The 68,206-nt window shown below is 44.4% G+C and overlaps 1 protein-coding gene across 2 annotated transcripts; it reads right to left on the bottom strand.

The window, feature by feature from the left end:
* Positions 1 to 7,487: 7,487 nt before the first annotated feature.
* LOC120065249 (protein jagged-1b-like) lies at positions 7,488 to 37,489 on the bottom strand. 2 transcript variants are annotated; one of them, XM_039016078.1, is made up of 26 exons: positions 37,165 to 37,489; positions 36,407 to 36,709; positions 30,492 to 30,549; positions 28,017 to 28,274; positions 27,131 to 27,191; positions 25,752 to 25,882; positions 25,292 to 25,411; positions 23,173 to 23,286; positions 20,940 to 21,053; positions 19,537 to 19,650; positions 18,776 to 18,822; positions 18,021 to 18,194; positions 17,132 to 17,282; positions 16,067 to 16,231; positions 14,912 to 15,025; positions 13,775 to 13,888; positions 13,410 to 13,523; positions 12,942 to 13,058; positions 12,587 to 12,614; positions 12,093 to 12,178; positions 11,122 to 11,235; positions 10,651 to 10,760; positions 10,273 to 10,506; positions 9,931 to 10,062; positions 9,550 to 9,700; positions 7,488 to 9,271 (listed from the first exon to the last, which is right to left on the bottom strand). In XM_039016078.1, the coding sequence occupies exons 1-26, from the start codon at positions 37,234 to 37,236 to the stop codon at positions 8,730 to 8,732; spliced, it is 3,738 nt and encodes a 1,245-aa protein (XP_038872006.1). In that variant the 5' UTR covers positions 37,237 to 37,489; the 3' UTR covers positions 7,488 to 8,729. The 2 variants fall into 2 exon arrangements, with proteins under 2 accessions (XP_038872006.1, XP_038872015.1); XM_039016087.1 differs by having other exon boundaries at positions 7,488 to 9,268.
* Between the last annotated feature and the right edge of the window lie 30,717 nt (positions 37,490 to 68,206).

Below are 68,206 nucleotides of genomic sequence, written 5' to 3'. Positions count from 1 at the left end.
TTTTATTTGAGGTTTTTGTAACAATCAATAAGAAAGTTATTGCAGTTAAAAGATTAATAAAAAATACAAAATAATTAACCACATCACTAACCACATTTCCATCCACAGTTTTTATACATACCATTTAAAAAAAAAATCAGACAGCTGTGATGGAAAGTTTCGGTACAATTTTATAAATGCCGACAGATAATTCCTTCGCTCGACATGGTGGAATCTTTTTGTGTCTGGAAATACCTTTATGCGCAAATATTGACATAATAACCATCATATAGAAGTAAAGTTGGAGTCACACAATGATATGTTGTGTGGTCCTCCCACTATGACTCGGGAAACCATGCAGTTTATTAGGCTACAAAAGTGAAAGTGCATGGTGATCTTGATGCTCATTTCTCTTGACTTGATGATCGATGCTTGACCAACTTTTGACCCCCCAAAAAAGTATCGCTCTAATCCATAATAATCTTATCATCTAGACTACCTGTATCTGTAAACTGTTGCCTAGAGCGCACGTACCAAGCCCAGAGTAGGCACATTTGCTATTTAACGCAACAGTTATCCGTAGAGTTGAAAATGCGATGGAAACACATTGAACTTTAGATTTTTATTTGGTACATGAAAACCTAAGCGATAAAGTACATTTTGTGTGCACTACGTGATCACGCACCGATTTTTATATGCAACTAGTCCGTTTGGTGGAAACACAAAATTTGCAAATTTTCTTTATGCAGATTTTAGAATGTTTGCATGAAAATGTGTTGCCAATTGAATGGAAACCTACCTACTGAGACATTCATCTCACGATAAACTGGAGACCACATTATTTACCAACAGAGTTTTCATCTATATTTTTCGTAGCTGTCTATTTACCACCACAAACTGATGCTGGCACTTAGACCGCACTCAATGAGCAGAATAAAGCCATAAGCAAACAAGAAAATGCTCATCCGGAGGCGGGGCACCTAGTGGCCGGGGACTTTAATGCAGAAAAACGTAAATACATTTTACCTCATTTCTACCAGCATGTTACATATGTGCAACAAGAGGGGGGAAAAAACTCTAGACCACCTTTACTCCACACACAGAGATGGGTACAAAGCTCTCCCTCGCCCTCCATTTGGCAAATCTGACCATAATTCTATCCTCCTGATTCCTGCTTACAAGCAAACATTTAAGCAGGAAGTACCAGTGACTTGCTCAATACGGAAGTGGTCAGATGATGCAGATGCTAAGCTAAATAACTGTTTTGCTAGCACAGACTGGAATATGTTCCGGGACTCATCCGATGACATTGAGGAGTATACCACATCAGTTGCCGGCTTCATCAATAAGTGCATCGATGACGTGGTCCCCACAGTGACCGTACGTACATACCCCAACCAGAAGCCATGGATTACAGGCAACATCCGCACTAAGCTAAAGGTTAGAGCTGCCACTTTCAAGGAGCGGGACTCTAACCCAGATGCTTATAAGAAAGCCCGCTATGCCCTCTGACGAACCATCAAACAGGCAAAGCGTAAATACAGGACTAAGATTGAATCCTACTACACCGGCTCTGATGCTCGTCGGATGTGGCAGGGTTTGCAAACTACTACGGACTACAAAGGGAATCCCATCTACGTGCTGCCCAGTGACACAAGCCTACCAGACAAGCTAAATGACTTCTATGCACGTTTCGAGGCAAGCAACTGTAACAGTATAACTTTAGTACGTCCCCTCGCCCCGACACGGGCGCGAACCAGGGACCCTCTGCACACATCAACAACTGACAGCCACGAAGCGTCGTTACCCATCGCTCCACAAAAGCCGCGGCCCTTGCAGAGCAAGGGGCAACACTACTTCTAGGTTTCAGAGCAAGTGACGTAACTGATTGAAACGCTAGTAGCGCGTACCCGCTAACTAGCTAGCCATTTCACATCCGTTACACTCACCCCCCTTTCAACCTCCTCCTTTTCCGCAGCAACTAGTGATCCGGGTCAACAGCATCAATGTAACAGTATAACTTTCAACCGTCCACTCGCCCCGACACGGGCGCGAACCAGGGACCTTCTGCACACATCAACAACAGTCACCCACGAAGCGTCGTTACCCATCGCTCCACAAAAGCCGCGGCCCTTGCAGAGCAAGGGGCAACACTACTTCTAGTTTTCAGCGCTAGTGACGTAACTGATTGAAACGCTGTTAGCGCGTACCCGCTAACTAACTAGCCATTTCACATCCGTTACACTCACCCCCCTTTCGACCTCCTCCTTTTTCCGCAGCAACCAGTGATCCGGGTCAACAGCATCAATGTAACAGTATAACTTTCAACCGTCCACTCGCCCCGACACGGGCGCGAACCAGGGACCTTCTGCACACATCAACAACAGTCACCCACGAAGCGTCGTTACCCATCGCTCCACAAAAGCCGCGGCCCTTGCAGAGCAAGGGGCAACACTACTTCTAGGTTTCAGAGCAAGTGACGTAACTGATTGAAACGCTAGTAGCGCGTACCCGCTAACTAGCTAGCCATTTCACATCCGTTACACAACACTGAAGCATGCATGAGAGCACCAGCTGTTCAGGACGACTGTGTGATCACGCTCGCCGTAGCCGATGTAAGACCTTTAAACAGGTCAATATTCACAAGGCCGCAGGGCCAGACAGATTACCAGGACTTGTACTCTGAGCATGCGCTGACCAACTGGTAAGTGTCTCCACTGACATTTTCAACCTGTCCCTGGCCGAGTCTGTAATACCTACATGTTTCAAACAGACCACCATAGTCTCTGTGCCCATGAACACCAAGATAACCTGCCTAAATGACTACCAACTCGTAGCACTCACGTCTGTAGCCATGAAGTGCTTTGAAAGGCTGGTCATGGCTCACAGTAGCACCATCATCCCAGAAACCCTAGAGCCCCTCCAATTTGCATACTGCCTTTACAGAGCCATAGATGACACAATCTCTATTGCACTCAACAATGCCCTTTCCTACCTGGACAAAAGGAACACCTACGTGAGTATGTTGTTCATTGACTAAAGCTCAGCGTTCAACACCATACTGCCTTCAAAGTCCATCACTAAGCTAAGGACCCTGGGACTAAACACCTCCCTCTGCAACTGGATCCTGGACTTTTTGACGGGCCGCCCCCAGGTGGAAAGAGTAGGCAATAACACATCTGCCTTGCTGATCATCAACACGGGGGCCCCTCAGGGGTGTGTGCTTAGTTCCCTCCTGTACTCTCTGTACTCTCTCACCCATGTACTCTCTGTACTCTCTCACCCATGACTGCGTGGCCAAGCACTACTCTAACCATCATTAAGTTTGCTGACGACACAACGGTGGTAGGCCTGTTCACCGACAACGATGAGACAGCCTATAAGTGTGGTGCCAGGAAAACAACCTCTCCCTCAATGTGATCAAGACAAAGGAGATGATCGTGGACTACAGGAAAAGGAGGGCCTAGCACGCCCCCATTCTCATCGACGGGGCTGTGGTAGAGCAGCTTGAGAGCTTCAAATTTCTTGGTGTCCACATCACCAGCAAATTATCATGGTCCAAACACACCAAGACAGTCGTGAAGAGGCCACGACAATGCTTATTCCCCATCAGGAGACTGAAAAGATTTGGCATGGGTCCTCAGATCCTCAAAATGTTATAAAGCTGCACCATCGAGAGCATCCTGACTGGTTGCATCACCGCATGGTATGGCAACTTCTCGGCCTCCGACGCAAGGCGCTACAGAGGGTAACGCGTACGGCCCAGTACATCACTGGGGCCAAGCTTCCTGCCATCCAGGACCTCTATACCAGGCAGTGTCGGAGGAAGGCCCTAAAAATTATCAAAGACTCCAGCCACTCTAGTCATATACTGTTCTCTCTAGTACCGCACGGCAAGCGGTACCGGAGCGCCAAGTCTAGGTCCAAAAGGCTTCTTAACAGCTTCTACCCCCAAGCCATAAGACTGCTGGACAGCTAATCAAATGGCTACCGGACTATTTGCATTGACGCCCCCCCACCTCCACTTTTTTTAAGCTGCTGCTACTCGCAGTTTATTATCTATTATCTATGCATAGTCACTTTACCCCTACCTACATGTACATATTACCCCAATTCTCTCGACTAACCTGTACCCCCGCACATTGACTCGGTACTGGTACCGCCTGTATATAGCCTCGTTATTGTTATTTTATTGTTGCTCTTTGATTTTTTACTGAAGTTTATTTAGTAAAAACATTTTCTTAACTCTTATTTTTCTTAAAACTGCATTGTTGGTTAAGGGCTTGTAAGTAAACATTTCACGGTAAGGTCTACCTTTCGTATTCGGCGCATGTGACAAATAAAATGATTTGATTTGGTTTAAATAGGGTAATGGCGAATGTCTTTTGAATGTCTGATATAAAACCTACTTTACCTCGGTAAATGCAGGGGTGTCTCATTTTGCCCTGGGGGACGCATTCAGTCTTCAATGAGCTCCAGAGGGCCGCATTGAGAATTGGTTATATTTCCTCGTCAAAATCTATCCATATTAATTTTTATTTTCAATGCTACCTGACTGTCTAGCTTTCATTTGGGTGATTATTAGCGAGCTGGACATAGACAAGAAACTGTAGGTCCATTATCATTTCTACACAGTTAAAAAAAAAAAAAAAAAACCTGGTATAACCTAATGTAGCAAGCATAAAACGACACCTGAGCAGAGTCCCCACATAGGTTGAAAATCTGTGTCTTTGAAAAACGGAAACATCCGCTTTCTACCGACCTTGTTGAAAGTTCACAGAGTGCTATGTTACAGATCATAACTATGTTAGCTTGATTTTCTTAAGGGGCTTTGAAATGGTTATAGCCGAGCGGTTTTGATTTCATGACCTAGTAGCCATGAAACGGGTTTTCCAATGTCAATATCAGACATGGGATCAATTGGGTTGTCTCGGGTTTTATACAGGACTATAGGGACCGAGGACAAGACAGGGTAGTAGGGTGTGTCATGAATGTTTTGATAGAGCTTCTGTTCATACATACATACATACACCAGCAGCATAAATAGACACACAAACAAATATGCATAAACAAAGACACACATACACACCCAACCACCCACAAATCTCACCCCCTTTAAAGTGAGACAGGGGCAATAAAAGCACATTTTGCTGAGTCTCCCACTGGCTGAGAAACCAGGAAGAGAGGAATTTGCATTCGTTGGCTGGGTGTCAGCTGAGAGACCAGAGTGGTGGAGAGTGTGCATCCCAAACGGCACCCTGTTCCCTATAAAGTGCACTACTTAAGTAGACAGAGGCAATACAAACTTCAGTGCACTATATAAGGAATAGCGTGCCATTTGGGACATAGTTTGAGAGTTGGGAACGATGAACTCTGAAGATTTGCATCCCAAAATAATAAAAACAGGGGAGGCCGCAATCCCGAAAAGAATAAACATCCACATTCTCTGCTTATACCCCAAATAATCTCAAAATCCTGAAGACTCACTAGTGTCAGACTCCATTTTGTATGAGAAGTAGGCTATCCCTCTCCTCCCAATGACAAAGTTTGTGTCATTTGTATAATTGTAATTATAAACTTGGTGGTTCGAGCCCTGAATGCTGATTGGCTGACAGTCGTGGTGTATCAGACTTTATACCACCAATATGACAAAACGTTTCTTGTTACCGCTCTAATTACGTTGGAAACCAGTTTATAATAGCAATAAGGCACCTCGGGGGTTGTGCGGTATATGGCCAATATACTACGGCTAATGGCTGTATGCAGGCACGCCGCATTGCGCCTAAGAACAGCCCTTAGCCGTGGTATATGGGCCATATACCACAACCACTGGTGCCTTATTGCTTAAATAAAAACACACAATTGCTACTTTCCCATTTTTCAACCGCAGCGTAATAGATAGAGACAAATCTCAAAGTCAAGTGGGAGGAAAAAGCTTGCTTATTTCTTTTTTTCCATTTGGAGTGATTCCTCTATAAATGCATTTGCAAGTGTCTCATGCTGTTTATTTAGGTGAAAGACAGGCTTGTTCCCACGCAGGTTAGGGCTGTGTACAGGCCTTTTAAACTCTCTCACGGGTCTGCTGAGACTGTTCGTGCATGTGTGAGAGGACAGGGATGGTCGAGCCTCAGACAAAGTCGTCATTGTTTGACACTCAACAGCAAATGCAGCTCACCCGGCATGTCGTCTAGTCTACACCCGCCGACTTACGCCACCAGACAGACCCTTTGCCTCAGAAAGCAATGGAAAACACAAAGACTCATCTGTTTTTGTACAAAATATTTTAATAAATATTACTTTCCAAAACAAAACAAAGACTTGCCAGGAACAACTGCCCCCCCCCAAATACTTTAATTCTCAAGTTCTTAACACACTAAAGTGAAATGTACACAAATACTTTCTCTTATATCATGAACTTAAGGGCAAACGAAAAATTCTATTAAAAGTTTACAGCCTTGTGGTCTCTGATCTAGAAAGGCTGTGTGTCACATGACAGTTCTACAGTGTTATTATTGGACCTCCTCTCTTCAAGTATCTCATTGGTCGAGTTCGTTTTGCATGGCCCGCTGACCCGAGTTTGCTCATTGCAGACCATTCCATTGAAATCGCCACCCACCCAGGGCACGCAAAACCAATTCCACCATTTATTAGAGTTCATTACCATATATGCAAATAAGATGCAAAGTAATCACAAATACATCAAAAACAGTTAAATTTTTTCCAAAGTATCTAGGAATATAATTTTTTCCTGTCCTTGTTCTTGACAATGCTATTTTATGCTGTACATGCAAACGTCAAGCAAAAATAATAATAATTGTGTTCCCTTAAAAGTATTTAATTGGAAAGCAATGAGTCTGCCACATTTAGTTGTTTCAAATGACCCTGCAGCAGCAATATCATCCTCCATGTTATTTTGTCCTTTCCCCTGCCATCCCACTTACATTTAAGTACTTACAAAAGAGTCCTGGCAAAACTACCATAGAAATGGTTTCAAACAGACGTCGTACAAAAACATGTTTTTTGGGGGACAAAAATGCCCATCTAAATTGTTAAAAAATAAACTATTCTTTCAAGAACACTTTTGGCATTTATGAAACAAAGTGGAGGTCCAAAAGTATTTGGACAGTGAAACATTTTGTTGATGTTTTGGCTCTGTACTCCAGCACTTTAGATTTGAAATTATACAATGACTGAGGTTAAATTACAGACTGTCAGCTTTAATTTGAGGGTATTTCCATCCATTAATGTGGATGCTACCATGATTACAGAAAATCATGAATGAGTCGTGAAAAATTGAGTGAGAAAGTTTGAGGCATCAACATCATACCCTCCCGAAAGATGCTATTCTCCCATTATTGGTAATGGTGAAAGGTCCGCATGTCTTGGGGTATGATCTTTGTTCCTCCAACTTTCTCACTCATCCTTCAGGATTATCTGTAATCATAGTAGCATCCACATTAATGTAGTGTTCAGAAACATATTCTATTCTTATTTACAAGAAAAGTGACTCCAAAATGACATTACATTAACATTTAATTCATTTAGCAGACATTCTTAACCAGAGCGACTTACAGTAGTGAGTGCATACATTTTCATACTATTTTGTACCGGTCCACCCATGGGAATCGAAACCACAACTCTGGCATTGCAAGAACCATACTCTGAGCCACATGGGACATTATTTATCAGTAAATTCTATTGGGCACAAAATCATCTGAAACAAACAGAAACTGCATCCAACAAGTTTGTAGAGTCACAACCTTGATGTAGTCATTGCGTGCTAGGAATATGGGATCAAATACTAAACTTTAATACACATAAGTGGATTTGTCCAAATGCTTTTGGTTCCTTGAAATGGGTAGACCATGTACAAAAAAAGTGGTAATTTTTATATCGATGAAAATATCCTCAAATTAAAGCTGACCGACCATCTGCACTTTAACCTCATAGTCATTGTATCATTTCAAATCCAAAGTACAAAACAACAAAAATATTCAATGTCCAAATACTTTTGGACCCGACTGTATATATTGAAACAATATTTTCAAAAATAAGGAAGTTGTAAGCTTACAAAGCTGTCAAACCTTCAAATCTAAACAATGCATATAAATAAAAGGAATGATATTTTAAGGCTCTTGATTATTAAGTTAATAAATCAAATATAAACAATGATTAATAAAAAAAAATATTTACAGATCTATACAACATTCTACATTGACACAAATTCTTCATATCGGCAGCAACTACTGACAGACTCAACCTGCCCCAAACAAAAATAAATAATATTTTTTGATAGTTGCTGTGGTATGGTGATGCGGAAGCGCGTACAAATACAAAACCAGTTACGAGGCTAAACCCACATTAATATTCATCGTACACAAGACTACCGGGGAAAAAGCTTGCGAAAAGCCTTCGACAGCAGCTTACCGAACAACGTAGAGATGTTCTTACACGTACATCGATATCTCGATTTACAGAAGTGCCGCCTCGAACTGGTTTTGCAAAAGACTGCAAGCAAACGCAGCACCCGGAAATCCAGCCAAACCGCAGCCAACCATTATTGCCAGTGTGAGCCAGCTTGTCGAAACATAAATTAAACACATGGAAATTTGTCTTTGTGAAGGGTAAATCACAACTTTTTGATTCAAAAATATGACAACAGTATCAACAACTTTGGAGCACCCCTCAGTTGACCTTCCAACAATGATAAACCGGTTGAAGTGGTCGGGCCAAGGTCGCCAAGCTGTGCGCTATACAATGAATTCCATTCGGTTTAAGCTCTGCGTTGACTCCAAGTCTCTGTTATCCTGTTTGTTAGTCCAGTTGGGGTGTTTGCCGGCCGTGCTGAGTGGCTGTGGGCTCCGCTCCTCCCGGTCCACTAGAGTATACGGCGTCTGCCTGGGGAACCTAGCCTTCTGAAGCCTCTTCTCAGACTCCTCGTCATCCGAATGGTGACCACCCACGTCTGAGTTGTTTGTTCTAATTTTGGCGTTGATAAGAGAGTTCTTGTCCTCGTAGTGATAGTGGTTGGGGTGTTCTTTAACTGGGGGTAGGCCGTTGGTCGGACCGTGTTTATCGATGGGGTTCTTGATCTGGTTGAGCTGCTCACGCACGTTGTTGACTGCGTTGTTGGTGTCTTCGGCGGTCGTCGCCGGGGACGTCGACTGGGTGTTGACACCCGTGTGGGTGCTGGGCTTCCGGCGCCGCTTGAGGCACCAGATAAACGCAGAGGCCACAGCCAGGAGCCAGACGACGATGACTACGGACACCAGCAGGGGGACCAAGTAGTCTGCTGGAAGGAGAAAGGGAGGGAGGGAAAGCATCAGTTATCGAAGACTAGAACAAACAAGGGAGACTCGGTTATCAAAAACTATACTCTAAGCAGAAGTTGACAGCAGCAGCAATGTGATATTCTCCCTCTTCCCATACATTTTCAACTGCAAAATTCCCCAAATCCTTCAACCAGAATTTCTGGAAAACGTTCAGGAATTTTTCAAACCTAGGTACTTCCCACCACTAGTGAAGGTCAATGTCTTTGCAAAAACAATAAATGGCTGCCTGTGCTCTCACCATTGGGGTTGTGGCTCTGCCTCCTCTGGACACAGACTTCAACGATGGCTGTGATGATAGTGCTGTTTCCGTTTCGCTTGCTGACCAGGTCTATGAATTTGTCCGTGATCTCCTTGATAGGGGCCTTGCCTCTTCTGGGGTCCTCCGTTGACTAAAAAATAAAAACTAATTGAGTTCTATGTTCTTCATACAAGTAAAATAACTACGTAAACTAACTTCCATATATCGCATTGAAATAATAGTGAGTATACTGTGAGAAACAGGACAAATTAATCATAGGATAAGAGTGTACGCTAAATGACTAATGTTTCAAAACGGCCATTTGCTTGTTCTTGATAATCATGGAATTGAGGGCAAAATTTGAGCCAAAAAGGTACTTACAATGGCTACATTGATCTCGTTGTTGGCGGTGGCTGATGGCTCGCATGTCATGGACACTGAGTACTCCGACGAGAGGTTCCTCACCACATACAGACTCCTTAGCTCACCGCAGATGTGCTCAACAGTCAAGCCCTGCCACACACACAGAGAGGTCAAAAGGTTCAATGTATAAGTTCACAAGTATCAAAATCACAATTTATCCAAAACTGCATACTGCTCCTAGTCTTACCAAGGTATACGAAACACTGCCAAACGATGTGACAATGTTCTGCCATTGGTTAAATTGACTTCCTAGTTTAAGTTTGAATAAATGTTTCTATGATGTGGCTTGCACCAACTCACCTGTGGCATGGTGTCCTTGTTGAAGGTGAAGGTGACGTTGGCACAGTTGCTCTCGGGGTGGCACTTTGCATGGGGCGGGAGACTGTGGGAGGCCGACCAGCACTCGCCCTGGCTTGGGCATGGCTTGACGAAACAGTGCTCGTCCCGGACGGGCACACACGTCTGACCAACTGGGCACTCGCCACCGCTGTGACTTTTACTGTGGACCCGGCAGGATTTGGGACCGCACCAGATCTGGAGGGAGACAGGAACGTGGTTAACTGTGGTCAGTGGTGGTGGTAATTTGTGGTCATTAATTGCATAGTTAGCTCACATCACAATGGGTATTTAATATGGTACAAAGAAAAAAAGCTTGTCATAAAACCTGTGGTTTCGTACCTTTGTACAGGTGACCTTCCCATTGTGGCACTGGCAGGTGTTGCAATCGTCATCCCATTTGGTCCCGTCCACAGCCACCAGACTGTTGACAACACAGGGTCTCCCAGTAACTGCAAAGCAAGAGGCGGCCATTTTAGTCTCTCAAGATTGAACCTGAAACATTTGCTATAGATGCCCAAAATCATAGATGTGTTTTATTCAGGTTGACCGTTTACACTTACATTGACTCTTGTTAAGACTTAGGTTATTGTTATGGTAATAAAGCTATTGTACCGTGCACTTATACATTGTTTATCTGATGTCCTGTTTATAGTTAGGTAAACAGCACCTAAAGAGCTATAGCACAAGGAACAAAAATTCAGACCAAGTTTCTGACTAAAATAGGTCATGGCAGAATGTATGGAAAATGTATTTAGTGAAGACAGTACGAGCCTAGGCTCCAAAGGAACACATGAAGGGTAGAGGTTTTACCTTCTTGGCATCTGGGGCCGGCCCTCGCTGGTGGACACAGGCAGCGGTAGCCGTTGATCTCGTCTACGCAGGTGGAGCCGAACGCGCAGGGCGACGACTGGCACTCGTTGATGTCTGAGGGGACAAGATTGGCAACTGTTATGTGTTGTACTACTCTATTTCTGTCACTTCCATTGGTCCATCTATCCTACTGACTAACAGACTGACTGATGTCTTAGAACCATTTTGCTTGATATTGATATTTCCCAGAGCCACAGACCAAACTATGCTAATTACAAACATATATATTTTTTTATTTTACCTTTATTTAACTAGGCAAGTCAGTTAAGAACAAATTCTTATTTTCAATGACGGCCTAGGAACAGTGGGTTAACTGCCTTGTTCAGGGGCAGAACGACAGATATTTTTTTTTTACCTTGTCAGCTCAGGGATTCGATCTTGCAACCTTTCGGTTACTAGTCCAACACTCTAACCACTAGGCTACCTGCCACCCCAAACTATGCTAATCAACTATGCTAATTATACTACTACCTGCCACCCCAAACTATGCTAATCAACTATGCTATTTATACTACTACCTGCCACCCCAAACTGCTAATCAACTATGCTAATTATACTACTTTGTAACTTCATTATAAAAAAACAAATGCATTCAAAACTATATCCTAGTTTCATTCCTAGTCCTTGGTGCTAGTTAACAGTTGGACTAACTCTGGGTCGTCAAGTTATCATTGGGAATGAGTGCAGGTGATCAACTTCTCCATCTGAGCTCTCTTTAACTGGATCAAAGGGCTAACAGCAGCGTGAACTTATCTAGCCAACTTATAAGCCTCATCCTCCATTGTGTTGTCCTACAAGCATCACCAAATCCAAAAGACTTAAACCCGATTTAGCCCCGACTTAACTCTGACTTTTGTCACAGCTTAAGAATAGTGAGGGGGATGGGGGGGGTGCAAAGGGTTAATACTCACTAATCCTGCAGTCTGGTCCGGCGAATCCCGCAGCACACTCACACCGGTACCAGTTATCTCCATCCACACAGGTTCCACTGTTATAGCTGCAGAGAAAAGGATAGAGAGAGGAAAGAAATAGGTCAGGGGTCATAGCTCTTAACCAATAAGAATTGACTAAATGGGTGGGAAATATAATTCCATGTCTTAGAAAGTATCTAAATAAGCATCACTCAGAATTCCCTCTGTTAAATGATTTCACCACAAAAAATAGTTTCTTCAACAGATACATTTATATTATTCTTTAAAAAATGGCGTTGGGTAGAGGAGGAAGTGGAACAAGGTAAAATGTCTGATTGTGAAGTCTTGAGCAAACAAGGTTACGTGAGTTGTTTGTGGCTCTTTGTCGACACGGAGTGTATATGCGAGTCTGTGTGTGTGTGTATTATCAGCAGCAGGACATTCCTGCGGGCAGATATGTTTACTGGGCCTAATTTGGCTTGGGATTGACTTACCAAGGGTGGGGATTGCAGTCGTTGGAATCTGTAAAATTTGAAATAAAAGAAAGTTGGGTTAGACACAGAGTGCATGTCACTTTGTGGCTAGCTGAGAGGCCACATACCATTAATCTAAGAAATAAAACAACAAAGTATATACACGTTTTTCCTATAGTTAAGATTTAGCTTGATACATTCATTACATAAAGGACGAAGGCCAAACTGTACTTATCTACTACGGCAGGTGCAAATGTAGTTCTAGTGAATATTACACTATCAAGTTATGAACAACTAATAGTGCACAAGACTACAATTCTCTACTAAAGATGTATTAGTGAGGACACACGGACACACACACTCTGGGGTCACTCACTTTGGTTGCAGGTCAGGCCCTCCCAGCCCTCTTTGCAGACGCAGGTGAAAGAGTCTCCACTGACTACACAGGTGCCTCCGTTCTCACAAGGGCTAGGCAGACAGCTGCTGTTCTTAGCTGGAGAAGCAAACACAACCTTTAGCCAACATGCTAGCTAGCTGGAAAATGCTACACAGGCAAACGTAACATTTGGCCATCCTGTTAGCCACCCAATGCTACATGGACAAACACAACCTTTAGCCTACCTGCTAACTAGCAAATGCTGCATGGGCAAAATAAACCATTGGCCTAGTTTTGGACCAAAATCTAAACTAAGTGATTTGTCAGACTCTATTTTTAGGAATGTAAATATGGGCATTCCATTACTGTCAAATGTTGAGGGAAAACCAAATCATAGTGGTTGTGGTGAATGCTCAGTTGGAATAGCATTAGCTGCAATAATTTAGCACTGGCGGCTACGCTACATACCTATATTACAGGTGGCACCCTCCCATCCGGCGGCACACATGCATTTGAAGGTGTCCCCTTCATCGTAGCACGTTCCGCCATTGTTGCACGTAGCCTCGTCACACTGGCTCTCCCCTGGAAGCGAAAAATACTACATATTAGCAACTGTTCATAGTCAATGTCAGGAAACCACTAGGCCTTAAAACCTATTATTGCAGGTATGCGTGTTATTTATGCACATAAACACACCCTTTCGAACACGTACAAGCATGCTCACGCTTACATCCCACCCACACGCATACTTCACACCACAACACACTTCACATGGCCGCCCCAGGGTGAAAAAAGAAAAAAAAGTGTGCGATACTGTAGTAAGGGGGGCTTACTTGAGTGACATGTCTTGCCCTTCCATCCGTTCTTACACTCACAGAAGAAGTCGTTCACCAGGTCTCGGCACGTGCCGCGGTTGCGACATGGGTTGGTGTTGCAGTCGTCAATGTCTGAGGAGACAAACATGAAATGACAAAACTAAAAAAATTATCAAATAACTGTTTGTTCGAGATCTTCAAGGCCATTTTAATCGTTGGGCGGGCTGCCTAAACACCCCCCCCCCCCCCCCCCGGGTTGCATAAGTCAAATTTTCAGGATGGAAAAACGCTTTAAGTGTACAATTCAATGACTAAAACCAGATGTAAAGTATGTAGAAAATACATATATATTTTTTCATAACATGATCTTTGTTAATTCTCAAAATCACCAAAATAAAAGCGAGACAGTCCGGGAGAATAGAAAATTCCCAAAAGAATGAACTTAGCAGTATTTTTAAAAATTATGTTTGAGCAAAAGAACACGGCATTATCCATGGCAAAATGCATAGAATTCCAGGAAATTAGCTTTTAACTGCAAAAAAAGAATCTCCGCTTCATGGAGAAATTTGTAGAATGGCAGGAAATTGGCTTAAAAATGCTAAAATGTCTCTACAGTGACAAGATGGGGACCTCTACAATTTTCTCTAAAATGTAGCCGCGCCGACGGCTAACCACCTAATCCCCTTCATGATCCAGAAAAGTTTCAATATGGGCCTAATGATCATCCATACCCCCAGTCACTTGAAGCCTTGAAACAGTTGGGAGAACACGTGGTAGCACTTTCTGTATGTTGCCTATGCATTAGGAATGCAATATGGAAAAGTTATGGTCAGCCTACCAGGAGTTATAATGCTGATAACAACTCTTCAATACCAAGAAGCAAGTTAGACAAAAAAAAAGTCAATGCACTGTTCCACCTGCATGTAATGCATAAGCACATGTATACACTTGTGTACCACTGTATGAATACAAACAAAAGAACCATTCACTTTTTGAACACTTTTACTACGTTGTGGGGTGATAGGCAACTAAATAACTTGTATATAACTTCAATAACAATGTATTAACCACCGGTGGTTCAAAGAAAGTGACAGCCATTATTCATATAAAACAAATATGACTGCATAACAGTATTGAGAAGAAAAATGTACTTACTGTCGTCACAGTTGGGTCCCTCCCAGCCCTCGGCACAGATGCACTGGTACAGGCTGACTTTGTCAATACACGTTCCCCCGTTCTGACACGGGCCACTTTCACAGTCATTTATATCTGAGAGAGTGAGTGAAAGAGAAAAAAAAAGCAAAAGTCTGAGAAAATAAACAATATCTAGCCATGCAAATCAAGGTGTGCACCGTGAAATCCCTTCAAGGACTTATTTACCATTTCCAATTATGTGAACAACTCGCACTGTTTCCACATTACACATCCAAGAGGCCTTGCGGTGGTTTCCCTAGTGTCCCATTTATTTTGACGGTCATCTCCGGTCAAATAACCTTCCACCAAAAGCACTTCCCAAAACTCCTTCTGTCACCCAAAACCACAACAGAGAGCTTGGTGTTGGGTGTGTGCGTGGGAGAGACAAGGCCAGGCAAGAATAGGCAAACTTCCTGGCTTAAGAGAATGAGAGTTAGGGGTGGGGAGGCATGGAGCCCCCCTCATTTAACAACTTCCCCACCCCCTGACAGGCTAGCGAACGCTGGGCAGGGTCATTAATCAAGGCCTGTGTCTGAGAGACAGCATAGGCCTCGCCTGGGGCCTCCATTAGATAACACAGTGACGGGCAGGGCCAGGGCTAACCCGCCTGACCTCTCTGGGCTAGGGAGCCGGCGGCTAAAAACAGCCATCCATCAAACAGGGAGCTAATAATTATCATCAAGGGGGTCACCACTCTCCTCTGAAAGAACTGTTGGTGAGAACAAAGTCACCGGGTTTGGAAGGAGAGAGAGCACGCTTTGAAACCAAGGATACATGTGTCGTGACATAGAGATCTCATCAAGAAACAGGAACGATCGTTATAACGGGGAGGGAGATTCTTGTGGCGTACTTATGGTCGGAAAGGGCCCATCCCATCCTCTACCACCCCTGCAATAACATTCTCTCGCCATTATCTGCCCTCTCCACTTCAACCTCACAATTCTGCCACATTTCCCCCTCTAGCCATGCCTCCATCACACCCCCACATTGACCCCTTAATTCACACATTAGCCATGCACCATCTATCCAAGGCTCCATCCATCCACCTCCCTTGCCATCCTCCAGCCATTCATCTACCGTTCTTCACTCCTTGGTGGAACTGGGGGAGTCACTTACTCTCATGGCAGTATGTCCCGGTGAATCCCTCCTGGCACTCGCAGCTGAACTGGCCCCCAGCCTGGCTCCGGCAGCGCCCGTGGGGCCCGCACACGTTGGACGAAATCAGACGCACGCCCCCAGGGGTGCTGTTGGATGCCACGGAAACCGTGCAGCTGTCAATCACTGAGGGAGAAAGAATGGGCGAGGTTAGGACAGTGTGCATATATGGCAATCACATAAATGTTGATATCCATTGCACAGAACTGACGTTACCACACATCGTATAAACCTTCAAACGCTTTGGGCGCCACAGCTGCCAATAAAATAACTATTCAACAGATACAACATGTGCCAAGGCCCATCCTAATTTCTTCAATCTGTGGTGTGTATAGATACAAGTAGTTAAACTAAGTACAAGGGTATAAACCCTTATCAGACTGTCGTAATTACGCTCTGAAAAATGCGCGCATACACACGCCACAGAGTGAGAAAATTAAGGGGGTCTATTGAGTATTTAGCAGGAAGAACACACACAGAGCACTTCACAGTTTGCCAGATTTTTCTGGGGCGTTTTGGAGAGACGAACAAAGTCTAGTAGGGAGGCGAGGAACATTTTAAGAAGCAGAGGCCATTTGTCAGAAGCAGGAGAGCGGCGCGGGGGGTGTTCTTGAAGGGAGTGTCTTGTCAAAAAAAGTCGTCTGGCAGCAGTAGCGACTCGAAAACATGAAACCAAACCTTAACCCTTCCCATGGTAACGAGGCCCTGGGGGACTGGCGGAGAACGGGTTAGTGCCGTGCGGGCTTGCTAACCCTAGGTCTTCACACACACAATGGTGTGACACACACCCAGCACAATGGCCTTGAGTTAGTGGATTAGATTACAGACTCTGCGGGCTAAAAAGCCCCCCTCTCAGATTTACAATTGGCTATTAAAAAAAGCAAAGGGTGACCTCAAATTTTTGGGGTTAGCTTTCATTAGCATTAGCCAAGCTAGCCAAAACTGGCTAGGATAACACTGAAAACCAACAGACTTCTACAGCACTGTAAAGACTGCACAAGGCTAAACCAAAATGCTAATATGAACCTTTGCATGGTGTGGTACGACAGTGGTCCTTCAAATGGGAACAGTTCTTGCCCTCGTAGTCTTCGGGACATTTGCAGAAGTAATCGGTAGCCAGGTTGAAACACTGGGCCCTGTTTTGACATGGGCTCGGCATGCAGTAGTCGATATCCAACTGAGAAGGCAAGAACAAAAACAAAGAATGGTTTAGACAAGCCATGTAAAGTCATACCTGCCATTTTACCTTTTCCATAATAACCCATTGTGGACTTCACCAAGGAAACCTGCTAAAGAACCATAAACAAACGCTTAGCGGTGGGGAGTTGGAGGAGGAGGTGGGAAAAGAGAAGACAGACTTATCCCAGACGGAAGGTTCACAAGTGTTAACAAGCGCGACAAAGCTCCAGTTTACAGTTGCGAAGGGAAACGATCGCAGAGAGAAACACAGGTGCGATTATAGTGGGGGGAAGGAAAGGTAGCACAAAAAAGAAAGAAAATCAGAACGGGGGAAAAAAATAGGAGGGAAACAATTGAAGAGGAGGATATCAATGAAAATATATCATGGTGAGGAGATTCACACAGAAGAGAGGGAGGCAGTCAAGGAAAGTTGGCCCTAACCACCGATCTAGGATCAGATTACCCCATCTCCAATCCTAACCTTTCCGAAATACGGTATCTGACCGTGGATCAGTGGTTTGAGGTGACTGCAACTTACTCTGGATTTACTCAAGATAAGTTGGCCCTAACCACATATCTAGGATCAGCTTATACTACCTCCAATTCTAACCATAAACCATTACAAGGAAGGAGCAATATCTGCTCCTGGATCAGTGTTGTGGTTTAAGGTGACTTGGACCAACTCTGGGTGGGCTCTGGGCACAGTGAGGGGGGTGTGGTGCCAATCTCTGCTCACCTGACAGAAGTTGCCAGAGAAACCGGGCAGGCACAGGCACTGGAAGCCATTGACGTCGTCCTTGCAACGGCCGCCGTTCAAGCACGGGCCACTGGCGCACTCGTCTACGTCCTTCTCGCAGTGCTCGCCGCCGAAGCCCGACGGACAAACGCAACGGTACCCATTCACCATGTCCTAGGGAGGGGAGGAAAACAGAGAAGGGAAAAAAATAGAGAGAACAGGGTGTTGGGGGTGAGTGTGGGAGGTACGGAACAGGGCGGTGAGGAAAACAAGCCATTGTGAAAGGGTTGGAAAAGAATTAAGAAAGATTTATTTTTCCTGGCAGGGGACGAGAATGTTTATGGTAATCTGATCTATTGTAGTCATGAAGACATTCCGCCTATTCCCTCCCTCCCATTCTCCCCTCCTACACAAGCATTCATGTCTTTCTGCCCCTCTCTTTGTTAGCATTGCCCGAGCAACTCTGTCATGCCTGTGTTCTGAAAGCATGTCTCAGCAGTTTGCCATTTTTAATCCCGCCATAAAGGAAAAAGGGGGAGAAAGAGGGGAAGGCGAGAGAAAGAAGCCAAAAACAACTCCAATATGCCAGGAAGTGTCCGGAATATGTATATCGACCAGGACCGGTACATTACGGAAAAATAAGAAAACATCTGTGTCCCTAATGGAACCCTACTCCCCCATGATAGGGTTCTGGTCAAAAGTAGTGCACTATATAGGGAATAAGATGCAATTTGGGAGAAACCCAATAAACATACCTTGCATTTTCCCCCATTTTGACACTGGTCCTGGCAGTCATTGATATCTGCGGAAACAATTTGTAACAATCAAATAAAATAAAAACGTATACAGTTTGAGCTGCGCCGAGGCGAGGCCTTGATAAGGTTTTCTTGTCAAGATTTCCGACAAGCTTCCTCAAGATAACCCTTGTTAGAGAACGGGTGGGGGGTGCGATTCATGCGGGCCCCGTGCACTGGGGCTTCACACAATTGTTTGAGCGCCCATGTTATCTGCACGTTATCGTCTGCCCGGCTGTGCAAGCAGACAATGACTCGTGATTTTTTTTTTCTAAGTGTATTTTTTATTTGCATTTCTTTTTCCTGTCGTCTATTTTCAGACTGACCATTCCAGAACTACTAGTCCAGGTTCAGAGAAACACCAGCCTCAGTCCTAGCCTCCATTCTCATGAACTCACTTCCCCAAAACTGGCCCTACAACAGTTGCTTAAAGTTGCTACTGGCACTTGACAGTGCCATTTCTTCATTTTAGAACAGGGGTGTGCAACTTTGGACTCTCGAGATTGAATGGCAGGGTGAGCAGGCTTTTGTTCTACCACAGGCACAAACACACTTCAACTAATCATGCTTTCAATTGCCAACCATGATTAGTTGATTAGCTGAATTACCCATGTTAGCGCTGTGCTGGAACAAAAGCCTGCATCCCCCGCTGCTCCCTGGAACCAGACTTGCCCACCCCTGCATTAGAACAAGTGACAGGCCTTTTCATTGAAAACACTCACTGGTGTCGCAGTTCTGGCCCATCCAACCGGGGAGGCACTCGCAGAAGTACCCTCCAATCAGGTTGCGGCAGGAGTTGGCATTCAGGCAGGGGTCGCCTTCGCACTCGTTGGCGTCTGAAATCCATAAAAACAAACAGGTCAGAAAGACACAGAAAAATAAACATTTAATTCCTGTTAAAGGGGATTGGGATGAGATTGCGAGGGGTCGGCAGCCATAGGAATAGATATTTTAATGGTTTCCCCCGTCACCCACCCATTGACTTATAGGATGCCTATTCTAGAAATTATATTTCTATGGTCTTTTCTGGTGGTCTGCTGTGGTTTGCATTCAAACCGCGTCGGAGCCTGTCCCCATGGCAAAAGGCAATTGGGGACAAACACAAATATGCCGGGGGGTGAAGGGTAGTGGATCAAGGCAGCAGTGAAGAGTTAGTGGCACCCATCTTCTTGCTCCTCACACTAAGAAGGGGTGAGGAAGAGGAGGCGTAAGAGAAGACAAGGGTGAGTAGGAGTAAGGGGGGGGGGGGGGGGGTAGTTAGAGAATTAAGGCAGAAGTGAATAGAGTTAGTGGCACCCATCCTCTCGCTCCTCATTCTAAGCCCTTTAAAACACACTGCCATTCCTCAAAGGATGATCCCCGGCTTAGGAAACCCCACTTTATCCCTGCCCTGAGGATTCCCAAAAGCAGCCATGGAATGGAATGCCAAAGGAACTTTTCCCCATCCTGGCATGCCCGCTTCCAAATCTTCACACTAGAGCGCCATCAAAAGTCAAGGGTGGTATGATGAAGAGGAATTTGCACTGAGAAGCTTTTCTAAAGGTCCGTTTTGAGATTTCACCCCCTAATTGATAAGGTTCAGATTTGGAGAGTGTAAGCTGGTTCTAGATCTGTGCGCTAAGGACATCCTCTAAATTGTAGCGAGGTGGTTAGAAGTTGCCCTCAACCACAGATCTAGGAAATTAACTTTAACCATTAGAGAGAGGAGATATTTGACCCTGTATCAGTATATAATCTACCAACTCCGTAGTGGGCATAGAGATCAATACTCTCTCTATGGTAGTAGGTTATAGGATATATAAGTGGTAGTGGGATAGAGGACTAGGCTGTTGTGAGATAGAAGGTAGAGGTTTGTAGGATTTACGAGTACTCAGTCGTTTCTGTGTCAAAAGGGATACAATAGGAGTTGGGTTTTGTGGGATATAGGAGGTAAACGTTTTTTTTTTTTAGGATAGAGGATGACAGCAAACTAGGAGGTTGTATAATAGAGGAGGTGCAGGGGTTTGTGGGATAGAGGTATATATATATTATTTTTAGAGGATGAATGAGAGCTCAGTGGTTGTATGATAGGGTGACCGTATGATAGAGGTGGAGCAGGGTGTTACGGGATAGAGGACTGACTGACCAATGAGGCAGGTCTTGCCGCTCCACTGGGCGGGACAGGTGCACTTGAAGCCGTTGACCTGGTCCTTGCAGGTGCCCCCGTGGCCACAGGGGTTGGGGAAACACTCGTCCACATCTGGAGGGAGGGAGGAAACAAGTGTGTTACGACTACACGTGGAATGACTAATCAGAAGTCCATGACTATGGCTAGGTCTCTAGCGCTTGAAAGGCCGATGGTGTCTTGATCACCCAAAATAATTAACTTTAAAAAAATATATATATATATATATATGTTCCCGCCGTCATTGACTTTTCCAAAATAAAGTCTATATAACACACTGTGGTTGTTAGAATCTTAACCCCTATTAATAATCACAAACAGAACTGGAGTTATAACCAGTTTTAGGAGGGTATGTCATATTTTGTATGCCCCCCCCCCCCGTTGCGCCTCTTTCTCCCGATAGTAGGGCCTGCTCCCCTCCTCCTCTCGACAGTTGGGAGGTGCCGTGCCTAGTTGATAATCCCCCGATAATTGCCTCGAAACTGAACCTAAACTATACGGAAACTCATTTCACACATAAGAGCTGAAGGGGAAGAAATGAAGTAAATTATGATGGGGGAGAATGGGTTGATGAGCGAGGGGAAGCGAACTATGCAATCACCAGTTGTGAATGAAGAACAGAGCTGGCCATTCTATTCTATTCATCTATTCAAATGATAATCTCAAAAACGGTAGCGGAGAGAAATGTCAACACGGACAATTTCTTCACGTCACCGTCGAACAAGTTGCTCGCAAAGAAAACAAGCCTGGTTGGCACCATGAACAAAGCGAGGCGGGAGCTTAATATCATGCCGTCTGGTTTGCTTAATATAAGGAATTTAAAAAAATTCATAGCATTTACTTGTACTTTTGATACTTAAGTATATTTAAAATATACTTTGATACTTTTACTCTAGTAGTATTTTACTGGGTGACTTTTACTTGAGTAATTTTCTATTAAAAAAGGTATCTTTACTTTTACTCAAGTATAACTGGGTATTTTTTCTACCACTGTGCGCGTCGCCATATTTAAATCAACTTATACAATGCATTATGCTCTTCTGTATCACACGTGTTGTTTTTCCTATGGGAAAAGATCCTCATGTTTTCGGACTTTATTCTATTCCATAGGTTGTTGTGGATTTTTGGGATCAAATGGCACAGCTGTACACAGTGAAAGGAGGAACTTGCCGCTGGCCTGTCACTGTGGCCTGTCACACACAACATGCTTGACTTGGCTGCCATCAACACGCACGTGTTGTTTAAGCAGTGCATGAACCCCATGAGCAGGAGAGACTTCATCATGAGTCTAGCACACGGGCTACGTGAGAGACATGAGGGTCAAGGCAGCAGCAAAGATTCCACTAGAGGAATTGCACAAGCCAAGGAGAAACTGCCAGGTGGGAAGATGCGCTCGCAACAAAACCCACGAAACCCGTTTCAGCTGCAAGCGACTTGTTTGTGCCAAGTGTTGCAAGCAAGCGACGGAAATTTGTGATGACTGTTAGAACAAGGGATAACACCTAAATAAGATCCAACTGATGCCATTACGTGAAGATGAGCACCATACTGTAAGCACGAGCGAGGCCACAAATAATGTGTTCAATAACTGACACTGGACAATTTTTGACTGCCGTCGTAAAATCAACACATTCACTAGAATGCCATTATTGCTTTTGTGCCGATTTTCACTACTTATCAAGCAGAAATGGCGCTAATACTGATGTTTATGCAACTGATATTTTCTTTAATTGACCGCGCGTCTTGTTGGTTTGGCTATTTTTATTTGTCTTGTCGTTATAAAAAGAAGCGGTACGGTGTGCCAATGCACATGCTTTTTGTTTCATAGTTTTAACAAAAGGCACTCTACAAATAAAATAGATTTTATACTTGAAATTCTATGTTGTGTTTTTTCATTTTTTTACATACAGTAACAATGACAATATTATGTCCCCCCCCCCCAAAAAAGTATTTTAATGTTACCTAAGACCTTCATAAACAGCAACCCAATGATTACTTTTCTGATAGCATACATTACATTTATTTGACTGTTAGAATTTTGACGTCCAAAATTGGTACGAAGGGGGGATCCAACGAGGCCAGGCTTTTCTAGTGCTAGAGGCCAGTGAATGTACAAGGGTAAACCCACTGAGTATAATATTGAAATAAAAATCACCTAAACCTCAGGTATTACATACTATAATGTATAACTTACTGATGCTGCAGTAGGGTCCACTCCAGCCAGGGGCACACTGGCACTCGAAGCCCTGACTGGTCTCCACACATCTCCCTCCGTTAAAACAGGGCTCCGACAGACAAGCATGCTCTGCTATGGACCGAGAGACAGAGCGAAACAGAACGAGACAGAGAGAGAGATAGTGGGTAAAAGGGAGAGGGGAAAGGTAAAGAACAGAGAAAGGTAGATGGAGCAGGTAGAGAGAGAGAGAGAGAGAGAGTTAAACTCCTAAACTCAGTTCTCACACTGCAGGAGGGTGGGGTGGGTTTTCCCCTCGCTGCTGTCGGTTCCCAGCGGCTCTCTGGCCCAGCTAGGCTACAACCAGTGGAGTGGAAAGCCCCTTTGACCTCTCACTAACCAGCTCTGGACCACACCGCAAGACGAGGAGCGAGAGAGTGAGACAGACAAGGGAGGGAGAGATACGGAAAGATAAAGGAGAGTGCTGAGTGCAAGAGAAATAAACAGAACACGAGAAAGAATTACATTTCCTCACTGAGAAAAAGACAACCAGACAAAGAATAAAATACACAGAGAAAGCGAGAGACAGAAAGACAGGGTCCATTCCCCCACTAGGCCTACGTTGTTAGAAAAAAACAAAAAAAAACATCCCCTCTCCCATTTCACTCGCCCCCCAGGGCCCTAGCCCTATAGTCTTAGCATTAACTCTAGCCAGCTAGCAGGAAATCGTCTGTCATGGCACGCTGACCCGCAGATTGACGCGCCATGACTTCCACCCGAACGCAAATCATTGTCCATCCCTCCGCGGGAGGACGAGAGAAGACAGGAGGGAAGAGAATAGCAAACTCACAAGTCACGACGGATTCCTCCGCTCAAATCAATTAGTGCTCTGCATTCTTTGGCAGGCAGACCGACCCGCATCACAAATGGCACCCTATTCACTATACAATGCACTACGTTTGACCAGAGCCCTATTGGCCCTGGTCAAAAGCAATGCACTGAATAGGGTGCCATTTGGGACTACCCCCGCGGGGGGAGGCGAGAGGGAGAAGACTGTTGATTGGTGTCAGCGGGCTAGGGGCAGGGGAGGAAGAGAGGGGGATAGAGGGAGGGAGAGGAGCACAGAAGGGGGGTTTTAATGTTGTTGGGTCTGGCTGGGAGAGAAAAAGAAAAGGAGAATTCAGGCTTGGTTGGAAGCTGGAATCCCCCTCTTCTTTCCCTCGTTCTCTCCCTCCTTCCTCCACTCCCTCCCTCGCTCTCAAGATGACCGGTGATAGTTTTCAAACACTCGCTACAGAGGTGGCAACTGTCCCAGACAAACACAGAGCGGGCGTGTTTGACTGCCAACGCCTACAGGGAGCTTCCTCCTCAATTAGCTGAGTCATGTCTCCATTGACCCCCATACAAAACAAGGGTCATCAAAATAATTACATATACAACTCATTCCTATGATCAAAACTCAAACTTTATAGAAACCAACCTTGATTCAAACAACTGACACATTTAAACAACTTGAAGATGTGAGGTAACTGTTAGATTTGTTGAAGGTAGAATACAATCCACCCTCATAGAAAGGTTAGCTCCGTTACTGGGTCTCCTCCCGTTCCCGTTTCCCTTGACGACGCCTTAATGAGGTCGTCACCTCCTGGCCGGAGTGACGCGGGAGACCGCCCTACGAACGGAACCTCCCTGGATGGGGTTAAGCATGGGACTGACCCCCCCCCCCCCCCCAACCCCTGAACTATAACCCCCTCGACTTCCCACCCCGTGACTCGGATCTCACCGACTGGTCTTGGGAAAACAAATACCTTTTTCTCTCAGTCTTCACCACAAAACAAAAATGACAGTGTGAGACAGCAGAGAAACAGAATTTAAAAAAATGTATTATTATTATTATTATTATTTTTATTTATTTTTTAAATCTCCAGCGTAGTAGATCAGCTGCGCTTTGGGACAATAAAGGGACAATAAAGTTATTCTTATCCCATCTTGCTTTCTACTCCAATTTCACTCTCATAAGGATGAAACATTCAGTGGAACCAGACCCTAGACACTACAAGAGACTTACACACACGTGTGTGTGTGTGTGTGTGTTTGTGTATACGCAAGTACACGCATGTGTGTGTGTCATGCAACTCACCTTTTTCGCAGTTGACACCAGAGTAGCCGTCAGGACAGGCACAGTGGTACTTGTCAGGTCCAGTGTTGCTGCAGGTCCCCATGTTCAGACAGGGCTGGAGCGTACCACAAGTGTTCAGGTCTGGAAGACAGGGAGGGAAAAGTGTGAGTGTGCGTTGGTGAGAGCACCAGTTATCAGCTGCATATCTACAAACCAGGGGGGGTATACTACAAAGCAGGATCAATGAGTTAACTTACTAACTTGCCCAAATAAATAAATAAATATATTTCTTTAAGATAAGCTAGAAATTGGCATGTTGTGATTGAAACAACCAAAAACATAAGTTTAGCTTTCTTAATGAACCAGAAAATCAGTAGGCCTATTTCTGGTTGTTTACAAAGTTAGCTGGCCAACTCAATGATCACGCTTTGTAGTATACCTCTCTGGTGTGCGTTTGCTTTTCTTGCACGTGTATGCTTACCTTTGTCGCAGAGCTGGCCGCCAAAGTTTGTTTCACAGAGGCACTGCCACGGTTCCACGCAGGTTCCGTGCACACAGCCCGGGTGAGGGATGCACTTGTCACAGTACTCGCCCTGCCAGCCGTACAGACACCTGCAGGACACACGCGCACACACTCGATAAGTACTCAATGCCCGGGACGACCGATCTTAACAAAAAAATACATATATTCAGTTCTCAACACTATCCCGCTTAAAAACAGAGACAATGTATCACAATCTTTTAACACACACAGGAATGGGTTGGGCAGGGCTAAGGCTGCTCCTTGAGTAAGTAAAAATTATTGTCTGGACAGTGAACTAGCAGGGGTAAGCTTCTCAATGAGTCATAACAGAGCGAATCAAATATACACACACACCCCCACCCCTTATAATTCATCCCTGGTATCCATGCCCAGCCCACCCTTGCTTGAGGTAATGGATAATTATCCCAGCTACCCAATATATACCTCCTACCTAATTCAAGCCTTCTGAAAGGCTTGAATAAGAGCTGCTAAATCTAGCAAAAATGGAGGACATGTGAAACCCTCGAAATTACCCATTTCACTCCAGCCTTCCTGAAGAATCAGATGTGTGTTCAAGTTCAGTTAAAGCCCTAGAAGCTTCTCCAGAATCTCCACAACATGCTAATGTCTCCTAGTGCCGCTTGCGATCGTTTCTTGGCTGCGAGACTAAAAGGCTCACGCGACATCAAAGCGTGGCGGCTGAAGAAAGGTGAAAGAGGGTGGGAGCGGGGAAACAGACAGGTGAAAGAAAGAGAAAAAAAATCCTTTGAATTTGACAGAGGTCTTCGAGACCAGATTCCACCGCCGCCATTAAGCTCTCACCACTCTGGGGGGCCCCCGGCAGACGTGCGCAAAGGGGGTCGAGAGGGGTCGCGATAATCTCCAACCACCCCACATACACTCCCTTCCCAAAACACGCAAAGGTTCGGGCCCTTCACAGCTCTGGATAATGGGAGGGGGATTCATTGGGTTGTGTTTATTAGGGCACGCAATGTAAAACTTTTTAAAACAGTCACTTCCTGCTTTAGTCTGTTTTCTTCTGTTTGGTGCCTAACGAACACATCACGATCAAGGGTTGTGACTTTGATTGCCACATATAGCATCGTGTAGAACGTATAGTGTTATCTAACGAAGACACTGCCAAAAATTACTTCTCCATTGAGTCCGGTGCCAATCCAAAGTGTGCAGAACGCATGTTGTTGGGAATTCCCCCCACCAATGGTGTTATTTCCATGTGGTACAAGGATGTTGCTGTGACAACAAGTCTGGCACTTTCCAGTGAGCGTTTTACTAACTTAGGTTTGCTGAAAAAAATGTTTAAAAAAATAGGTGCTTACTTGCAATCTCCGGGCAATTTACAGGAACCATGTTCAGTGCTGCAGCCTTGCCTGCAAATAGCTGAGAGAGAGAAAGAAAATGAGGGAGGAAGTAAAGGAGAAAGAGAGAGAGAAAGTCCAAGTGGGGTGACAGTGAGAGTCAGCAAGAAATTCACAGGGGGGGAAAAAAGTAAGAGTGACGAGAGAGAGAGAGAGAGAGAGAGAGAGAGAGAAAACACAAAGAGTCAGCATGATGATGTCAGACAGCTCCCCCTCCCCTATCTCATCTCCAAACTCGTGGGAATGTCCTAAGCTCCAACCGGGGCAGTAATCCTACAAAATCCAAGACTTATCCCAGAGCTCTGCCATCGCTCCCCGCGAGGATACTAGGGCCTAGGGGGTGCGCTGGTGCGTTGCAAACAGCCCAAATTCCAAACGGCAACGCTAACTATTTGTACAAGCCTGCCGGGCCGGCCGTGGCCAAAATCTGCTGCGTTAAGACAATATGCCCTGGTGTCAATGGGTGAAGAAGCCAGCTTGACCCCACCCCTAAATGATATCATTTAGTCTAGTGTTCATTCTCTCTCTGGTCAGATTCACCTCAACACAATTGCAGTCCATTGTCACTTTAGCTAGTTTTGGACTTCCCTTCCTTGCCTTAATGATGGCATCCTAACAGAAAGGCACTAAAGCACAACTTGCCCTTAAAAAGGCCCACTGTTATTTATAGAACATTTTGATCATTTAAATTATATATTCCAATTGATTCTTGATGAATGTCACTTATCAATGCCTTTTGAGCTTTGTTCAACTGTATGACCTCGTGGGGGGAAAAAATGACCTTAGCGTTTGGCTTCACGTTCCTGTAAAATTACAGACAACTACTTTGGTTAAACCCCACTCTTACCAGTGCTGCATTCTAGTCCGGACCACCCTTCGAGGCAGGTCTTGTTGCCGTTGTGGTCGCAGTTGTAGTGGCCAAAAAAGTCGTCGCGCGGACGGCAGAACTTGTTGCAGCCGAAACCGTAGTAATGCTCATCGCAGCTGACCCGGATCTGGTACTCGAACTGGCCCACCGGCCCGTTGTGCTTCAGGCTCTGCCACTGGCGGCTGGGGTTGATCATGCCCGACTGAACGGCCTTCTCGATCATCTCGCCTCCCCCACCTGATGGAGGGAAATGGATTAGGGAGAGAGAGAGAGAGGAGTCAGAGGGACTGGTAGGAAACACATGGGCATAAGGGTGAGGGACGGCAAAGACATAAACGCAGTCATACAGACAGACACAATATATACACAGAAGTCAACACATGAGGATGCCCATTCAGCAAGACCAAGCGTCTTGCTCTGGGACATTTCTCAGTCTTTCCTAGTACAGGGTCTCCAAATATCAGTGGGTAAATGCCCAAACATGAATTGCCATCCAAATCTACTGCTGCCAACAGACATAAGAAGTGATGCACCCTTCTGTCCCTGCCCACGTCGCCACCCTCTGCTACTCTTGCACCCAAACAAACTCGACCTCACCGGGGTCAGCGCGCGAGGGAGAGAGGACGCCATCCCTACCATACCAGCGCAGCTATGTCACACTGTGTTAGGGCAGTCGCTGCCTCCTAATCCCCTTTTCCACGAAGAAATCCTCTGGTGTTCCAGAAATACAGAAAGGCAGTAATGCAAACCAAAGCAATTTTTTAATATAATTTTTAAAATAAAATGTCCAAAATAGTCTGGCCACTTAAATTCCGTTCAGCCTCTGCGAGCTTTGACATGGGGGCACGAAAACGAACAGAAACGTAAGCTTCGGGTTTGTTTACTCCTCTTTTCTTGGAGGGAAAGCTGCTTCGTTACGGCAGTGTTAGTTGTAGTGGCGGGCCGTAGTAGTAATATTCCAGGCCGTTCTAGAATCCTGAGCTCCAATGTGGTATTTCGCCGGTGGAGTGCAAAGTGTGGTCGGGGTGAGGTGACACCCTCTCACTACCTGAGGCCCGGAATAGTTTGACGGCGAGGGGGTTGTGGTTTGGCGAAATAATGGACAAAATTAACCCAGGGTCCTCAAACCAAATATATATATTAAAAAAACAACGACCTGGAAGCCAACTGTGACCCACCATATCAAACAGGAAATTCCTAGACGGTTGACGGTGTGAGAAATAGAGCTAACGTAGCATATTTTTTAAATATAGCCAACCTCAAGAAAACCGTACCGGACCATCCTGGAGATTTGACCAAACATTTAAACCTCTCAGTTTCGTGGTGAATACTGCTCGGGGCAATGAGTCAAGTCGGCAACGACATGATAGTTACCTCGGTAACTTGTAATTTAAGCTTACGTAAGCACAATTTAGAGACGCCAACTCTAGACTAAGGTTAGCCGTAGCAGTGTATTTGGCTAGCATTAACATCACAACTGTGATAGGCTTTTAATGAGTCTGCTTATTGGAGGGCTAACTGGCCACGTGCCCAGGGCACTTAGCTTGTTGACGCTGAGTGAGACGGTCAATATTTGGCCTGTCCTCGTTTGGCCCTCTTCCTTGGCAGACGTTTTCATTGATCTAGCTGTCTTGTTGTGTGTGCTTGTCGGTGGGAGGGCTTTCGAAAAATAAAGTCTTCAACCTCACACTAACCTTTTCGCATTTGGCCTTTATTGGCCCGAATGCGATGCTTAGTTTCATGCTCGATGTAGACTTGGCTGTGGTGGAACAACTGCCCTCCCCTCCTTCTGGGCCAAAGCACACCTGGACAGGGGTCAGCGTACCCTGGGGCCGAATTAACACGGGAACTATAATGGTTCCCTGAGGGATGCCAAATGCAACACAGCCATAACTCCCACTGACTGCCTAACGGTCGGGCTGAAAACAAACAACGCTTAAATCTGTAGTGTGATCTCCCTCCATCTCCTCCTCACTCACTCCCTTACCAGTCTATACTACCGTCACTGTTTTCTGAATGAGACTATTGCGTACCATTACAATTGAGAGCCATATCGATAGTAAGGGAGTTCGAGAGACAGATGGAATGACTCATGCTTGATAGTTATGCCTGATAGTTCGGCCCAATGTTGGTCAGTAATGCCAACCAATGGCTTTTCAAATGAGGGGGGGGGGTGCACCTGCAATCAGTCATAAAGCCTTTAAAAACATTTTTATAAGCACAAGTATAATTTCCCTGCCCCATAAATGTCCCTTACCAATATATTAAGCCCCCCGCCCAACACACACACATCTGCCCCTTTACACACACGCAAGTAACCGCATTACAGGTTCCTTATTTTTGTCCTGGGACCACCACTTCCAGGTCACGGGGTCGTGTTGCTTTTGTAATGCGAAACCAAATGGAGCAGAGAGAGTGAGAGATGTAACATAATGGTGGGGGGATAATACTCACTGCCCGTAGAAGAGGCGTTGTTGAAGTCCAAGGCCTCCACGATCAATGTATAGGACCTCTGGAGAGAGATAAGATTGATAAGATAGAGAGAGGTGTCAGGTCAAACAAGTCACAGCTGCGTTAACTCCTTCACCACTGGCTGATACAAGTTTACTTTTAGATTCCTTTCTGCATAGTTCCTGCTAACAGAGTTGGCTGTAGGCTACTTCTTATTTAGCCTGCTGTTTGAATGGACATAGCATATTAGCAGAAATATAAACAGTTGGGGGAGAGAAAGTCCCATTTGAGGTAATAACTGTTCTTAGATCTGGTATAACATTAATGCAGTGTGTACCTTTATCAATACAAAACATTTTTTTATAGGCACACAGTCACAGGGAACAGTGTAAATACAGACAAACTCCTTCCCATTCGTGAACGCACACACACACACACACACACACGAGAGCCGCAAGTGAGTGGGTATGGTGGCGTTTAACTCAGTCTGTCCATTGGCCGTTCTCCATATGTTGCAGATTAGAGAGAGCGCGGCTACCCCCCCCCCCCCCCCCCCGAGGCGCCAGCAGCCCTCTGATCCGGTCGGGCTAAGCCACTCTCCCTTACAGCAACCCACCCCAAAACTAACCCACCGCTTTCCTACCCCCTCCCCGGATAGGGATAGAGAATCCAAGGGTGGCGATAAAGAGCGCAAACCGCTGGCATTGTTTAAAAACATCCTGGGTTCCTTTCCTTTATTTTTCCCCTTCCAGTGCACCGTGAGTAGTTGTGTGGAGTGACTTGAGGGCGCTGTAATAGTTAGAATAGAATGGAGATCTCGGCTGTGTGTGTGTGTGTGTGTAAAAAGGCCATTTCAGTGTGTGTATGCACATCGTGGAGACGGGGGGGGGGGGGGGGGTCCATTATTTCGGCACCTCTTTGAAACTCTTTGTCTCTCTTAAGGCCCCCATCGCTCTCACCGGTATCGGATAACGGACAGCGGAGAGCCGTGGAGGGCTGGGCCGAGGGAGGATTGTGTGTGCCAGAGTGTGTGTATGCGTGCCTTCATTCATTTGAGACTGTTGTGTACAGTATCATGAGTTTTCATCTGGGTGCAAAAATATATTGATTTGTGTGTGTGCGCGCGCGCAAATAAGTGTGTGTGCGTGCCTGAACGCAAGTGTGCCTGCCCATACTTGGCTCCGGTCAGAGTGCATGGGCCTCTCTCCACTCACGACACTCACTTGCCAACATTCACACGAGCACTCCTTGTAGCACTTGTCAATGAAGCTCCAAAAATATGATGGGGGAGGAAAGAGTGGTGGTGGAAACAGGGTGATGGGAGGGGGTTGGGGCGGTCGGGGTAGACAGCGCTCGCTCGTCCTTTCCCTCCCTCTCCCTTGGAGGCATGCCCGGCCTCTTGTGTGGGGCTTATGGCCTTGCCACTTTGTCCCATTTAAACAAACACGACGCTGGTTCGCTGGCACACGTAGCCATGCACAGCCTAGCAGCGGCTGCAGCTAGCTACATTGTTCCACTGGATCCCTGATCGCTATCTTATATGGATGTCAGTCTAATTACTGGTTATCACTCACAGGAAATCCAGATGATATCAAGATTTGGGGAAAACCACACAGCAGCTCCAACTGTGTGCAGCCATTTTGCATATCATGACTCATGATCATAACCATTGAAATGGAGAAGGGCTAAAACAGTGGTAGCCAAGTCAACTCAAGTTTCTTTAACTATCCAAAGCTTGGGAATTTCACTTGGCTAGCTTCATAATTTAAAAGCACTGTCCTTAAATAAAAAACAACTCCCCTCAAAACTGTCCTTTCCTCACAAATAGCAAAGAAAAAGAATTTCAAACCATTTCCACCTCCCAAACCCATTCGGTTAGTACATGCCACCTTTCGACGGTGCCAAAGTAACGTTTACCAAAACGGTAAATAGCAGCCAGGTAAAAAAAACAAAGCACACCATCCCTTCTTTCCCCAGACTAGTGATGCCTCTCCAAACATTGTCCCACTTTCTCCCCTACGTCACTCCATTCTTGCTGCAATTTGATTGAGTATTTTTGGAACGGTGCCTAACTTCTCTGTACCCAGTTTTGGTTGAGGACAGAGGCAGGGCCCAGCGCTTTCACTAGGCTGAGATAAGTGTGGGAAAATAGTTCAAAAGCAAGTGAAACAAGCAGACAAGCCTGGGCACGTCCAGGGAGGGAGTCGGCAGGTTGAGTAAGTGCCTGTGTTTTGCAGAGCGGTAGGAGTAGGGCTCACGCAATGGTGGCCTGATTGGTCTCTACCTATAAAAGGGAAACTGATGAGGCTATTCTTTTTGGGGGAAGAAAGGATAAAATCATAGTTGCCCCACATTGAATGAAACCACATTGGTGGATAAAAAAAATAAAAAAAATCATGCTTTATTCACCACCAGACACCGTTTATCAAAGGTCAACTGATATGGGGCCAGTGTCACACACAGGTTAAGACTAGTCTTGGACTAAAAAGCATTCAACAGAAATTCTCCATTGAAATTGTTTTTTTGGTCCAGGACTAGTCTTAAATCGGTGTCTAGGAAACCAGACCATAGTGTTTTGACATTTACTAGCTTTCAATGCTTCTGAAACCTAAAATATCCCGTATACATGTTGGGTCAAAATGTCCTGTCACTAAAAATAAACTTCTATCTGGACGTGTTGTGCTGAATGTGCACAGATGAAATACGGAGAAGACACAAGCAGGCTGTTCTGATTACCCTCACCTCATAAGTCACTGTGTGCTTATCAGTTCTGTACTGTCGGACCTCTCTCTGTTCATCCACCTTTTCATCTCTCCCTCTTTATTACGCATTCCCCCCTGCCTCTCCTGAACACACACCCCACACATACACCCCCCACGGTAGATGAGGCTTTTACGACAGTAAGGGAGAGAGGGATGGAGAGAAGGATGGAGAGAAACAGAAAAAGAGATAGGGGAAACAGAGGCAGACCTGTCTTTTCTCTCTCCAATCCATAGAACCAGAGAGCAGTGAGACTAAGAATAATCACTGAGAAGTGAGAGTGAAAACTAAATGAACAGAAAAAAATCCAAGCATCAACTGTTGTCACTCTGGCTGAACTCTAGCCCGCTGTTTGACCGTGGGTGGGTGGGTGGTGGTGAGGGGGCCTATGTCCATGTCCCATCAGAGTCAACTATCCCCACTGGCCTCTATCCTTTTGGCTCTGGGGACTGCTGGCTGGCGGGTGGTGGAATAATAGGCCTACCGGCATTACGCGAGTAAGGCGACCGATGGGCAATAGGGGCCGAACTTCAAAATAATGGCAACTTCAGCACAACGGTTTAGTCTGGGAGCCCCGAACGAACCGCGGCACTGCTGAGTCTACTGCTGCATCCTGTTGCTTCCCCCCAGCCACATTATTCCCGTCCTGGCCTCCCATTATCTCCCATAATCCTCGCTGCCAGCCCGGCCGGGCCCAGGCTATTGTTTAGCCCCCCCGCACCCCCGTTAACATAAGCTGTCACTGCTTCTGTCTGGCTAGGGCCGTCGAGCCAGGGGCCGAGAGAGAGAGAGTAGAGAGCTCCTCTCTCCAAGCTCTAAAAAGAAAGAGGGGAACAGTGGCCTGTGTCACATGCAAGAGTAAAAAAAAAAAAAAAAGAAAAAAAAGAGGGGGAATGAAAGTTCAACAACCGCAAGTGAGATGTTGTTGGCGATACTTTTGGCCACGGCAAGAGGTTGCCATTCGAGGGCCCAATAAACAGACTGACGCACATAGTGAGGTTGTTTTGGTTCGCCCGTGCCAATTTGGGGTCGGGGTTGTGGACGTATAAAACAGACCCAGGGCCACTCTAGCCTAGCCCAAAACGTCTAGCCAAGTCTGGGGTGTATTCTTCAATAGGAACCAACAGAAGCAAACTGACCAAATTGGGGAGGGACCTATCTAAAGTCATCCAATAAGAAACACATTTTTGATGCAACGCATTTTCCGTTGTTAAATGTTTTGCTACAGTGTGCACCAATAAATACGCCCCTGCTTCTTCGAAGTAAGGGGACGGTGACTGCTTCATTTAACACGCCAGTTACTATAGGGTGGCAGGGTTAAAAGATGGAATGTCTTGGGTCCAGTCAAGCGCAACCGCTCAGGCCCAGGTTGACAAAGGGCGGTGGGGGAACAAGAGGCCTTTATACTGCCTGTGTTAAGGTCAGGGGCGAGGATACACGGCCAAACCTTTGTGACTTAAGCAATGTCGACTGCCCCTAGACAGTAGTGGCATAGATGCTGGCTGACTGTCCAGTTCATGGAATATTCAAGAATCTCAAAAGTGTCCACACGAGTGCCCTGTGCCACCAACTAAACAGAACAAGATGTTGACATAGTTCCAAAAGCCCCTTATTTCTAGGAATATCCTCTTTGCAATCCACCTAGAATTTTAAAACCACAAAAAATAATATACAAATCCAACACTGCCCTTCAACACACATCATTATTCATCCATTAGGTTTAGCCATGGAGAACACTGTAGGCAAAGGGTCTGGAGGGAAAAAAAAGCTGGCTCCATCAACTATGCCCCCCTTGCAGGTGCACTCCTCCCTCTCTCTTGCTCCCAGTTCCATTTCTCCCAGTGGGAGGCCTCGTTACCTAGCAACTCCCTCAAACATCCAATTACTTCATCCCATTGATGACCTGGCACCTCTTCATTGAATGCTGATGAGTTAAAAGTGTACAATTCATACAAAACAGGGGTTATTGTATGACAACAAATTAAAGTGTGAAAAAATGCCAATTCCTCATTCAATCTTTCATTACATTTCCCCCTGAGCTTGTCTTTGTGGTAATTCTGGGCGAACAAGCTTGAGTAATTAAACATGTTTCCAAATTGCTAGGTAGAAATTGGATGGAAAAGGAGGTATGCAATAGGACAATGGCTTCTTAGCTAGGTCTTTTCATAGTGATATTGGAGCATGCCTAGAAAACCATTTGGGGGCCACATCATTGTGTCCAAAACATATTTTGATGCTGCCAGGGCAACTTATCTGCATTGAAATATTGTCAGTCCACTTTAATTGTCATGTTCTTAGGTCAACTATAGCCTAATCCTTGAAAACAATTGCTGTGTACAACTAGCCTACCTCATTCAAGCTTTTTCCTCTCAATTCTCAAAACGACAGTATAATCTCACACAGCCACAGAAAGAAATGAGCTCAAAACATGGTCAAAATGGATGGCTCAAGTCATGAAAAATGTGGCATGATAAAAAAAAAAACGTGCACACACACGAGAACGGTCAACCAGAGGAATGCGTAGAGTTCATTGAGTGAATTCTCTGCTTCCTGAGAGCGCATTGTGTGTAAACGCCGTGGCTAGATAACCCAGCTGTTTTATTGCCTATTCTTGCAGAAGCCATTGTTTGACGCTCGGCGACTGGCCGCGCTCTTTAGGAAAAGACAGTGTGGAATGAATCTCGTTTGGCAGCGCGTCACTGGTAAAATGATGCGACCCTACAGTTCTTCATAAATGATTAAACCTCTTTGGGAATTGCCCATTTTGGTTTAGAATTTAGGACTATTCCCAAGAACTGGCGCATAAACACTAGTGATGAGTATTCAGACAGCGCAAATTTATGGACGACCTCACCTTGACATATTCTCTGCCAATCCGATTGAACTATAATATACTGTATTTGTAAGAATAATGTAACCCCCCCAAAAAACGTTACTCTCTTGTCGTGGCCCATGCACTTGCATTGTGTAGCCTGCTAGCCTCAAATGACATGCTGACATTGACATATCCAAAAGTTACTTATTTGCCCATCGTTTTTGTTGCGTATTCCTGTCCATTAATCTAAATTGGACTTGGCTGAGCCAAAATGTTTCTCAACAAACTCGCGCGCCCGAGAGGAAGAACATGTTACATAAACATAACTACGCAATCAACTCACCGGCCAAGCGAAGCTGAAAGGTAATACAATCCTCGACTTGTCACTCCTCATGCTCCGCAAAGAAAAAGTATTCCCTCCGACCACGGGTGTAGAAGCCGTCCCGAAACTGCATGGGCCCGCCGAAGAGACCTTCAACTGGTACTCCTTTAGACACACTTTAAAATAGGTATCACACTCGTCCCTCGTGCATTTGCGATCTGCGGCATTCCGAGATCCATCGCAGCACACGCCAGTCTGCAGTTCGCCATTCACGTTCTGCATCGATACAATTTGCAATTCAAAGTGTCCAGATGCCATAGCCACCTGTTTTGGAAAAAAAGAGCGACACGACTTTGTTATTTCAATGGGTCTTGCCTTTTGATACCTTCATTTCAAACTGTCAACCAACATTTATGCAATCTTGAACGTTTCCAACTGTAGAAGTAGCTAACTGCAACACATCTTATGAAACTAAAGTAGGTACCTAATGTTTAAGTTATCAAGCTAATATCGACAATAGCTAATTGTGTGATTTGTAGTCACTAACTTGCAACAAACTATTGCAAAGAAATCCCCATACTGTTAATTTACAGAGGCACGCGTTACTGGTTTTTATTTTGGAATATCAAATTGATGGCGACATGAAAACATGCTCAAGTTTTCCAGTGCATCCTCCTAAAGCCACAACAAGTTCTTGAAAATGTGCATGTTGAAAACTGTACAATTAGAGCATTACTGTATGGACAAAAGGTAAGAAGTCGGCTTGAATATCCACGTACCTTAATCCACATGCATTGCAAGAAGACATGAATAGAAAAGGCAACACAGATTGAACTCAGTCTCAAAATCATGCCTTCTGTTTGATAGTGTCGTTTGCTGCGAAACTAAAAGTCCGGCCGACCTACGGCTCTATATACTCCTCCGATTTGAACATGCACGACTGGAGAACACCTTTTCAAAAGAGCATAGATTTCCACTGCAAAATGGCCGGCCCCCTTGTCTCACTCTTTTGTCCTTTCGACTATTGTTCTTTTTCTTTATATATTTCTGATCGCCTCTGATACAACAATACCCACGAGCTAAGGAAGCGACGTCTGTGTCCGAATGACTGTCCCAGACTTTACAGCAAGTTCAGGGGAAGAGGGGGCGGGGGCAATACATGAGTCGCTGTTTAATATTCCTAAATGGGAGAGGCCCTGAGATCGAAGCCACACCCAATGTTTAATATGCATGTCTGTCGTGTATTTACTCCACAATCAACTGCGCAAGTGCCATCAAACAAGGATGCTACTTTCAAATAAGTCCATAGAGCACACAGAAAAGTATTTAGCATTTGGTTCGTAGTTATACATTGAGATGAACCCTCGTGCAGTGGGCCTATTGATCTTGTGTAGTGTAAAGCAATCTGGTAGTAATGAGCAAGATAGTTAATTATTCTGATTTTATTGGTCAACATTTATATATTCTAATAGGGCTACTAAACCTGACCAAGATGATGCAATGATGTGAAAACCCCTTGTTGACAAGTACATGGGATATGTCCAACACAATTGTCTTGTTTGACAAGGAACATGCCTGCATCCTCATACATCTATTGCCTATTTTCAGTGAGCTGGGATCCATATGATCCACATTAATATCGTATTATGTCGCGGATACCCCTATAGTTGACCCCACTAACACGGCCATTGTGGAGCCCCATCGACAAAGAAAGCCAAGCTATATCGCCAAATCCCGAACTGACAGCTGTGTGCTATAAGGAGATTTGCTGTTTTTCTGTGGTGGTGCCACAAATTATGATTGAAAAACCAGGAGGGCACCCGTGATGGTAAGGGGAGACTTATGGCCAGGTCCACCTATTGGAGAGCCCTTTTTCCAACGTTCCAAATTTGAGCATGAAAATAATCACATAATGGGGAGTGCACTGGAGAGCGATGGGAGGGTGGAGGGGTGTAGTAGGGGGGTTATTGATTCTCGTATGAAATAGAGACAAAGGTGGGACAGTCTTTATTCTCAAATTAGAGCAGCTGGGCTCTTCCCCCTTAAAGAGCCCCCATGAATAGATTATGGCCCCTTAACTCAATAGAGACAACCCCCTTTTTTCAATAGAGATACCCCTCCTTTTTGCATCGGGGAAAGTGTCGCCTGGATAACTGCGTGACATTCACCCCACGACAACAACAGAGAAGGATGGTTTAATGAGGCAAAGATAGGCCCCCAAAGGTTTTCAATGGATTAAGTCGACGGTTGTGGCCAAACGACGAACCTCTCTGCTCGTGCCACGGAGATTCGGCTAAATCTGAAATGCCTCGATGATTCGGCTAAATCTGAAAAGGCAAGTGGGCTGCTGCTGCCTACCTGCTGCCCGCAGGGATCAAATCTCTGCGACGGTTGTCGTTTGTCCATTCACTCTGTTCTCAATCTACTTAGGGAAAGGAGACAGCATGCGCTCTATGATCCTGATGAAAGCTTTGCTTCGCTCCTGGCTAAGAAGAAAGAGAAGTAATTGGAGCAGAAGCCAGTGGTTAGGGGTTAAGCTGATATGGCGCCCACTTGCATCTGGTGTTTTCGGCCTTCCAGTGCCCCTTCAGTCTCGTCAATGTGCGAACAAAAGCATGATGACAAAATTGTATCCAACGCAAGCATGTGCTACAACCAGAAGTCTGAATATACTGAATGACATGTCCATAGATTTTTTTTTGTCCCCAGGCTTCTTTTACAAACCAGAGAATTTTGACCCAATGTCTCATATTGATGTAGACTCCCTGAGATTTTTGAGGTGCATGATGCACGGGGACCTCACATTCTCCCAAAAATCTGAGGGGCCACAAAGTATTTGAGGATGGTTTTGCATTTTTCAAACACCTATAACACCTTTTTCCTGCCATCTAGAGCCATAGTCATGATGCTTAATTCTATGTAAAAAAAATATGTTTATTTTTCTGAATATATATCTCAGCATACCTCTTGAGCTGTCTGTATTCTCCTGACTAGAACCTAAATATGCTTCTCTGCTAAAATCTAGGTAAAAGATTGAAAGGAATGTGAGTCTTATACATTTAGTAATTGCTTGCTTTTCTAAAGTCTACCAACATTGCCAGCAGGCATGCCAGCTAAGATTGTTTGACAAGTTAGCTACTCTAACTTCATTGGTAGCTAGTTATGAGGTTGGGAGATTGGGAACCTATCTGGGCTATCTAAAGCCAACTTCATAATATTGGCAGGTGGCTAGTAGTATTACAGAGGAAAGAATATTTGAGATTCTTCAAAGTAGCCACCCTTTGCCTTGATGACAGCTTTGCACACTTGGCATTCTTTCAAACAGCTTCACCTGGAATGCTTTTCCAACAGTCTTGATGGTGTACCCACAAATACTGAGCACTTGTTGCCTGCTTTTCCTTCACTTTGCGGGTCCAACTCATCCCAAACCATCTCAATTGGTTTGAGGTTGGGTGATTCTGGAGGCCAGGTCATCTGATGCAGCACTTCATCCCTCTCCTTCTTGGTCAAATAGCTCTTACACAGCCTGGAGGTGTGTTGGGTCATTGTCCTGTTGAAAAACAAATTATAGTTCCACTAAGCACAAACCAGATTGGATGGCGGATCGCTGCAGAATTCTGTGGTAGCCATGCTGGTTAAGTGTGCCTTGAATTCTAAATAAATCACCATCACACCTTCTCCTCCATGCTTCACGGTTCAAACTACACATGCAGAGATCATCTGTTCACCTACTCTGCGTCTCACAAAGACGTGGCGGTTGGAACCAAAACATTTACATTTGGACTCATCAGACCAACGGACAGATTTGCACCGGTCTAATGTCCATTGCTCGTGTTTCTTGGCCCAAGCAGGTCTCTTCTTCTTATTGGTGTCCTTTAGTAGTGGTAACTTTCTTTGCAGCAATTCGACCATGGCCTGATTCACGCAGTCTCCTCTGAACTGTTGATGTTGAGATGTGTCTCTTACTTGAACTCTGTGAAGCATTTATTTGGGATACAATTTCTGAGGCTGGTAACTCTAATGAACTTATCCTCTGCAGCAGAGGTAACTCTAGGTCTTCCTTTCCTTTGGCAGTCCTCATGAGCCAGTTTCATCATAGCGCTTGATGGTTTTTGTGACCACACTTGAAGAAACTTTAAAAGTTCTTTAAAAATTTCGCATTGACTGATCTTCATGTCTTAAAGTAATAATGGACTGTCGTTTGTCTTTGCTTATTTGAGCTGTTCTTGCCATAATATGGACGTGGTCTTTTACCAAATAGGCGGCGAGCTTTACACCACTCCAGCCGACGCTTGGCATTGCGCATGGTGATCTTAGGCTTGTGTGTGGCTGCTCAGCTATGGAAACCCATTTCATAAAGCTCCCTGACATTACTTCCAGAGACAGTTTGGAACTTGGTAGTGAGTGTTGCATCCGAGGACAGACGATTTTTACCTGCTACACGTTTCAGCACTCTGCAATCCCATTCTCTGAGCTTGTGTGGCCTAACACTTTGTGGCTGAGCCGTTGTTGCACCAAGACGTTTCCACTTCACAATAACAGCACTTACAGTTGACCGGGGCAGTTCTAGCAGGGTAGAAAGCTGATGAACTGACTATTTAGGAATGGTGTCATCCTATGACTGTGTCCCGTTGAAAGTCACTGAGCTCTTCAGTAAGGCCATTCTACTGCCAATGTTTATCCATAGAGATTGCATGACTGTGTGCTCAATTTTATACACTTGTAAGCTGAAATAGCCAAATCCACTAATTTGAAGAGGTGTCCACATACTTTTGTATATATATTGTATTTAAACGTGACAAATCTGAGGGGGCACGTGCCCCTGTGCCCCCAATGGGCCTGACGCCTCTGGAGGTCCCTACTGAAAAATGGAAAACGCCTTTTTCATCAGCACACATAAAACGATGGATGCATTTCAATAGTGTAAAGTTGCTTGCTCTCCTCATCTCTTCTCCTTCATCTGCACTTCATCCACAATATGGAGGGTGACTTTCACGTAGTTCCTTTCATTCACCGTCCCTCAAGTTATTTCCCCTTAGTGCTGATGAAAGAAAGGAGACGAGGAAAGGAAGCCACTTCAGACTATTGAGATGCATGCAGCCAGTGTGTAGCACAGGGGGGAGCGGAAGGTAGTTGTGGTTGCTTTCAGATGGCTCCATCAAGTGTGTGTGGCTTTACGAGCTGAGAGAGAAACTGAGGCAGGATGGTGTAGGAGCGATTTTTTCTTCTTCTGAGCAGTTGTTAAACAAATTGTGTAACCCTTTGTTACCTTATTTATGCTTCCCAAGTCAAGGTTTCTCATCATTACATTGTACAGGATTGTGCAAAAAGGTTCGCCAGTTCCAAATATATCAACCAATAAGCTTCAGAAATGGTTGGGCCTACTTCCCACATTGCATTTATGTTATTTAGCTGACACTCTAATCCAGAGCGATTTACAGGAGCAATTAGGGTTAAGTGACTTGCTCAAGGGTACATAGATAGATTTTTCACCTAGTCGGCTCAGGGATTCTAACCAGACCTTTTGGTTACTGGCCCAACACTCTTAACTGCTAGGCTACTTGCCGCCCACATCAGCACACTGATAATCCCAGACCCAGGAAATGTTTGGGTATCACTGTTTTAATTTCATGTGCTGGTTGTCCAGTATAGAGCATGCCAGTTTGTAGTCGTAAAAAACGTAAATGACTTACCTCTGGTTCGTTCAGCCATTTCTATGGGGAAAATTAATGGGGAAGCATAAGGTTTTGGTATAAATGCCGAAAATAAGGTCTGAGGTTAACACAGGCTTAGGCGATCTTATATATTTTGTTCTATGAAGGGAAAGGGGGTAACTGTCAGTTGTACAATTGAATGCTTTCAACTGATATGTGTCTTCTGCATTTAACCCAATCCCTCTGAATCAAAGAGGTGCAGGGGGCTGCCTTAATTGACATCCATGTTTTCAGCACCCAGGGAACAGTGGGTTAACTGCCTTGCTCATGGGCAGAACAACATATGTTTTACTTGTCAGCTTGGGGAATTGATCCAGCAAACTTTCAGTTACTGGCCCAATGCTCTAACCACTGGGCTACCTGCCACCCCTAGATAATCAGTCAGTTAACATGACCTTTATGAATAATGAAGCTTTTATGTGCTTTAAATGCTTCAAAATTCACAAAAAGTGAAGTTAGCTGATGAAGATTATCTCCTAGAACAAAATGTATTAGATCTGTTAAGACTGTTTACCACAGACCTTATTTTCGGGGTTTATCCAAAGGTCCTACAAAAACTCGATGAATTTCCACATAGGCTTTGTCCAACGAACCATGGTGTGGTTAGTGCATACAAAATGACGGCATTACTGTTGCTCTCTATTCACCTTCCTTACCCCACGGTCCGAATTACAGCGAGGCTAAGCACCCCCATAGCAAATCAACTCCCCCATAACAATTTAAATATCATTGTTGGCCACCTCTACAATTGTCAAAGATATCGATGTCCCCCAAGCGACATACTCTCAAGAGAGGGAGCGCACCCCCAAGAGTCTATTTTTAACTATTCTCCTTACTTACACCACCCCCTGGTGGTGGTGTGTAACGATACCTTATTGTCCATACATCGCTAGATGGACAATATCATTGATGGGTTTTCTTCTTTTGCAAAAGACTAAAGCCTTGTTCACACTGCAGGTCTTAATGCTCAAATCAGTTTTGTCTTCAAATCCGTTTGGGACTACTGACTGTCCAAACAGCAAGTTACAAGTGACCAAATCGGATGTGTGTGTGTTCAGACAGCAGTCATTTGCTGACAAGGCTACGCTAGTTGTCATAGTAACGACAGGTGTGTGTGCAGTGGTGTAGGCTGATTGGTGGTGGCTTCCTATCACTCAGAAGTTATGTAGCAAGTTAAGGTGACAACAATACCTGCCATGGATGTTTCCTAGTTGCTTTGAATGTTCAAAATCATAGGGTAAGAACACTTTTAAAGCTTCAAAGGACAACTTTCAAAACACGTCCTTTTTAGCTAGCCACAACTAGCTAGCTAGGTAGCGGTTTAGCTTTCTAGCACATTCACTCATTTGTTTGTAAACAATTAACAAGCTAGTTAGCTACCACATGTTCTTGTCAGACTGTCAACAGAGTAGCTAGCAAGCAACAAGATATGCCAAATAACAGTCTAAAAACCACTTGAGGGCAAATAAATCAGATTTGACCGTTCAGACACAAGTCACATGGCCAGGAATCAGATTTCTATCTGACTTCAAACCACTAAGGTAGCTTGAAATATCAGATTCCATGTGCTTTTTGGTTGCTCAGACTACAGGAAAAATAACAGATTTGAATCGGATATGCAAATAGGATTTGAGTCACTTCAAACTGCAAATGTGAACATGGCTTAAAAGTCTCACTCCCATAACTCAAGTCTCCTAATGATGACTCACTCTCTTTGCAGCCACTGTCTGGCCTTTTGGTCACCTTCCTCTTTGTTTAGTCACCCCTCTATCCCACCCTTCCGTACAATCTTTAGGGTGGATTAACGAGTGTTGTCTTACTGAATTTGAAAGTTCACAAATTCGCAATTGCTGACTCTTAGTATGTCTGTGTGTGTCTGGTCTTGTTTTTATGAACAGTGAATAAGAATGCTGTCTCTTTTGTCTCTTCCACTAGGCATTAGGCCTGCCAATTTCATGATTTAGTTAGTTATGATTGCAGTTGCCCTTGAAGCAACAGAGCGGACATTTTCTATAAATTTGCAGTCAGGTGGGCTGCCACAAATTTTTGAAGTTTGGACATCAGGTCTATTACTTTCTAAATGTCTATCTCCGCTGCCCAGTGCTTTCTGTATTTTGGCCCAGTCATCCACTTTCTCTGTCTTTTTCCCCCCTCTCTCTCACACTCTCCCTCTCTCTCCTCCCTCTGTCCCCACCCCCAGAGGAGACAGTGCTACGTTCGAAGACCTGAGCAGTGCGGCCGGCTCTGTGCATAGATAAATGATTGATTCTCTCTACACTAAGGTCAAACCCTTTGACTGTGTGAAAAGTTCCCACGCTTTCCCACTTCGCGTCTCTGCCTATAACCTCAGTGTCATTCCCTCCCGTAGGGAGGTGGCTGCGGGTTGCGAAACGGCGGCTCCACAGGTGGGTTAATCAGCTACCAATGTAATGTTCCAGCCTGCACCGCATCAATGATTCATTCGGTTACTGGTTCACGAAGCCAACACACTTTCTCAGGATAGCCAGACAGATTGTCCCATCGAAAGCCAGGGGTGAGGGCTGTATGGCTGACCTCTTTGGGAAATCATTGTGTAGTCTTAATGTGGTCTGACGTCGGTACTGTAGTATGTAGGTTATGTATCTCATGCAAGTCAAACAAATGCATTCCTCAAGTAGTCATTCAAGTAGTCATGTATTGACCAGAGGGTGTGTAGTGGTAAAACAGCTTTTGATACACTTCATTGACCATAGTAGTATATATTTAGATGATTGAAATGCTACCAATGCTTGCAGGGGGTTATGTTAGTTTAGCTAGCATTGGCATTCAGAGTATCCCCCATCTGCGTTCAATTACATGTCATGAGTCATGTGTTTACTGACAGGGACACTGGCTGCTCATCTGGATTGACCATTAGGTACTTTGTTGGACCTGCACAGGTTAAACTCAGCCTGTCTCTGGATGAAAGGTGCCTGTTTGTGTACAGGACTTTGGGTCATTGGCCTTTTTCAGATGTTCCCTGAACATCAGTCCACTCACAATGTGTTGATAAAGGTCACATAATTCTGATACTAGTTCAGCCGTTTTTCAGAAAGGCCTACTATCAATGAATTTAGGCAACCCAGGCTTAATTTCCCTTATAAAAACAATACTACTCTGTATTTGCAATGCTAAAATGAGACCCCAAAATGTTTCAGTTGAAATAGTGTGTTCTAAGTTAATCTGGCCAGCCCTCCTTTAGAAAAAAACATTCAAGCTCTGTCTATTTTGGCAGGGCTTACTAGTATGCCGCTGTTTACTGACAAATGCAGAGAGAGCCGTCGAGTCCATTTGAAAGGAATGCAATTAAAATAAGCTGCTTCTTTGTTTTGTCAAATGAAATTGCTTGGCACGAGTACCCATCGGTAAATAGCATTCTTATGACAAAGGGTTTCCCTTTTTGATTCACTCTAGATTTATCGTATTCATTTGAGGAGTCATAGTGGGTAGCTAAAGAATGGTGCCAGGGCATCACAGAACTTCAATAATAATGAGGTGTCAACTGCCTGGCTCAATGTAACATGGAAGATTTACAGTGCCTCGCAAAAGTATTCATCTCCCTTGACATTTTTCCTATTTTGTTGCATTACAACCTGTAATTTAAATAGATTTTTATTTGGATTTCATGAAATGGCCATACACAAAATAGTCGAAATTGGTGAAGTGGAATGAAAAAAATCACTTGTTTCAAAACATTACAAACGGAAAAGTGGTGCGTGCATATGTATTTACCCCCTTTGCTATGAAGCCCCTAAATAAGATCTGGTGCAACCAATTACCTTCAGAAGTCACATAATTAGTTAAATAAAGTCCACCTGTGTGCAATCTAAGTGTCACATGATCTGTCACATGATCTCAGTATAAACACCTGTTCTGAAAGGCCACAGAGTCTGCAACACCACTAAGCAAGAGGCACCACGAAGACCAAGGAGCTCTCCAAACAGGTCAGGGACAAAGTTGTGGAGAAGTACAGATCAGGGATGGGTTATAAAAAAATATCAGAAACTTTGAACATCTCACAGAGCACCATTAAATCCATTATTAAAAAATGGAAAGAATATGGCACCACAACAAACCTGTCAAGAGAGGGCCGCCCACCAAAGCTCACGGACCAGGCAAAGAGGGCATTAATCAGAGAGGCAACAAAGAGACCAAAGATAACCCTGAAGGATCTGCAAAGGTCCACAGCAGAGATTGGAGTATCTGTCCGTAGGACCACTTGAAGCCGTACACTCCACAGAGCTGGGCTTTACGGAAGAGTGGCCAGAAAAAAGCCATTGCTTAAAGAAAGAAATAAGCAAACACATTTGGTGTTGGCCAAAAGGCATGTGGGAGACTCCCCAAACATATGGAAGAAGGTACTCTGGTCAGATGAGACTAAAATTTTGCTTTTTGGCCATCAAGGAAAATGTTATGTCTGGCGCAAACCCAACACCTCTCATCACCCCAAGAACACCACCCATGTTTTTCATCAGCAGGGACTGGAAAACTGGTCAGAAATGAAGGAATGATGGATGGCGCTAAATACAGGGAAATTCTTGACGGAAACCTGTTTTAGTCTTCCAGAGATTTGAGACTGGGACGGAGGTTCACCTTCCAGCAGAACAATGACCCTAAGCACACTGCTAAAGCAACACTTGAGTGGTTTAAGGGGAAACATTTAAATGTCTTGGAATGGCCTAGTCAAAGCCCAGACCTCAATCCAATTGAGAATCTGTGGTATGACTTAAAGATTGCTGTATACCAGTGGAACCCATCCAACTTGAATGTGCTGGAGCAGTTTTGCCTTGAAGAATGGGCAAAAATCCCAGTGGCTAGATGTGCCAAGCTAATAGAGACATAACCCAGGAGACTTGCAGCTGTAATTGCTGCAAAAGGTGGCTCTAACAAAGTATTGACTTTGGGGGGGGGGGGGGGGGTGAATAGTTATGCACACTCACTTTTTGTCTTATTTCTTGTTTGTTTCACAATAAAAATGTTTTGCATCTTCAAAGTGGTAGGCATGTTGTGTAAATCAAATGACACAACCCCCCCCCAAAATGTTTTTTAATTCCAGGTTGTAAGGCAACAAAATGGGAAAAATGTCAAGGGGGGTGAATACTTTCGCAAGCCACTGTATATAAAATAATCTGTTTAATGACAACTCTTTGTATAACATAGTACTCTGGTATCCCGGTTGTATTGGTACAGTATAAATAGAGGCAAGTATGTTTAATGACAACACTTTTGACCATGGCCCAAAGGGCTTTTTCAGTCACCCACGTGGGTATATGCTCCTAAAACCCAATGAGGAGATGGGAGAGGCGGGACTTGCAGTGTGCTAAGCGTCACAAATAGAACCAAGTTCTATTTTAGCGCCTTGCTACGCAGACGTGGGCGAGCAGTGTGGGTCCAATGTTTGAATAACATGTATGTGTACATTTATTTTGCGACACGAGCGCACGCGACACGAGCGGTGTGGTCAGCATGTTAGTGTGTGACATCAGTCCCTCTTGGTGTAGCTTGCTCATTAACAGAGGGAGCCCACAGTTTGTTTGAATGTCTGGTGACAAATGTGCCTGGGGCCATTTGAATTAGCTACAATGCCTTCAGAAAGTATTCATACCCCTTAACTTATTCTACATTTTGTTTTGTTACAGTCTTAATTCAAAATGGGTTAAAAAATTAGAATAATTCTTGCTCATCTACACACAATACCTCATAATGAAACATTTAAAACATGTTTACAAATTTATTGAAAATTATCTCTTTTACATAAGTATTCACACCCCTGACTCAATACTTTGTAGAAGCACCATTGGCAGCTATTACAGCTGTGAGTCTTTCTAAGTCACTAAGAGCTTTCCACAACTGGATTGTGCAAAATTTGAGCATTGTTCTTTTAAAAATTCTTCAAGCTTTGTCAAATTGGTTGTTAATCATTGCTAGACAACCATTTTCAGGTCTTGCCATAGGTTTTCAAGGAGATTTAAGTCAAAACTGTAACTCGGCCACTCAGAAACATTCACTGTCTTCTTGGTAAGAAGCTCCATTTAAGATTTGTCTTTATGTTTTAGGTTATTATCCTGCTGAAAGGTGAATTAATCTCTCAGTGTCTGGTGGAAAACGGACTGAACTAGGTTTTCCTCTAGCATTTTGCCTGTGCTTAGCTCCATTCCGTTTCTTTTTTATTCTGAAAAACTCCCCAGTCCTTAATGATTACAAGCATACCCAAAACATTGTGCAGCCACCGCTATGCTTGAAAATATGTAGTGGTACTCAATAATGTGTTTAATCAATTTTAAATTTAGGCTGTAATTCAACAAAATGTGGAAAAATGGGTGTGAATACTTTCTGAAGACACTGTATGTGTCTTTGAGACAGTGAGGTCCTTTATCTTCTGGTGTCTGGGACACTGCCCGTCTAGAATCGAATCACCTGATATTAGTTTAGATACTTTGAGACACTTGATGCACAGATTTTCTCAAATTGGCTTTTTGCATTTAAGCGCCTTGATCTCTTGGTATGTTCAGTACTGTACTATGCATCTTTGATTTCATCAACATGGTCAATGAGATGTATCGGGAAAAAACATACCCACAAACACACAGCAGCAAGGCCTCTAGCTGGGTAGGTTATTTTATTTGTCTTACGAAGTCTGTTTGCGAAGAGACTCATGCTGGAAATAGTCAAGATGTTCCACTTCAAAGATTCACGCGAGGGACAAAACAAAATAGTTATTTTGGGTGCCACTGACTCACATATTGAGCCAGTTCAACTTCACTCGTTGCTGATGTGCAGATGGCCGTAATGCTAGCTAGTATCCAGGTTTCCCCTGTTGAAACCTAATGAGGAAATGAAAAGCGTAAGAGGCACAACACTCCTATTCTTTAAATTATCTTTGTCATGACACACCATCTATGTCATTATGCACATAACGCAGACCCCTTAGTTCCGAGCCAGAGGATGCATTTTCCCCCTTTTTTTGTGTGAACCCCTGTGTGGATGCCTTATCTTTGTAAGTCTACAGAAACGGACAGATCTGTAATAATCAGATCAGGCGTAACATGTTTCTTCTTATTATCCTGCCTTTTAAAGGATTTAAGATAGCCTGCTGTAGACAATAAACACAAGGGAAAGATGAGCCGGAGCAGCAGTGACTTCAAAAACGGAGGCATCTGGCAACCAGAACTAAGAATCCCCAATAAAAAAGAAAGGGGGAATTACAAAATCCAAACGTTTCCTTTGGAACCGTTATTAACCAAATGGATGCTGTTGGATCTAGTTTGGATTGTTCTTGATGTAACTGTATTCATGGTACCAACCTAGGATAGCATACTGTATGGAGCTTAATGTAGGGTAAATCAAATTAAATTGTATTTGGCACATGTGCCGAATACAATAGGTATAGACTTCAGTGTGAAATGCTTTCTGATGCAGAGTTAAAAAATGTAACAAAAAAATGAACACAAGGAATAAAATAAAATGCACAACAATGGAGCCATATACAGGGAGTACCAGTACCAGATCAATGTGCAGGAGTACGAGGTATTTGCGGTAGATATGTACATGAAGGCAGAGTAAAGTAACTAGGAATCAGGACAGATAATAATACGAGTAAAAATAAAGAACAGAGTAGCAGCAGCATATGATGAGTGTAAAAGTGTGTGTGCTTTCCTCTGACAACGCCTGATTTAGAGGTCCTGGATGGCAGGGAGCTCGGACACAGTGATGTACTGTGCTGTCTGCACCCCCCTCTGTAGTGCTTTGCGGTCGAGGGCGGTGCATTTGCTATACCAAGTGGTGATGCGGCCAGTCAAGGTGCTCTCAATGGTGCAGTTGTAAAACTTTTTGAAGATCCGAGAGCCCATGCCAAATCTTTTCAGCCTCCTGAGGGGGAAGTGGCGCTGTCGTGCCATCTTCACGACTGTGCGGGTGTGTGCAGACCATGTTAAGTCAAATCAAATCAAATTGTATTTGTCAAATGCACCGAATACAACAGGTGTCGACATTACAGTGAAATGCTTACTTACAAGCCCTTAACATAAGAAGTTAACGACAATGCAGTTTTAAGAAAAATACCCCCCAAAAATAAATAAAAAGTAACATAATTAAAGAGCAGCAGTAAAATAACAATAGCGAGACTATATACAGGGGGTACTGGTACAGAGTCAATGTGCGGGGCACCGGTTAGTTGAGGTAATTGAGGTAATATGTACATGTAGATAGAGTTATTAAAGTGACTATGCATAGATAATAACAGAGAGTAGCAGCAGCGTAAAGGATGGGGGGGTGGGGGGCAGTGCAAATAGTCTGGGTAGCCATTTGATTAGATGTTCAGGAGTCTTACGGCTTGGCGGTAGAAGCTGTTTAGAAGCCTCTTGGACCTAGACTTGGTGCTTCGGTACCGCTTGCCGTGCGTTAGCAGAGAGAACAGTCTATGACTAGGGTGGCTGGAGTCTTTGACAATTTTTTGTCCTTAGTTATGTTAAGCTCTCGACCCGCTTCACTACAGCCCCGTTGATGTATTTGTATTTGTGGATAGGGGGGGGGGGGGGTGCTCTCCTCTCCTTCTCCTATAGTCCACGATCAGCTCCTTGGTCTTACTGACGTTAAGGGAGAGGTTGTTGTCCTAGCACCACTCTGCTGACCTCCCTGTAGGCTGTCTCATTGCTGTCGGTGATCAGGCCTCCCACAGTCGTGTCGTCAGCAAACGTGATAATGGTGTGGAATTCGTGCATGGCCATGCAGTCGTGGGTGAATAGGGAGTACAGGAGGGGACTAAGCACACACCCCTGAGGGGCCCCTGTGTTGAGGGTGAGCGTGGCGGAGGTGTTGCAGAGGGACGTGTTCAGTCCAAGGTCCTCAGCTTGGTGATGAGCTTGGAGGGGACTGTGGTGTTGAACGTGTCATCTGTGGATCTGTTGGGGCGGTATGCGAATTGGAGTGGGTCCAGGGTATCTGGGATGATGGTGTTGATGTGTGTCCTGACCAACCTTTCAAAGCACTTCATAATTACACATGTGACTGCTACAGGGCGATAGTCATTTAGGAAGGTTACCTTGGAGTTCTTGGGAACAGGGACAATGGTAGTCAGCTTGAAACATGTTGAGATTACATACTGGGACAAGGAGAGATTGAAAATGTGCATGAAGACACTTACCAGCTGGTCTGCGTATGCTTTGAGAACACACTCTAGTATTCCTTCTGGCCCGGAGGCCTTGTGAGTGTTAACCTGTTTAAAGGTTTTACTCACATCGGCCACAGAGAGAGATCACACAGTCATCTGGAACAACATGGGCTTTCATGCAAGACAGTGTTGTATGCCTTGAAGCTAGCATAAAAGGCATTTAGCACATTTGGGAGTGGGCATCAGTGGGCATTTCACGGCTGGCTTTTCCTTTGTAATCCGTTATCGTTTGCAAGCCCTGCCACATATGACGAGCATCGGCGGATTCCACCTTCCTTCTATTTTGTCCTTTTGCATCTTTGATGTCTCGTCCAAGGTCGTAAGCGGCCTTAAGCCAAGCGCTGATATTGCTTGTAATTCAAGGTTTTTGGTTTGGATATGTTCGTATAGTGACTGTGGGGACGACGTTGTCTATGCACTTATTGATGAAGCCTGTAACTGATGTGGTAAACTCCTCAATGCTATCGGATGAATCCCGGAACATATCCCAGTCTGTACTAGCAAAACACTATTGTAGCCTCGCGTCTGCTTCATCAGACCACTTCCGTATTAAGCATGTCACTGCTACTTCCTGTTTGAACTTTTGTTTGTTAACAGGAAGCAAGAGAATAGAGGCATGGTCAGATTTGCCGATTGGAGAAAAGCGAGGGCCTTGTATGTGTTTCTGTGGGTAGAATAAAAGTGGTCTTGAGTTTTAGCGCCCCTAGTGGCGCAGGAGATGTGTTTTTGTAATTAAAAAATAAATGTTAAATAAAATCTCCCCTAATTGGAGTAAACTAATGGAATACAACACTTAGGTTTCTACTTCAAGCTTATACATACTATATGGGTTGGCGCCCCCCCTTGGGTTGTGCCGTGGCGGAGATCTTTGTGGGCTATACTCGGCCTTGTCTCAGGATGGTAAGTTGGTGGTTGAAGATATCCCTCTAGTGGGGGCTGTGCTTTGGCAAAGTGGGTGGGGTTATATCCTGCCTGTTTGGCCCTGTCCGGGGGTATCATCGGATGGGGCCACAGTGTCTCCTGACCCTTCCTGTCTCAGCCTTCAGTATTTATACTGCAGTAGTTTATGTGTCGGGGGGCTAGGGTCAGTCTGTTATATCTGGAGTACTTCTCCTGTCTTATCCGGTGTCCTGTGTGAATTTAAGTATGCTCTCTCTAATTCTCTCTTTCTTTCTTTCTCTCTCTCGGAGGACCTGAGCCCTAGGACCATGCATCAGGACGACCTGGCATGATGACTCCTTGCTGTCCCCAGTCCACCTGGCCGTGCTGCTGCTCCAGGTTCAACTGTTCTGCCTGCGGCTATGGAACCCTGACCTGTTCACCGGACGTGCTACCTGTCCCAGACCTGCTGTTTTCAACTCTCTAGTGACAGCATGAGCGGTAGAGATACTCTCAATGATTGGCTATGAAAAGCCAACTGACATTTACTCCTGAGGTGCTGACTTGTTGCACCCTCGACAACTACTGTGATTATTATTATTTGACCATGCGGGTCATTTATGAACATTTGAACATGTTACAGGCTATGTTCTGTTATAATCTCCACCCGGCACAGCCAGAAGATGACTGGCCACCACTCATAGCCTGGTTCCTCTCTAGGTTTTGGCCTTTCTAGGGAGTTTTTCCTAGCCACCGTGCTTCTACACCTGCATTGCTTGCTGTTTGGGGATTTAGGCTGGATTTCTGTACAGCACTTTGATATATCAGCTGATGTAAGAAGGGCTATATAAATACATTTTATTTTATTTGATATATACATTTTACGGACACAGTGTATTTTACAATAGTTATCTTTTCTTTGTTTTTAATCCCATCCTTCAGCTCCACTCAACCCCTCCCATCTATCATGAACACCATCTAGTTTTGATTTCTATTTGCCATATACTTTGAACTGTGCTGTGATTCCTTTCTATTCTCATAGTTTCTACAGATTGTAAATTAAAGATTTTTTTCTTCTAAAAGTATTATTATCATATTAATCAATTTACTATGCATTTTCAAATCACCCAGCAGTGCTATTTGCAGAGTTAGCTCCCGGTAAATGTTGCAATTCTTCAGCCATTCCTGAACCGGCGACCAAAGACAAGCTACATATGGGCAGTAGCAAAACAAATGATCTAATGATTCTGTCTTTTCCCAGCAAAATCTGCAGAGCTGGGAAGGTTTTGCCAATAGAGCGGAGTGGAGTGCCAGGTCTACACCTGCAGCGTTATGGTAGCCCATGAAACAAAGGAATGGGGTCCGGTATGAACAAGGTAACAGCTGAGTCGGAGTTGAAGTCAGAGTTGAAGTCGAAATCAAGGTTAGTAACTATCGATCTGATGTCCAGAAGTGCTTGGCTGTCATATGTGATAATGGTATGACATTTCTGCACAAAAATAGTAAAGATAAACTCAAAAAAAGTCAATAAATAGCTACGATGGGTTGGAACTTGTAAGATGTCACCCTTCTTTGTCGATGTCATCTTCTTCCTACAGATGCTGGATCTTATTTTGACCCCTTTCGTCGCAGGAGGAAAATAATCCTGTAGCAGGAGGAATTTGAATATCTGAAGAAATATTTAGAGTTACCGCTATGGGGCTGCTTCTGTGAATTCTTCTGTGGATTATAATAAATTGACATATTATTTTTTTTTTGATCAATTGTTTTATTATATGTTGAAGGCAAGCAATAGGCAGAATAAAGTTTTGGCTTCCTCAGTACCTGTGTGGTCCAGCAGTTACAGTCACTGACCTCGGCACACATATTCCAGAGTCTGCATGGATTTGAATCTGTCCCATTGCCCTTTGACTCATGGATGATTGTCTATTTTTGACACGTTAATTCTGCATGGTTACATGGTTAATTCCGCATGGTTACAGGGTTTAAATCAGAAACAACTCAAAGGTTTACAGTTTAGCCATTCATTCCGAGTGGCTAAGGTTAGGGCTATGGTTTGGGGAAGGGTTAAAACAAAAGAATAAAAAATGACGTCCGCTCCGAACCTCATGAGTTTGTACCCAGTGCTGGGCGATATAGTGACCAGCCTGAGCTTATATTAGGCCCACAATTTAATTGCATTTATTTGAATGTTTTCAAGAAGTAAAACAAATAGTCTGATCATTTACACATCAAATAAAAGTGTCTCAGCTCAACTAAATCGTCTTTGGATAGGCTCAAATGCATAAACATCTCGACAGCTTTACGAAGTGAAATATTAAAGCCACACAATACAGGCTTTCAAACCACGCCAAAGAGCAGAACTAAATTGACAAATTATACATAGCCTAACTATAAAACGTGAACGAGCATCCACACTGGAGGAAAGTTTATCGTACTACAGTAAGTCTACATCTGTCAATCAACTTATGGCTCAAATCAGCTCAACCCAGCCAGGGAAACACAAACAGTAGCCTATTATCGGTTTTCACACCCTTTATTATGTGACAATGGATAGGCTAACGGGTAACCTACAGAATGTAGCCTATTGGAATATAATCAAATAACAAGGGGCCTATTACAACCTAGGATGGCACTAGATTATCACTTGCTGGTGTCTCATTAAACCATCAATACACGTTAAATTGACCCGCAGAGGTAAACTCAATTGCAACCATTATTGGTCACCTCTAATCAGAACAATTTTGTTCTTTTTGAACAGACTAAGGGTAAATATTTGCCAGCTAGCCACCGAATAGCAGCACTGTAGAAACGATTACATTACAACGGAACGACTTGATTAGTGTAGTGTTAGCTAGCTACATAGTTGTCTTTGCTATCTTTGTATCTAAGATAATTGTGTAGTTTTGAGTAATTATCGGTTAGCTAGCCAGCTATTTTCGTCCGCCGCGCTGCCGTTCTCCTACCTGGTCAACACTGCTAGCTAACACTGCTAGCTAGCCAACTTCTACCGAATAGCAGCACTGTAGAAACTTACATTACAACGGAACGACTTGATTAGCGTAGTGTTAGCTAGCTACATAGTTGTCTTTGCTGTCCTTGTATCCAAGATAATTGTGTAGTTTAGAGAAATTTTGAGAAATTGTCGAGGTTACCTAGCCAGTTAGAGGTTACCTAGCCAGCTACACTTTCAAACAAAGTCAACAACGCAGCCACTGCTAGCCAGCCTACGTCACCAGCCAGCAGTACTATATCATTTTAGTCAATAAGATTATATATATATTTTTATTTATTTATTATTTTTTATTTTATTTTATTTTTTGCAACGTAAGCTTAACTTTCTGAACATTCGAGACGTGTAGTCCACTTGTCATTCTAATCTCCTTTGCATTAGCGTAGCCTCTTCTGTAGCCTGTCAACTATGTGTCTGTCTATCCCTCTTCTCTCCTCTCTGCACAGACCATACAAACGCTTCACACCGCGTGGCCGCCGCTACTCTAACCTGGTGGTCCCAGCGCGCACGAGTTCCAGGTCTCCGGCAGCCTCTGGAACTGCCGATCTGCGGCCAACAAGGCAGAGTTCATCTCAGCCTATGCGTCCCTCCAGTCCCTCGACTTCTTGGCACTGACGGAAACATGGATTACCACTGATAACACTGCTACTCCTACTGCTCTCTCCTCGTCTGCCCACGTGTTCTCGCACACCCCGAGAGCTTCTGGTCAGCGGGGTGGTGGCACTGGGATCCTCATCTCTCCCAAGTGGACATTCTCTCTTTCTCCCCTGACCCATCTGTCTATCGCCTCCTTTGAATTCCATGCTGTCACAGTTACCAGCCCTTTCAAGCTTAACATCCTTATCATTTATCGCCCTCCAGGTTCCCTTGGAGAGTTCATCAATGAGCTTGACGCCCTGATAAGTTCCTTTCCTGAGGATGGCTCACCTCTCACAGTTCTGGGTGACTTTAACCTCCCCACGTCTACCTTTGACTCATTCCTCTCTGCCTCCTTCTTTCCACTCCTCTCCTCTTTTGACCTCACCCTCTCACCTTCCCCCCCTACTCACAAGGCAGGCAATACGCTTGACCTCATCTTTACTAGATGCTGTTCTTCCACTAATCTCATTGCAACTCCCCTCCAAGTCTCCGACCACTACCTTGTATCCTTTTCCCTCTCGCTCTCATCCAACACTTCCCACACTGCCCCTACTCGGATGGTATCGCGCCGTCCCAACCTTCGCTCTCTCTCCCCCGCTACTCTCTCCTCTTCCATCCTATCATCTCTTCCCTCTGCTCAAACCTTCTCCAACCTATCTCCTGATTCTGCCTCCTCAACCCTCCTCTCCTCCCTTTCTGCATCCTTTGACTCTCTATGTCCCCTATCCTCCAGGCCGGCTTGGTCCTCCCCTCCTGCTCCGTGGCTCGACGACTCACTGCGAGCTCACAGATCAGGGCTCCGGGCAGCCGAGCGGAAATGGAGGAAAACTCGCCTCCCTGCGGACCTGGCATCCTTTCACTCCCTCCTCTCTACATTCTCCTCTTCTGTCTCTGCTGCTAAAGCCACTTTCTACCACTCTAAATTCCAAGCATCTGCCTCTAACCCTAGGAAGCTCTTTGCCACCTTCTCCTCCCTCCTGAATCCTCCTCCCCCTCCTCCCCCCTCCTCCCTCTCTGCGGATGACTTCGTCAACCATTTTGAAAAGAAGGTCGACGACATCCGATCCTCGTTTGCTAAGTCAAACGACATCGCTGGTTCTGCTCACACTGCCCTACCCTGTGCTTTGACCTCTTTCTCCCCTCTCTCTCCAGATGAAATCTCGCGTCTTGTGACGGCCGGCCGCCCAACAACCTGCCCGCTTGACCCTATCCCCTCCTCTCTTCTCCAGACCATTTCCGGAGACCTTCTCCCTTACCTCACCTCGCTCATCAACTCATCCTTGACCGCTGGCTACGTCCCTTCCGTCTTCAAGAGAGCGAGAGTTGCACCCTTTCTGAAAAAACCTACACTCGATCCCTCCGATGTCAACAACTACAGACCAGTATCCCTTCTTTCTTTTCTCTCCAAAACTCTTGAACGGGCCGTCCTTGGCCAGCTCTCCTGCTATCTCTCTCAGAATGACCTTCTTGATCCAAATCAGTCCGGTTTCAAGACTAGTCATTCAACTGAGACTGCTCTTCTCTGTGTCACGGAGGCGCTCCGCTCCGCACTGCTAAAGCTAACTCTCTCTCCTCTGCTCTCATCCTTCTAGACCTATCGGCTGCCTTTGATACTGTGAACCATCAGATCCTCCTCTCCACCCTCTCCGAGCTGGGCATCTCCGGCGCGGCCCACGCTTGGATTGCGTCCTACCTGACAGGTCGCTCCTACCAGGTGGCGTGGCGAGAATCTGTCTCCGCACCACGCGCTCTCACCACTGGTGTCCCCCAGGGCTCTGTTCTAGGCCCTCTCCTATTCTCGCTATACACCAAGTCACTTGGCTCTGTCATATCCTCACATGGTCTCTCCTATCATTGCTATGCAGACGACACACAATTAATCTTCTCCTTTCCCCCCTCTGATAACCAGGTGGCGAATCGCATCTCTGCATGTCTGGCAGACATATCAGTGTGGATGACGGATCACCACCTCAAGCTGAACCTCGGCAAGACGGAGCTGCTCTTCCTCCCGGGGAAGGACTGCCCGTTCCATGATCTCGCCATCACGGTTGACAACTCCATTGTGTCCTCCTCCCAGAGTGCTAAGAACCTTGGCGTGATCCTGGACAACACCCTGTCGTTCTCAACTCACATCAAGGCGGTGACCCGTTCCTGTAGGTTCATGCTCTACAACATTCGCAGAGTACGACCCTGCCTCACACAGGAAGCGGCGCAGGTCCTAATCCAGGCACTTGTCATCTCCCGTCTGGATTACTGCAACTCGCTGTTGGCTGGGCTCCCTGCCTGTGCTATTAAACCCCTACAACTCATCCAGAACGCCGCAGCCCGTCTGGTGTTCAACCTTCCCAAGTTCTCTCACGTCACCCCGCTCCTTCGCTCTCTCCACTGGCTTCCAGTTGAAGCTCGCATCCGCTACAAGACCATGGTGCTTGCCTACGGAGCTGTGAGGGGAACGGCACCTCCGTACCTTCAGGCTCTGATCAGGCCCTACACCCAAACAAGGGCACTGCGTTCATCCACCTCTGGCCTGCTCGCCTCCCTATCTCTGAGGAAGTACAGCTCCCGCTCAGCCCAGTCAAAACTGTTCGCTGCTCTGGCACCCCAATGGTGGAACAAACTCCCTCACGACGCCAGGTCAGCGGAGTCAATCACCACCTTCCGGAGACACCTGAAACCCCACCTCTTTAAGGAATACCTAGGATAGGATAAAGTAATCCTTCTACCCCCCCCTCCCCCTTAAAAGAGTTAGATGCACTATTGTAAAGTGGTTGTTCCACTGGATATCATAAGGTGAATGCACCAATTTGTAAGTCGCTCTGGATAAGAGCGTCTGCTAAATGACTTAAATGTAAATGTAAATGTAAATTTATCTATTTGACAAGCATTCCATAGCTAACAATAGAAATCAAGTATTTCGTTATTTACCATGGCAAATCTACTGTGGCAATTTACCCAACACTTTGTATGAATGGAAACTAATGTTGGTGTAGCCTACTGACTGTTATTATTTTATTATTTTCCTATTTATGTTATCCAAAAGTCTGGTATGTCATTTTTTATGAAGATCGAGGGTAATATATCCCTGGACTGTCCATATTTGAAATGTGTAAATAAATCTGGTCAATCGGGGGGATTGAGCTGTTTGTGCCGGAAGGGCGTGGGCCAGAATCGAATCCACGCTGACACAGTCTATTCCGTCTGTAAGCGCTGAAGGCTGCAGCCCTAGCCACTAGACAGTGGCGGATTTAGGTATAGGCGACATGGGCGTCGTCTTGCTGGGGGCGGCACAGGATGCCCACACAAAAATGTTTTTTTTTTTTGGAATGGTGACATTTGCACTATCGGTTTTCTATCGCTCATTTGCACGTCACGTCAGTGATATCATGTCACCGTGTGGGACTGTGGGTCAATTAACTTTGTCGGAGTGGGCGCCCTGATTCTATTTTGTGAGCTAGGCAGGCTACTGCCTGGGAAGGTCTCCTACTCAGAAGTACGAGAATGGGAGGGGGTGGGGGTAGGTTGACCTCAGGTCTCCCCACTGGAAGCCTGAGGTAGGGGGAGCGGGGGAATCTATCAAATAGTGCACCTCTAACTTTGTACAGTATTAATGCAATTAGTAAAATTAAATCACACTGGGAAATGCTACCAAATAAACCACAATTCATTCATAATACTGTGAATATATAGTTTCACAGACATATTGTTGCATTTTTTTTGTGGTTTGTGCAAAATCGTTAAGAATAATATAAAACCAGTCTGTACACCACCAAGGTGAATTGGTTTAGTCTTGAATCTGGTTGACAGTGTTGGGGGATGGGTTGATGCTCGAGTGCCAAATCAACACAAATTTGTTTCTATTTGTCCTTGTTACTTCTTTTTGATATTATGAGTCTTATTTTTGTATATATTTACAGTTAGTGCAGAATGTTGGGTTTGTTTTTTGTTGGTGGGGGCCGCTGAAGGGGGGGTTCGCCCAGGGACCCATACAAGCTAGAATCGCCATGCTGCTAGACCACCCCAGGCCACAAATGAACAAAATGTTGACCTTAGCATACACTTGGCACTTCTGTGTCGTAGCCTGGTGGAGACCAATATCTATCTATCTTGTGATATTCAGCTATATAAAACAACGGTTGTTGATGTGTATGGCTGCATTTCAGATACATCTTTGTACATTTGAATGTTGCAGTAATAGGACCTAAGATTATTTTGATTTCACATCCTGATCCCAATGACTTGACTGCCCCACATGGAGAGAAAGAGAACTTCTATTTTTCAGGGCTCACGAGGCTCATTTGCAATATCATGACGCAGCAGGAAAATTATCCATGACAAAAGTGTGATCAAGTTAAGATCCGACATCTGTAATACTTGAATGAAATGGAGCTTAATCCAGTTTTTTGAGATTCTCTGTCTTTCGTGGCAGTTTCTCTCAATTGTCCTTGTCAATGTATTTCACTCAACAATCTCATGTGGATGAGTGAGTCTTCCCATAATATACGCCCTGGATGTTGTGGCATGACCTAATAAGAGGTGCAATCAACTGTAAATGTCCTAAGGGTCTTTAAGGTGTGTCAATGTGAGATGGAGAGATAAAGTTAGAGAGCAATATTCTTAGCCAACATGTTGCTTCTCATTTCAAGAGTAAAGGAGGTACTCAAGAAGGGTCGTTCTCTGAACTTTGCAGATGGGTCTCTTTACCCTACCAACTTCTCTCCTCGTCTCATGCCACCATTCCGGGTTTCCCCCCTCCATGGTCGATTCGCAGAGGCATTCGGTGGCAAGTGGACAATTTTTTAAAACTCAATAAGAAGGGGGAACAGGGGAGGTCGTGAAACAACAAGCCCCCTCTCTGTGTCCCCGCGCTGCACCGTGAATAATCACATGATCAACCACCCTGGTACGGCTACACATTACAGCGGCTTGCCGGCTTGGTCATTCCAGCAAAGGTTGGGAAAAGAACAGAGTTGAGTGGCGAGTCGCTGAAAAAAATGCAGGGTTTTAATGTGACGTCCATCGTGTTTTTGGAGCCGATTCAAAGGGCGGGAGTTATCCATTGTCTTGAGCCAATAAAAGAACAAGATCAGGGAATGTCTCCCCAGAAATTCTTGATAAAAGTCCCATATGAGTGGTGGAGCATTACTAGTTCAGACTTGAATAGGGATGGTCCACCTTGTTCCATTCGTACAAACTGGAGAGCTGCATGGATAGAGGGAAAACCACCAGTGGTGTAGTGCTATGTTTTTAGGTGAGGGATTTTTATGATGTTATAATTTCTCAATCAACATTTGTACTGACAGATGTAGCCTATTGAATATCATTGTAGAATAGGCCTATTTATAGAATTCCAAGAAAACGTTTTATATTTTTAAAACCCCCAAACACCAATTTAGGCATACCTAATTTCAAAATAGGCCATCATCACTGTCAAACGTGAATGATAATTCTTCATGTTTTACCGGTGAAATGTCCAAACTGCATCTGCCTGCCAATCATTTGATCTAAATCAGTTTTATGGGAATATCAATCAATCAATCAATCAATTTTATTTTATATAGCCCTTCGTACATCAGCTAATATCTCGAAGTGCTGTACAGAAACCCAGCCTAAAACCCCAAACAGCTAGTAATGCAGGTGTAGATGCATTTAGATCTTCTTGAATTACTGTTTTGTGAGCGAATTAGAATAGATGGTGTTAACAAACTACTAGCCTTTCTTGTAGGCCTCTTTTGTTTCAGTCAAAGCATATATAGTTGAAGTTGGAAGTTTACATACACTTAGGTTGGAGTCATTAAAACTCGGTTATCAACCACTCCACACATTTCTTGTTAACAAACTATAGTTTTGGCAAGTCGGTTAGGACATCTACTTTGTGCATGACACAAGTAATTTTTCCAACAATTGTTTACAGACAGATTATTTCACTGTATCACAATTCCAGTGGGTCAGAAGCTAACATACACTAAGTTGACTGTGCCTTTATACAGCTTGGAAAATTCCAGAAAAGGATGTCATGGCTTTAGAAGCTTCTGATAGGCTAATTGACATCATTTGAGTCAATTGGAGGTGTACCTGTGGATGTATTTTAAGGCCTACCTTCAATCTCAGTGCCTCTTTGCTTGACATCATGGGAAAATCAGAAGAAATCAGCCAAGACCTCAGAAAAAATTGTAGACCTCCACAAGTCTGGTTCATCCTTTGGAGCAATTTCCAAATGCCTGAAGGTACCACGTTCATCTGTAAAAACAATAGTATGCAACTATAAATACCATGGGACCACGCAACCGTCGTACCGCTGAGGAAGGAGACACGTTCTATCTCCTAGAGATGAACGTACTTTGGTGCAAAAAGTGCAAATCAATCCCAGAACAGCAAAGGACCTTGTGAAGATGCTGGAGGAAACAGGTACAAAAGTATCTATATCCACAGTAAAACGAGTCCTATATCGACATAACCTGAAAGGCCGCTCAGCAAGGAAGAAGCCACTGCACCAAAACCGCCATAAAAAGCCAGACTGCAACTGCACATGGGGACAAAGATCGTACCTTTTGGAGAAATGTCCTCTGGTCTGATGAAACAGAAATAGAACTGTTTGGCCATAATGACCATCGTTATGTTTGGAGGAAAAAGGGGAGGCTTGCAAGCCGAAGAAGACTATCCCAACCATGAAGCACGGGGGTGGCAGCATTATGCTGTGGGGGTGCTTTGCTGCAGGAGGGACTGGTGCACTGCACAATATAGATGACATCACGAGGGAGGGAAAATTATGTGGATTTTTTGAAGCAACATCTCAAGACATCAGTCAGGAAGTTAAAGCTTGGTCGCAAATGGGTCTTCCAAATGGACAATGATCCCAAGCATACTTCCAAAGTTGTGGCAAAATGGCTTAAAGACAACAAAGTCAAGGTATTGGAGTGGCCATCACAAAGCCCTGACCTCAATCCTATAGAAAATGTGTGGGCAGAACTGAAAAAGCGTGTGCGAGCAAGGAGGCCTACAAACCTGACTCAGTTACATCAGCTTTGTCAAGAGGAATGGGCCAAAATTCACCCAACTTATTGTGGGAAGCTTGTGGAAGGCTACCCGAAACGTTTGACCCAAAGGCAATGCTACCAAATACTAATTGAGTGTATATAAACTTCTGACCCACTGGGAATGTGATGAAAGAAATAAAAGCTGAAATAAATCATTCTCTCTACTATTATTCTGACATTTCACATTCTTAAAATATAGTGGTGATCCTAACTGACCTAAGACAGGCCATTTTTACTAGGATTAAATGTCAGGAATTGTGAAAACTGAGTTTAAATGTATTTGTCTAAGGTGTATATAAACTTCCGACTTCAACTGTATCCTGCCTATTGGCATGCGCTGTTGAGTTTTGGTGCAGGATTTTTGTTGTTGTTGACTATTCAGCTTCAGATAAGAAATGACTGAGGAGGTGTTTTTGGTGTAACATGCTTTTTTTTGTTTTTAATTGACCTTTATTTAACTAGGCAAGTCAGTTAATAAGAACAAATTCTTATTTTCAAGGACAGCCTAGGAACAGTGTGTTAACTGCCTTGTTCAGGGGCAGAATGACAGATTTTTACCTTGTCAGCTCGGGGATTCGATCTTGCAACCTTTCGGTTACTAGTCCAACGTTCTAACCGCTAGGCTACCTGCCGCCCCAGGTAGCCTATAGGCCTACTAGGCTTCAGTATATTCTATTATATTGGGTTCTGTTAGGCTATGTAAAATACTAATGAATCATTATGTGATCTTGCGAGATATTGATTCAGTCTTTATCTAACATTGGGCCTACTAAATGAGCACCATTGTGAGAAGTGATAAGTGGGGAGTAAGACTATTAGGCGTTGGCAACATATCTTGATGAGGGTTATTTTAAGGAAATTGAGCGCCCTTCGAATAGTGGTGCTGAATGGACAGCACCGTAACCAAGTGGTCTCATATCGTTCTGGGTTCCACTGTGCAAGAGGGAGTGGAGTTTCATGAACTTCAAGGCAGACACGCAGTGAATTTGGATCCTAGAGTTCATGAGTGGGATGATGAGGTTCATGCGGTGGATCCGTTTGTCTGCATACGCAATAGAGGTTGGGGATTTCTGTAAGCTAAGCACTCAGACAGTAGAACGAGTTCAAGTGTGTCATACATGAGCCCTAAGTTCATAACAAACTGTTTTGAGGACAGCCGTTTTTGCAACCCCTGGTAGAGTTTTCTGTCTGTGGCTGTTCTTGTTACGTCAAATTTGGCTCAAAGTGGTCAAGACTCCAACCGACGGGCCTCTGCAGTCTGCACACATGCCTACAGTTATTTATTATTCGCACCACCGCCAGAGAGAGAGAAGACAAGGAAGAAACCACCATTTACCTACCTAGAGGCTGCCATAATTAATTTTCATAGAATTTTTGTGGTAATTAAATAGAATTTATTTAGAATTTATCAATAAATTTTCCAGAAATATTTTTTACCAGCTCTGTGTATTCTCACATTGAAAAAAGTGAGCGTCGCCCCCCCACGCCATGGCAGCACTACATCCCTGAAAATCACATTGACCGTTTGATTGCATTTGACAAACCTAAGAGGCAGGGATGTGTGTATAGTTGAGAAACATCTGGGTACTCAAGTAAATGTCCGTCAGAACGATTTGACTAGTGAAAAAGTCATGTTTGAATCATCCTGGGATGATCAGGTTTTGCTATAACCAGGTGTTTTGAGGTTGATTGTCCATAACTTTCGCTAAATATTCTCACATGTGAAGCACTGTGTCTATAAAATGTGCTTCTGGTTGTTGGAGATATTGCATATAGGCTGACCCTGTTAGACACCGAGTCTGCCAGTTATTAATCTTGACTTCTCTATAAAGAAATACATTCCACAGACAAGTTAGAGACTGTTTAATTCAGAGCTGGCTTTACATCAGTTGTAAAAATTTCACAAAAAACAGACACTGACACACACACACACCACACACACACACTTGTAAGACTTCTATAATTAAAGACTCACAAATTATACATCCATTTGGTGTTGGTCTAAGGAAAAAATGTTAGATCTGGGTGCAAAATTAGAACAATTGTACTTTTCTCATGGAACTGGCACGTGTGCGTTTTCTCGAAACATAAGTTCCTCGGGTCAAAGTGAAAAAGACGACTCTTTGCGAACACAAATCACTCCCCTTGGCTTTCATTATTCACCCTCTAGATGTATACAAAGCAATTTTGCAACATTGTTGTTTGTTGTGTCTGCTGGCAAAAGTTTGTCTGGCCCTCAAGTCCGCCCTCCAGTCCATCGATAATATTCGAAGGAGGAAATGTAATGCTCTGTATATTTTTGGTACAGAATTAAGTAATGCAACTGGGGAGTAGGTGGAGCAGTGGAGAAATCCATGTGCATTCATGTCTGGCCATCTGGACTGGACACACACACACACACACACACACACACACACACACACACACACACACACACACACACACACACACACACACACACACACACACACACACACACACACAACCATTTGGGGCTAGGCTAACCCTCATTAGAACTAGTTCTACAGGCCCAGACCCACCTCACACCAGATCACTCCAGTCCAGATGGCTGTGGGAAATGTTATACCTTTGAAACACAGGAAGGAGGAAAATGAACGTTTCATCTTTTTCATCTTGTAATGCGTGTTTCATCAGAACCTGCCGACTGCTATAAATCCATGTCACACAAAGCATGTCAACTCTAAGAGATACATGTCTGTCTATGTGAGTCCCAAATGGCACCCTATTCTGTATTTAGTGCACTACTTTTGACCAGGGCCCATAGTCCTCTGGTGAAAGTGCACTATATAGGGAATATGGTGCCATTTGAGACGCACCCTCTGTGTCTGTGCAGGTGGCATACATTTTAATGGGAGGAGGGCACACCCAAAATGCAATCTGACGACACACATGTTCAGTATTAATTTGTGTGTTTGTATGTTATTACAAATACTTTAACTGTACGTGCTTGTGTATGATCATGCACAGTATGTATGACTCACCTTTTTTCCAACGGAGCAAACTCAACAAACTGGCCTGTTCTCCTTAAAGGCTCAACCCTGTAAGTAGTTAGAAGCACCACTTTCCATTTGTTTTGTCCAAGGGTGGAGTCCTAGACTTCATGTGTAATTTAAACTTCCACAGAGACTATACATTGATGTCAATGAGAAATTCACCGTAAAGTTCAAGTGACCTTCACATGTATCTTAAACAAGGATTTGTCCCTATTCCAGAGTGGGGTGTGGGTAACTCCTGTCCTGGAAGGCCACACTGTGTAAGGGTTTAGTTCAGCTTGTCTAACAGTTCAGCTTGTCTAAGCACAGCATAGTGTGGCTCGACACAGCACAGGTTAGATCGTCTTAACACAGTTCGGCTCAACCCAACACTGTTCAACCCAGCACAGTTCAGCTTTGTCCGGTTTAGCACGTTTTGTCACAGTTTAGCTTTGCCCGGTTTAGCACGTTTTGTCACAGTTTAGCTTTGCCCGGGTTAGCACGTTTTGTCACAGTTTAGCTTTGCCCGGTTTAGCACGTTTTGTCACAGTTTAGCTTTGCCCGGGTTAGCACGTTTTGTCACAGTTTAGCTTTGCCCGGGTTAGCACGTTTTGTCACAGTTTAGCTTTGCCCGGTTTAGCACGTTTTGTCACAGTTTAGCTTTGCCCGGGTTAGCACGTTTTGTCACAGTTTAGCTTTGCCCGGGTTTAGCACATTTTGTCACAGTTCAGCTTGGCACGAAAGCAGCCTGTTGTGGCCATGCAACAGCCATCTGATTTATGCAGCCCTGCTGACAAAGAAAGGGGAGGATGAGAGGAGAAGAGAAGCAGCTAATGTCCGCAAACCCCCAACAGCTGCCTTCCCTGTCCGCTTTCCTGTCGGTTTAGCACACGTGGACTACAGGCAAATGGAGGGCTGAGTTGAGGAGCCCACTTCAGAAGATACACATATTCCCTCTCATGTGTTCTTTGTACACATACAAGTCCACGTGTACATACGCACACACAGGCAAATGCTTGCTTCCTGTGACATTTCAGACCTGCTAAGTGACAACCGTGGGGCTTTAAATTTCCCCACCACCCACACATTACCAAAGAATGAGTAAGTTAATTGTTGAGCAGCACGGTATCACTCTGCTTCTCAGAGATACATGACATGTCGTAACGAAGACTACCGATTTTGCACTTGAAAGGCTGCCATTTGCTTGATAGGTTCACCCATTCACACCACCCAGCCAGACACAGATGCAGACAGACAGACTGGCTTGAATTTAGTTGCACTTGAAGCAGAGAAAGTAAACATGGGATACCACACATCACATCCAACTTCAGAGAGAGGACAAGGTTGAAAGCGAGAGAGAAAGAGGAAGGGATGTTAGATATGACATTAATGTGTTCCTTTGTTTATGCTTTGGCAATGTAAGATAAGGTACTTTCATGCCAATAAAGCTAATTGAATTGAATTGAGAGAGAGAGAGATAGTGAGGGCGAGAGAAAGAGATAGAGAGCGAGAGATAGTGAGAAAGAGCGTCGTTGGAGCTTATCTAAATGTTGACTGAGTGGCGTTTAGGAGCCAGATTAATGGGGAGAGTCCAAGTGGCCACTTTACCAGCCAATGACCCTTGGCTTCGTTGACCTCAGAGCTTTTCACATGAGGTCAGCCCCAACAGACTACCATTCTCTCGCTCTCTCTTACCACTAGGGTTGCACATATCCGAGAATTTTTGTATTTTTTTTTTTTTACATTGGAGTCATTCCACGTCCCTTTTGATTTGCTCAGGTGATTTGGTCAAGTATGAAATAGTAAATAGAAAAAAATGTATCCTTGATTGCGATACGGGTTTGGAAACATTAGACAGGGAGTCGGGACAGTTACACGTTGGCCCCGCTGTGGTCAATTGTTCAAATGAGAACCCTATGGCTGAATGGCCTTGGGTTCTCGAGAGCTATGGTTAGGTTCGATTTAAATTATAAAGCCAATTTCAGTGACTTGGATGTAAAAGGAATAGCATTGAGACGGGTTGCAAAAGATATGGTGGAAGGAAACTCTCTCTTGCCCATGTTTACACCAATCCAGTGCTTTTTAACTTCAGTAGTACATGTAAGAGGAATCAAGTTTATCTACCTAGATGTTTTTTTCTCTGTTAGCTAGTGATAGCTAGTAATAGTGATGCATAAGCTAGGCCTTTTTGAAACATCGCTATCTCCTGGCCGCATTTAACACATTCAGTAGCATGAAATAAATAAATACATGTTTTGCCCAAAGTTTAAAAAAAAATCAAAATTACAAAAACATAACATCCTTCGTGAGGGTTTTAATTTTATTATAGTTTGTTTTGGAAACAACTGTGTGTTGCAACAAA

This window comes from Salvelinus namaycush, chromosome 2, assembly GCF_016432855.1.
Source record: "Salvelinus namaycush isolate Seneca chromosome 2, SaNama_1.0, whole genome shotgun sequence".
Taxonomy (NCBI): domain Eukaryota; kingdom Metazoa; phylum Chordata; class Actinopteri; order Salmoniformes; family Salmonidae; genus Salvelinus; species Salvelinus namaycush.
The sequence above is the reverse complement of the archived record's forward strand: the minus strand, read 5'-3'. Positions and strand labels throughout refer to the sequence as shown.

What these genes read in the sequence shown, in the direction of transcription:
- LOC120065249 (XM_039016078.1), bottom strand. Translation starts at nt 37,236, where the DNA reads ATGATTTTGAGACTGAGTTCAATCTGTGTTGCCTTTTCTATTCATGTC. An exon ending in CGGCAAGACCTGCCTCATTG is followed by an intron (nt 19,651 to 20,939) that starts GTCAGTCAGTCC and finishes TATGGATTTCAG; the next exon opens with ACGCCAACGAGTGCGAAGGC. An exon ending in GGGCCAGAACTGCGACACCA is followed by an intron (nt 18,823 to 19,536) that starts GTGAGTGTTTTC and finishes TTGTTTCCGCAG; the next exon opens with ATATCAATGACTGCCAGGAC.